General features: G+C 40.2%; 2 protein-coding genes across 2 annotated transcripts; one reads left to right on the forward strand and one right to left on the reverse strand.

Annotated features, from left to right (window-relative positions):
* Positions 1-4,396: 4,396 nt before the first annotated feature.
* DNAI3 (dynein axonemal intermediate chain 3) lies at positions 4,397-27,161 on the forward strand (the record flags this gene model as incomplete). The annotated part of the gene is made up of 22 exons (XM_080348683.1): positions 4,397-4,481; positions 5,794-5,832; positions 9,967-10,148; positions 10,694-10,798; positions 11,647-11,814; positions 13,313-13,512; positions 13,787-13,903; positions 14,535-14,725; positions 15,589-15,713; positions 15,817-15,906; positions 16,326-16,415; positions 17,122-17,250; positions 19,165-19,238; positions 20,573-20,708; positions 21,691-21,778; positions 22,528-22,559; positions 23,071-23,134; positions 23,527-23,657; positions 24,360-24,564; positions 24,971-25,062; positions 26,311-26,448; positions 27,033-27,161. 22 exons carry the CDS (start codon positions 4,397-4,399, stop codon positions 27,159-27,161), a joined length of 2,610 nt encoding a protein of 869 aa, XP_080204809.1.
* A 6,181-nt stretch (positions 27,162-33,342) lies between these two features.
* Positions 33,343-60,650, reverse strand: SYDE2 (synapse defective Rho GTPase homolog 2; the record flags this gene model as incomplete). The annotated part of the gene is made up of 7 exons (XM_080348706.1): positions 33,343-33,845; positions 36,931-37,162; positions 38,046-38,227; positions 43,339-43,465; positions 45,832-46,931; positions 55,400-56,131; positions 60,542-60,650. 7 exons carry the CDS (start codon positions 60,648-60,650, stop codon positions 33,343-33,345), a joined length of 2,985 nt encoding a protein of 994 aa, XP_080204832.1.
* Positions 60,651-72,089: the final 11,439 nt, after the last annotated feature.

A 72,089-nucleotide genomic window follows, 5' to 3' on the forward strand; every position in this document is an offset into this window, starting at 1 on the left:
AAAACGCAGTATTATCTAATGTTTTAATGAAGTTTTCCATTTTGTTCCCTATGCCTTTCTTATTAATTCTTAACCTAAATTTACACATATTGTACTTATAATCCCAGAGCATGTAATTATCTCTACTGATTTCTATCAAATAACAAATCTACACCTGTTTCAAGTTGTTGAGAAGTTTTATGTGTGGAATCAGGTACATTCAAACAAAGGGAACATTGTAGGTGAATTTCTGGAGAGGTAGTATTTTTAAAGAGTTCCTAAATGTTTACTGACAGAAATGTGATTTTCAGCTTGATAGTTACATAAAAACAAAAAAGCAAGCAGCACGTTTTGGTAAACTCCTTGTAGTGCTTTTGTTAAATGGCAATGTGCTCAATTCTTCTGTCGTTCCAAACTATAGTTAATTACAGTGCTAAATTAGTAATGCACCCAGGCTTGACCTCAAATCATTCAATTAGGCAACTAATGAATCATTCTCTGTCCTCAATTCAGACAGCATCTTTCGCAGTACCAACAGCTAATTAACTTTCCCCTTTTGCAGTACCTAGCAACTTTGTGGATTTGTTTTATAAATGTAAATATTTCACTACATTAAATGATTAGGAGAACACTCTGATCCTATTTTTTCTCTTGAGCCTAACATTCAAAATATTACAGCTATCTATAAATAAAACAGGCTACAAAACGTCAAACAACGTTGTCAAATATTTACTTAGGTTTTATCAATTAAATAATGCAACATAGTGTTCCATGGAAAAATTGCTGAAAAAATAGACTGAATGTATGTAATCACATTTTAATATAATACATTACCTGCTTTTAAAAAATAAACTATGTGCCAGTGCTTAAGACAACCAATTTTCAAGAGCTATTGTTTTTTGTAGGTTTTGCACTGTTACATTTTTAAAGTCATGCTAATTTAAATGTTGTTTCCAACCTCTGTTCTCAATTATAGAATCATGAAGGTATATAATACATTTATACATATAATACATTTCCATGTTTCTGGACAAATATGCATATTAGAGTCCTTTCTAAATAAGCAATATAGAAGGGGATAGGAAATAACTACAGATTAAAGAAATTAACTTTTTTGTCATGTTTTCAGATAGTCCTCTAATACAAACACTTTTTGTTTGTTTTCAGTAAGTTCTGGATAGGATTCGGTACTTTGTGTAAAAACTTATGGAATGAAAAAAAAAACAAACCCCTGAAGTAAGAGGTAACTTCTGAAAAGACTATATTTTCTCTTACACATTAAGAACCATCAGGATTTTCATTCCCTTCCTTATTTTTTTGGCAGAGGAGGGGTGCAAAAGATTGCTCTTCAGTACCTATTTTAAAGTTCCCAGTGTGTATTGCCTTCCTACAGGGAGCACCTGGGGGTTAGTAACGTAATCCTGTATAAAACCAAACCAAAACAAAAACCAAAACCAACTTTGCCTACATACTTTGTAAATGGCTGTGGGCTTGATTATGCTTCCAGAGAAGATTTTTGGGTTCTGCCTTTGTTCTCTTTGGAGGCCTTACATGTCTCTGAACCAGTGACAATCACATGCCCACAGGATGACAAATGGGCAGAGGCAATACAGTGTTAGGGATATTGTAAAAGGTGATAGATAATTCCTTTCTGCTTTTCTGTCTGTTTTCCAGTTGGTGAGGTTCTGTGCATCACAGATGGAACCATGAGCAGTCCTATTGATTGCTTATTTATTTGCAACCCTTAAAGAGGGATGCTTCTTGTATTAATGTGTGTATGTACATACACTCACTGACACTGCCTTCCCCAGCACTGCCCTTACCTGTATAGTGCTGTGTGCACGTCTGCTCCTGTTTCTTTCAGTGAAGGGGGAGGAACTGCATTATTGGGAGACAATTTTCAAAAGTTTTAAGTGTTTTTATAAGAAAAATATACTTGAATTCTGATGAGGCAAAAGGCATGTTTTTACTTGCAAGTTGGTGCACTAAACATAGGCATGTGACTTATCTCAGGCTGCTCACTGCTTCCTCTATTCATGTGACTTAGGGTTTAGGTTACTCAGAAGAACTCAGCATTTCCAAATTGGCTTTGTTTCAATGTATAATTAGGAAACGGTGAAGTAAGACAATGTGACTGTAATATATATATGATACGGTTTATGTTGTCCTTCAACCAATTTCTAAAATAGCTGGCCTCTCCTATGCTGCAGGGCTGTCGATTTTATCAAAGAGTGTCAAGGTTGGTTTCAAATTAGAGTAGTTATAGAAGGCATTTATAACATGGGTCACAATTATTTTTTTTAAGTGTAAAATATACAAGGAAACAGATAAGAAATAGCTTTGCACTTTTTTGTTTGTTTGTTTGTTTTAGATAAGGGAAAATTAGCCTCTTTTGATCATCTGAAATGACATACACCCAAGTTAGGTAGCCTTAAGTGTCTCAGAAATATAAACTAAGCATATTGTACAATGTTGAGGCTCTTTTGAAAGATTATAACTGGAAAAATATATTGAATGTTACCCATAAATATATTGTCAATGTTTGTAGTCCTGTATTTGATGAAAGGACAGTGAGAAACATTGAAAAACTCCTTTCTCCTTACATTCATCACACATTACTTATGTGGTTTTTTAATCTTCCAAAAACATCATCCTTTGCAAGGCAAAAGTTTCAGAATCCTGAAACATTAATCTGTTTTGCTTTGGTATTATCCTCACTTTTTGGAAAAAAAACCCAGAAGATTAAATTGTTACAGTTCTTCAGATGGATTAATGAAGGGGGCTGTCTTTGCCATAGTGATCAAACAGCAGAGAAAAGCACTATCATCCCACAGATGCATCTTGTCACCTGTGATCTGCAAGATCCAGTATGACGGAGAAAAGAGCCTGAGGATTTCTAGAGTATATTTATAGAGTATATTTTTCTGGTTTGATTGGAGAGAAAAAGAAAAATGCACAACTGTAAGGAGCCTGTCACACTCTGATCCTTTTAAAGTCAACACCACAATTGACCTCAAATGCATGGGAAGTTAACATAGAACCCAAAGCCAAGCTATACCACCAGGCTATAATCTGTGAACTATGTTTTGCCATCAGTGGTCATCTCAAAACTAAAATTCTGATTGGAAGCTAAAATTCTGTTCCTTGCTTTGGAGTATTTGAGAGCTGTGTTACAAAACAGAAAACCACTGTTTCTCAGTCTGGGGATGAAAGACCATACCAAAGGCAGGACAACCACTGAACTGCAAATGCACAGGCCACAGCATGTTTATTTTAATACTCTCGCTATTTTAGGCCTCTCATTGGGAAAGTCTCAAGATAGAACATGTATTTTATAAACCCACCTTTTCACCTTAAGCATCTTGACAGTGAATGGGCTGTTCACATGTGCAGGCAGAGAGGCTGTAGCTCCTGTAAGAGTTCATCAGAGATAGTTATGTCCTGACACAGTTCTTGAAGGTGTCATCTCTCTGTCTTATAAGTGCATCTGCTTTCCTCTTTTATGTTAAAATTATAATAGCATCCAAACACCGCAGGTGCTTTGTAGACGTTTACAAAATGGTTCCTCTCCCAGTCAGTTTACAGTCTTGATAAAAGGTGGGAACATGGAAGAGGGAGGACACAAGCAAACTGAGGGTCCCATTGTTTTTATCCCAGCTGAATGCCTCCAGCTGTTCAATAATAACATTAACACTTCCAACAGAATTTGGGCCATCCCGACTTAGTTGTTTCGTCGCCTGCTGTGTGTGCACATTCCACATGATGGTGCTGGCAGTGCCTTTGGTGGCAGTGTGCTGCCTGCTCTGTCCAGCTCTGCAATGGAGCTTGGCCTTTCCCAGCTGTTCATTTTATCCTAGATATTGGGAAGAAGGAAAGTAAATGAAACAAGAGCAGCCTCCTGTACAGCATCATCTCCAGCTTTGTGGCTGCTACATGTAATTACACATACAGCTTCTTTCCAAGTTTGCCCTCCACAGAGCTACACTGAAAAATGAACTGGAAACAGAAAAGCACAGAAATGCTTTGTACAGCTGAGTAATAATTTACACCTAAGGATATTGGGACAAATATTTACAATTGGAGAACTTTCACCTGCACTCTTCCCACTGTAGCTCAGTTCCTTAGCTTTCTGTTCTAATTCAACCTTTGGGGTAATCAGTTTCCATACTTAATCACCCAGGACAGAAAAAGTACGTATTATATATGTACATATTACATATATACAGAAAAAGTACTCTTACATATAATACAAAATTTATGATTTAAAATTATGGAACATACCTTTTGTCTGCGTATGAAAATATTACTATAAAGATAAACTACATAAAGTCATGGACCAAATTTTCACTTATGCATGGTACATTCGGTTGCCTGTTTTATTGATGGTATGTATCTTTCTCTAGAGAAATCTAAAAAGATGTCCTCGAAAAAAACCTCAGCAAAGAAACAAAAAGGTGGGAAAAAAGCTAAGGAATCCTCAAAAGGAAAACAAACAGAGCTCGGTAGGTAAGGTACAACAGCAATGAAACAAACAGTAATCTGGTCTCATGTGACAGCTACCTTAACTGTTTTGGGCCCATACATTTAAGTAAGCATGAGATAAATTAGAATATGCTATTTCATATAAATAACTGAGACACCTACAGTTACTGATTATGGTTTTGTAACCAATATGTGGAACATAACAAAGCTATATTGCAATATTTACACTTTGTCTGGATACTTTAGATGTAATAGTTTATGGTGTTGTAGTAACAGTATTGAATGGGAAATTGCAAAGCTTATATGTATTAAGTGGTGAGATTCACAAAAGCTAACAGTCCAGGGAGAGAGCATCAGGCAGAGAGAGGTGCCCCCAGAAACAGGAGTTCAAGTGCTCAGGACCGCATTGTAAATAAATGTACAATGATAGAGCTTGAGTATTTACTAGACTCTCACAGTTTGATTTTGCAGTGCATTTTATTGCATTTTTTTCTGAGGTATGCTGAGATACTGTCTCACATCATTTATAAAGTGTAAAGTTAATGGAGTGTAAGGCTAATGAGCCTTTGCTATATATAAATATTTTTTCCAGTGATTAATGCACGTTCTCAGAAAAGGTGGGAATGCACTCTCGCTTGGGTTTTCTTTGTTTTGTTTCATGGATTACTTTTTCTGCCTTGACAGCTGCCTTTCTGAAGTTGCTTTCGCCCCTTAACCACCTTTCCCCCCGCAGCTGATTAATAGCTGTTGTGCCGCAGAGAACACTGCACATCAGCGCTGGTCTCTCCTGCCCTGCGTCGCTGCCGGGTTTGCAGACCCTCTCTCAGCACCCTGGCACCCAGAGCGAGCCTGCACCCCCTGCCCCTGCCGGCACACCAGCCTGTGGTGCCAGCAAACCTGTCCCGTCTGTCCCCTCCTCGCACACCTGTCCCGTCTGTCCCCTCCTTGCAGGGCATGGTTTGCACAGAAACTGCCCCAGCAGGTGCTGGCAAGTGGCAGCCAGTGCCCTTTTCAACCATGGAAACTGCAGCGTGCAGCACAAGATGACCAATTTCTTACAGCTTCTCTCTTGTGCAGACCACCTGCTCAGAATAAAATGAGCTTCCAAATAGGCTAACGCATCCTGAAGATACAGACCTATTCTAAAAGGCTTCACTCATTTCTTGCGTTAAATTTGAACAGAATAGAAATTAGTTTTGTTTTTTCATCAGAGCTTAGTTTTAAATCTATTGAGATATTATAAATATTACCTGAACAAGGAAAGAACTGTATATTTATGGTTACTTTGTTAGGAAGAAAAATTACTGATAACATCATGTTGTTACATTTCAGATAAAAATGATGAAGTTGATCTTTCTATGGCTAGTATAGGTGAGTGCTACGATGACTGGGCTTTAAGGTAAAAGCTTTGGAATACTTTAACCATTTTGAAGCTTCAATGTTACTAGTGCCAGGGAAATAAAAGATTTTTTAATGAATGAGAAAAACTAGGAAGTATGAAGAAATGTAGCTATTACAGTAGTGCTTACAGTACCACTCTGAGTAGCAGGCAGCACAGCAAGGAATGCTGAAACAGGTATGCGTTTGGAGAAGATGTTTCTATCTTGTGTTGAGAGTAGCTGGGATGAGGGGAAATAAAAAGCATCACAACATAATTACAGGGTGCAAAATGTTGGCATTTAGTAACAGTTAAGCAATTTTAATCTTTGATCTTTGTCAAATCATCATGAAATCTGAAGAGAAGATGATTTTAGCATATCACTTGCAGTTTTTAATCATAGCTATCAATAGATGTTGATTAACATCTTTTGCTTTGTAGGGGAAAAGTCTGCCATTTAAAAGTCACAAGATATCAAGCATTTCTTTTGCCTTATATACAAGAAAAGTGCAGTTTTAAGTGTGGCCGCAGTTCAGACCTTAAGTATGGAATTATTTGAATTTAAATACTTTCTTTTTTCTTACACACCAAACATTTATATATATTTTTTCCACATTTCTGGTTGGATTTTCTTCTGACCTGATCTGTGCTTTATCGGAACAACCCAAAGGGTTATCTCATTAATTGGCTTTTAGCACTATGGCTTTTGTTGCTGAAAGCTAAAACAATGTGGAAAACTAGGAATACACAAACTAGGTAATTTTTTAAGATATCATAAATCACTTGTCTTCCTCCATAACCCTTTGAGCACACATGTGGAAGTGAAAATTGCACTCTGATTAGCATCAACAAAATGCCTAAGCTGCAGTTAATGAAAGTGGACAGTAAGTGATCCCTCAGATTATGAAAGTGTTACTTAAAAGGAAATACAGGGGGGTTTTTTTGGTGTTTCTGGACATACTTCGTTTCGTCAGTAAAAGAGAATTTTACCTCCACCTAGTGGCAAGTAAGGTTAGAGCTGTAGTATCTAATCTTGCTAGAAACCTGTGTTTAAAAGCAGGAAAATAAAGTTGCTGTGTACAGCCCACTGTCTGTGCAGGACTTAAGGTGTCTGCATGGTGTCTCCTCAGCGTAAGACCTGCAAGTGTTCTCTGCCTCTCTTAGAGCTTCTTGGTCCTTTGTGAAGGGCTTATAACATTAAGACCTGTTGAGTGTTACAAATCAGTACAATTTACTATTAGAAAAAACAACGCTGCTCATGTTATAGTATAGAATCTATTATTTATAGTCAATATTTACTATATAGATAGATCTCTATTATGTACATTCTATAGTAGTGAATCTTTTTTACTATTCTATAATATAGAATTTCAGTCCTTTAGACTAAAACAACGTGCATATTTTAATTCTGATCATTACTTTGTTTCTACACATGGACTTACAGCAATAAAGCATTGAAAAAAATACACTTAGAGTATCCGTCCTATTCTGCTCCTCTCATAACAATGCCTATTGTATTTTTGCTTAACTTTAATGCATGCATGTATTGTTTCATTTGATATTGAAGCCTACATATCTTTGAAAGGTGGATTTTTTTTTTTTAGCATTAGCATTTGTGATTCAGCATTTTAAAAATAACATCCTACAAGCTTCTTGAATAAACACCAGTCACTCCTGGTTAGGACTTCTGGTATATCTAAAAATAAAAATAAAATTAATTGTTTGAGCTTACTTAAAAAGTTATTTGAGCCACAGGAATAATATTATGAACATAAACAAACATAAGAGTCAGCAAATTATGTTTATAAATTTTCTGTAGGTTTTATCCCCCCCCTATTGCATGAGCCACATAACCTACTCTGAAGACTGGGATATGTACACATTTCTTGTTCCTTTACTCTCCTGTCTGTTCTGTCCTGTGAGCCAGCTGTGCACAGCAGAGGAGGGAAGTTGCATTCTGCTTTGGTGTGCAGCTCTGGGTTTCTATCCTCTTTCTATCTTATGGAATTTCATTTGCAAAAGGAGGTCTAGTTTTTTTTTTTCTCCAATATATCAAAAAGTAAAGTGTATCTGCAGTGTTGCAGTTTGTACTAGGGTTTGAGTCTGCATCCCCATGACATCCCAATGAGGCATCACACCCTTGGCTAGGGTGACCTGGGAGCACTGCAGATCAACTTTTGCAGTTACTTAAAAGAACTAAATGTTTCAAATTATCCTGGAATAAACACTTTTTTCTGCACCTGGTCTCATAGCCAAATTGATAAGCAAAAGAAGAATCTAGGTCTTGGCCTTATTATGTACAGAGAATAGATGTCAGAAAGGCAAGCACAGGGACTCCAGAAGATAAACAAGACCTGAGTTGGTTTGGTGTTACCAACCGTGAGTTTGGACCAGATGACTTTCAGAGGTATTTCCCAATCAACATCCCTACAATTATGTATTTTTGGAAGCATCCACAGAGAAATCCTGGAAATCTCTGAGATATCAAAAAGGAAAGTGGTGCGATATTGACCGCAATTTGTGAAGAAAATGAACTAATGGGCTGCATGCTACCAATGGATGGTGTACACTACAAAATAACTACTGAATACTAAGTAAATCATACCTGGTATAGTGAAGGGTGTACCAGAAACATCATGCATATTGTCAGTGTTACTGGATGACTATAGCAGAGTAGATGCATTGGATGAGCAGCACTGAAAGATTTTAAAGGATAAATGTCAGATTCGTCAAACATTATGTGTTATGTGGTAGGCTTATGCAGAGATTTAGCTTCCCGAATGATAGAGATTAAGGAGGATTTATCACTTTGTCAGTCCTTGTTGGCTTAGGTTAGAGATGGCTTCTTAAAACATGCTGAACCAGCTGGTCAACAGAATCATTTTAGATATACCAACTTTAATTTAAGGCATACATAGAGAGAAAAATACCACAGGTGCTGGGAAACCATAAAATGTTAAATAATTCAAACTAAGAAAACATAATGAAACAAAGATGATAGAAAGTATTAGCTATTATCACAAAAGCTATCTCATGTCAGTACATAAAAATCCCATGTATACGTGTCCCTGAATCTCTTACACTTTCCAGTTTATTGAAAAGATGAACATTCAAAGTGAACATTTGCAAGCCTTCTCAGACAAAAGTACTGGCCTTCAAGAAGAATGTCCTTACCCAGAAGCTGAGACACAGAGCACAAGCCTGCTCGTCATGGCAGCATTGCAAAGGAAGAAAAGAGTCTCTCGGATGGCAGGATTCAGCTAGCTTGGCCTATAGTGATCTCAGTCACGTATAGCTGTTGCATAAGCTGGAAGGTAGAACGTGTACTATGGGAAGGACCAGTGTCACGTACAGACAGCTGACACACACTTTACAAGAAGTATAGTGTATTATCTTCAGATTGAGTGTTTGCAAAGTGCAGTTGGTGGGTCACTAACTGCACCCAGCCTCACTGAAACCAGTGAGGGTAACAGTACTGGAGTTAGGATAAGAAATAGCTTCATCCATGTTAATTCAGAACAAGCTAAGAGGTCATGTGTGTAGAAAACAACAGCCACATATTCTCCAGCAAAGCTGAAAACAAACATCTGGCTTGAATCTTAGCGGCCTTGCTTTAGTCTCACTTGCTTAGAGAGAAATAGATGCAACTGGACTCTGAACTCGATGAGAGAAAGATGAAAGTCCAAAATCAGAAAAGCATCCTTATTTGGGAGGGTATTGAAGCCTCATCTAGATTAAACATTGGCTTAATATGACAACACTCTACAAGAAAGGACTACAGTATATTTATTCAAGTACTCTCTTAAATCAGAGCCATGCAGTTGTGTTCTTAATGTCCATTCATGACTCTTCACTAAAGCTCTTAATCACCTGTTGATCAAGAGGAAAAACCCCTCATACTAGGAATAATGTATTCATTAAACAGAAAATGTTAGGTAGAGTCTTTTCCGAGATTAACAAAATGTAATATCATTTGTATTCCATGCCTTCCAAACCAGCAAAAACTAAGCTGAGAGATTCAAAGGCATTCTGCTAGGCAGCAGTAAAGACCCAGAATCTAAGTGTATGGTTATGTTCACACAATACTCTGATATTTGTTTATCAAACAGTTTTGCTTTCTTTCACAGGTCACCCAGAAATCTTTCCTTTAGTTTTCACTACAAAGACCCAAGAAATTTTTAATTGCCGAGCTGATGAAGATGTCACAGAAGAAAATTGTTTCAAACTTATTAAAAAAGAGGACATCATTCAGGACCTGAAAACAAGAGCTACAGTTTCTGACTTCCACCCTGTCAAAAAAGTTATCCTAGTATGCAGCTTATTTCATTCTCACTTTAAGGCTTTGTGCTCTCAGAGTACATATTCTTTCAATGATAAAGCCTGTCCTTGTTTGACTCTGTAAATACACTAATGCTGTAATATCTGAAGGCTATATAGGTCACAGACCACTGTCAACTCAAAGTTTCTCATGGATCACCATGCGCTATTTTTTTAACTAACTTCAGATTGAAAATATGCTAAAAGTATATAAATATTATCCGTTTTGATTCTATACACTGGCAGAGCTTCATGTATTTTGGCTTCCTCTAATTCACAGCCTTTTTATTGAGAATCATTAAACCAGTTAATTTTCTGTTCTCTGTAGGAAAAATTAGTTTTGTCCCAGGCATATTTTTATTACAAAATCAAATCAATCTGTTATTTTCAATTAGCACATGGAATTCTCTGTTAGGACCACAAGATTAACCAAAGATACTGAATTTACACTAGTGGTAGCTTTGCCAGTCACAGGTTTATGTCTGTTTTGTATGTTATTTGCTTTCAGTTTTCCACTAATTGCTTTACTTATAATAGGAATATCCAGGGGAAGAACTTTTGGTAGTTTTTGATGCAAAGTTCCAGTATGGACAGAATTTTTACCTGGTTGCTTCTGAGGAAGCCAAGGAAAACCTTCTGAAGGTAAGAAAATCCAAGTACACCACAGCATTGTTCTCCCTATGAAGATACTTCAGAGTCTTGTCTCATACATGTACTTCAGGAATGGTACTGTATTCATAAGCATCTGATGGGCTTATCATGCCAGAAGGTTTCTCTAAAGGTTAGTCTGATACTGGAAAAATACATTTATCACTGTAAAAATATCTTTTATACTGAGAAAAACTGAATAAAATTTTTGTAGTTTGCTTCAGAGGGCCAGTATAACCCCTATTGCTGCAAAAGCATTCATTTCCTCTGCCAACACCCAGGTTTCTAAGGCAGACATAAAACCAGAAGATTACAATATATTGGGCATCTTCAAATACATATTATTTTTCACAATATGTATGTATATGTTATTCAAATAATACTTTAAAATGTTATTGAGTTCTGAATAACTCTAGATGCACAGAAAATTTCCCCTTGTGCTTTGCATCATAGGAAAAGGTTTATGGGTAGATTATACAAATTTTCAAGGTGGATTTGTTGTCACCCAACATCAGGAGAAGTAACAAGTAATAGAAAAGCAAATTGTAATTCCAGGCAGGAGTTTCTACATTATATAATGTAGAAAATCACCATAAATTCTTGTTTTATAATGGTGATTTACTTTAAAGACAGTCTCTCTTTAGTAGTTAAATGTGTAACATTTATTGGAGAATTCTAATGCATAAATGAATGGGACCTAACCCAATTGTACCCAGCAACACTGCATAGAGAGGCAGAAGAATGTGTGAATAAGGGCTGAAAAAAATGGGTTTCTAGTCAATGCTTACATTTCACTAACATATTTTTTTTAAATTACCATTTCTCACTGTTTGATGTCACAGCCTCCAGAAACTGTAGAAGAAAAAAAAGATGACGATGAAAAAGAAGAAGAAAGTGAAGAGGAAACCCTGGAAGTCCAGCCTTATAAGCCTCCTGTCCACAAACCTTGGGTTTCTCTTGGCAGTGAAAAGGAAGTGGAAGAGGAGTCTGTTAAAGAGGCTGTTACAAAGGTCAGAATCAACAGATGTTAACCATACGAACAAATATTATTTAAAAATTATTTTAAGTTCCTTAACAAAAACAGTCAAAACTGCAAGTTGAAATCCTAGTTTTCCTGGGGGTCTTCTAAGAAAACAAAAAAAAGAGAGAAATAGAGAAAAATAAAGTAGAGAAATAGCTCAACTTTTAACAAAAACTGAAACTGCTGAAGAAACTTTTTTTTAAACAACTCTGTTCTCTTTAATCCTGCAAATAAGGCACATGAGACTACATTGGACATATCTGCTTTTTAAGCTGTAAATTCAAAACTCCTGATCATCTTTGGTCATCTCTGCCACTTTTTGCTCAATTTACTATCTGGCCAGATTAGAAGTTGAATCATTGTAATTATATTCTAAGGACCTAGTTCTATCTCCATGGAGCCCAGTGAACTCTGCCTCATTATATGAATGGCATTTAAGTCACACACAGCACCTTTAAGGCCTCTCTACTTCAGAATCAATGTTTTCAACTATAGGTACTACAAGCTGACTTTACTGAGGGACATACTTGATTAACTACACCTACAGATTATACTGAGAAATTATACGTGCAAAAAGTAGACCCACTCACAGCTGTCACCTAACTTGTAATGTGTGGTGCACCTCCAAGCATTTAACTACCAATCAGTGATTTTTACTCGATACCTAAATCCCTGTTCAAGGAAGACTGGCTACATTTTGATAGTTCTCAGCAACTGGACATCCTGCTTATACTTAGGAGGGTGTCTGATTGCTCTAAAGCTAATTTACAGTCATTAAATTTAATGAGTATTCTGTACTCTACCTTGCTGGCAAGGTCCACTCAGAACTATTCTCAGCTGCCTTCCCTTCTGCTTCTGTGGGAGGTGCTGGAAAAAGTACTTGATTGTGAATCCAGGACAAAGAAATACCTCTGTACTGCCTGAAATCAAATATCTGCCTCTCTTTGAGGGCAGAAGACAAGTCACATCCCTTCTTCTTTCTGAGTTCTCCATATAAGGAAACTCCTCATTCAAATTTTTGTGGGTTCTCTTGGGGGTACTTTTCTCTCCCCAGGCACTTCAAGGGAAATGGAAATACCTCACCCAGAGTGGCAAATTGCACTAAGAGGGAAGGGCTGAAAAGTCCTAGGTCTTGGAAATCCAGTGTCCAGTATCACACAAGACCTCCTGCAAATCAATCATTTAATCACAGGTGCGGTTTTGATACTGCATGAATTAGAAAATGTAATTCACTTATTCTACTAGCAGTAATCCAAAACATTACCTAAAGGCAACTTCTTGTTTCATAAATACAAACCTGTCTTCTGTTACATATGTAGGTTATTTGTATGAGCACTTCAGATTTTCAAAATGCAGAAATATAGGTAAACTCAGCACAGAAATCGTGATTAGAACAAAATCCACAATTACATAAATGCTGCCATTTTACAGAATGAACCTTCAAAAAACTTTCTCCTCTGCTAACTACAGAAATATCTCTTTTCCAGATTAAGTATAGGATTTCTCGAGTACGCAGAAAGTTTGGTGCACCAATTACATTTACTGATAAGAACGCTTCACATGTAAAAGACAGTTACCTTGAATGTACGTCCTATCAAGACAAATCTTTCAGTATTAAAATGCTCGAAAAAGATGTGGGCATACAAATGGTTCCAAAACTTAGAGAAGCTATTACTCAGACAACATGGTAAGTGTGAGAAAATTTCTATCAGCTTATTTATCAACCTATGCACTGTTTCTGATCTCAACTAAGGTTATGTAAATTAACTCAACTCTTCTGGAGTGACTGAGTTACAAACTGATGAAGAGAACAGGTCGCATCTTTCTTCTTTCGCTCTTTTCCAAAGAGTTTCTAGAAAAAACGGAATATACTTAGCTTTTAATTTTACACATTACATGGGTTTCTGTCTTTGAAATTGTTTCTATACGTACTCACATTCTAATTTACTCCAATTGGTTAGGACCTATCCAAAAAATGCAGCCACACAGTATTTTCCTATAGAATTGTCAAATGAAGAAAAAGAAGAGAGTCTGTCATCTGGGAAGCTGAAGGAATTTCTTACATCAGTACATTTAAGGTAAAATTACTGCAGCAATACACATTTAAGGCTACCTGAAATTATACAGAATACATGCAAGAACTCTTGTCTGAGTGGACCGGTTGTCTGGTCAAATACTGATTTTGTTTGTTTGCTTGTATCTGTAAACTTTTTTTTCCTTATTATTTTAATATTAACAAATATCAAGTTGTTTCTATGAAAATTTCTATAAATTCTATGCCATACAAATATGAATGTTGGTTTAAATAGATATTTGAACTGCTGAAGTTGATAGCGATACATCTTTCCGAGCAAGCAAACACTGCTCACTCAAGCAGAGGCTTATGCAGAAGAGCAGAGATGGTGTCCTACAGCCCTTAGTCGTGGGACAAGTCCCACTTACTAATGCTTTGTGCACAAGAATTGGACAACTGCACTGTACTTGATCCATACAGAACTTAAATTATTGGTTAGATTAATTATATTTAAATAGAAGAGGGTTTACTTACAGTGATGCATCACTGAGGAATTAATACTTTTTTTTTTCACTATTGTGGTCATAATTTTGTGTAAAATAAAAGCTGCCTCTTTACAGACATATTTGTAATCCTATTGCTCAGTAGTCACATCTGGATTATTGAAAGTGTTAACTGTTCTTTTCACAAAACAGAATGGAAATTGCATTGCAGCAAAATGAAATTATGAATGCTTTTTTTGATGACTGGAAGGCCCTAACAGAAGAGGAAAGCAGTTCTGGCGGCAAGCCAGATGTTTATCTTAAAGCATACCAATCATTTACAGATCTACACTACTTCAAGGACAGGACTATTAGCTGCGTTTGCTGGCATCCAACCATTTCTGATAATGTGGTTAAAATACTGATTTGAGACTTGAATGACATGTATTATATAAAACATGCATCTTTCATAAAATTATGAGCTTTTAAATTTAAAAACAAATCAAAACTCATTTAGTATGTCTGTCTGAACTGATGATTTGAGACAAAGTAAAAAATGAGCCAGTTAAATTCTTTGTAGAGTTCAGATAGGACATGTAAAGTCCCTCACGCCAACGTAGAGTTGAAGATGACAGTAAAGGGCAATTTCTCCTTTCTGAGGCTCATCTCAGCAGAGCTGACATGCCACCAGGTCCTGCTGGTGGCCCTGCACACCCCTGCTCTTCTCCCCACAGCTGGTCTTGTAGCGTGCACAATACTTGTGAGGAATGTCACAGCCACAACGGGACATGGATGTCACCAGGCACACTGAATGTCTCCTCCTGCTCCCTGCCATAGAGTGTTGCTCTACACAGTCAGGCTTACAGGCACAATTAAGTTCTATATAAATGTCCTAACTGCACAGCATACCAATAGCCACCGCTGCAGCCTGTGTATGAAGTTAACTCGGCTACAAAAGATTTGATTTCATGATGGATGACCAGAACTATATGCCTGTCACATCATCTCAGGTGTAGTATTACACCATTAAAGAGCAGTGGCAGAACTTAGGTTTTATGGCTCATTGTTAAATAACTTGATTTTAAGTAATAAAAATAATATCCTCTAATTTGATCTACAAAAAGAAAAATATATTTATATGTTGGGATTTTTTTCTTTTTTTGTTTTCCCTACTGTATTCAGAAAGTACAAATGTAAAGTCACAATAATTAACAGCACGTTGAAACTTGAATTGTCTCTTCTGAGAAAATTAATCTCTCTCAATCAGGGATTATAGCCGTGTCAGCAAGAGGGCGGCTGTCTTATGAAGAGCAAGTTAACCTTTCTGATAAATCATTGCTGCAGCAGCCAGTAATACTTTTTTGGTGTTCTTTTGACCCTATCCACCCTCAGGTATTTAATCAGGACTTTTAAATATGCCAAGTGTTTAAATAACAAGAGAACAGACAGTTAATGTGACTCCATTTCTCAACTACTTTGTTTTTCTTCTTTCTAGTTAGTGTTGGAGTGTCCTGAAGACATTTGCTGCTTTCAGTTCAGTCCAAGTGATCCCAGTATCATTGCTGGTGGCTGCATCAATGGACAAGTATCAATTCTCTGTTTAAGAATAAAATAGGATATTTATGTATTTTCTTACAGTGTAAAAATAAGGGTGGAGGGATGTACTCAGCATCTGTAATAACACATAGTGTCACAATACAGATGTCAGGGAGTCCCAGAGATTCCCTGATTCTGTACTGAAGTTATGCCTGGTTATTCCGTAGTTGAGCCATTACTGTACGATGCTTCTTTGTAGTACTGATAAATAGTTCAAGCTATAAAGACAAGTGTAGCCTTTCAGCTGATTGCATCAGACTGAAGTGGTAATACTTTAAACACTTCATAAATTCTAGAGCAGAGAGTGAATTCCTTATTTTTCCCCAAACCTTCAAGAATTGTATTTGAAGAAATGTGTATTAATATAAAGGATGAAATAATTTGTGATATACTAATTTCTCATTGTAGATTGTACTGTGGGATGTTTCTCAACATGAAGAAAAGCTGCAAAATGTAAAGCCTGTTGCTGATGAAACTGAGATAACAGCTGTTAGCACGGTAAATGCTTCCATTTGAAATAAATTGCAGTGTATCTATATGTCTATGGGGAAAAATGGGTGAAGGTGTCCTAACTCAAAACAGAGGAGTAGATCATCTTTGCAATGAGAGACTAGAAAGGATAAGAAACCTGATGAGTTCATGAAATAAACCCATTATCACAATATAATTTCTACCTAATTGGTCCAGCTTAAATAATTTTACTGTATTTTCTGCAGACTTTGGCTTCAATAAGACTGTTCTTTAATGGGCACCAGCATATACTCAACTCTTGGTTTATGAAGCTTATCAAATACATAGAGCATTTGTTGCTGGATAAAATATTGACAATTATTCTGGAAGTTTATGGACAGAAAAAAGTTAGCTTGGAAGATGAGAAGCAGGTTTCAGTGGAAGGTGACTATCAAGGGGATAAGCAGAACAGAGACCTAAGAGCAGAGGAGAACTAATAATTTAATAACTAATAACTTAAGTGAATATGTGTGTGCCTGTGGAGGCACGTTGGAATCCTTTTTAGAGCTTCATATCCAAAGACCTGTTTTGATGCTTTCCATTTTTTTTACCAAAGGGAAGGTATTAGTTCTATAAACTGATCTGAAATATGTGAATAAGCATTCACAGTATGTAAAATAACCCTTTTTCTTTGACAGATCTACTCTTGCATTTTGGAAATTCACTAAGATATCTCTTTTTAAAATATTTCTAGCCATCACGTATGCAAGTCCAGCAGAATAGCACAGAGCCACCCCTAGTGAGATGTTGTGTAGTCTCTTCCATAACGGATAGTCATGAAAAACCAGTAACAGATATACATTGGCTACCAGATTATTCCGAGGTGAGTTTAAAGATTCACTTTTTTTTTTTCTTTTTATTGTTTTCCTAATCTACTTCAGAAATAATAGTGTAAACTAAAATATTAAAGATTCAATTATTTATAATAGCCTTCATTATTTCTCACTGCATTTTCTAAATATTAAATAGTCCAGTGCCACTTGTCCTGTTCATTGTGCTTTACAACTGTGCTGTGTTCTCAATGTGATATGAATCTGCTTATACTGGGGAAAAAAAAATCTGTACCTTTACTGAACACTGTAATTCAAAATTACAATAAGCCTTCCATATCTAAAATATGTTGAATTTCTACTACGAGCAATCTAGCCTGCCAAGAAGAATTCAGAGAAATAATTTCAATTACCTAAATATCTAGGCACCCAAGAATTGTGTTATTGTAGTTATGTTAATTCTTCTAGGTACTGCCTGTGTACTCAAAATTTACATTTTCTCTGATGGTGTTAAAGCTCCATAGTACTTAGAGTCGACGTAATTAAAGGGTCTAACACTATTACATGAGTATTGGATGCTCATTTACTATCAAAATAGTACACATGATCTTTAAAAGATTTATGTTTTATTTGAAAACAATTTTTTAAGACTTCATAAATAGTGCAGTCCTTAGCAGCATTACCAGAAAAGTGGGGAAAAGGGTGCACATGTATCATAACAAGAAAGCTGATGCAGCTGTTCATTATTACATTATGCTACAGCGGTACCCATGGATACGAATTGGTACCAGATGTAAACATGAAGAAAGGGATTGGACAGCAGAATGTTGTTGTGGGTTTGGTTGTTTGGGTGGAGTTTTTTTTGGCCAAGGTTTAGGCTCAGAAAGCTGTTTTTATGTTCATCTGGGATAAGAGATACAGGAAACCCACGCTTGATAAATAACACTGACAAAGAAATCACTTTCTCAATATTCAGCAACAAGTACTAGCACATACTTTTTGTTATATAAACACGGAATGTGGCAATGTGTGTCAGCATTTGCACAGCATTGTGGGTTTTATGGCACTGTTCCTAAAATCAGCACTTTATTATTACATATAAATGAAAAAATGTTCGAAGTTATATCCAGAATCTAATTCAGCTTTGCACAGTTGTGAGACTATAATTTGGACTCCAGGTAGGCAACTCATGAATCAAAATAAGAGCAGGATTTGTGCTAAAAAAAAAAAAACAAAACCAAAAAAATGTAGCTGAAACTTTGCCACATGGTTGATAAGTATAGTTTCAGCCAAAATATATATGTTTTGCATATACTGGAAATTGTATTGGGTATGGGCATAGCCTATAATCACTTGTTCCCCTCCCTCTGACATATTTTCTTTATTTTTCTGAATAAATTAAAATAAATTTGGTATAAGACAATAACTCTTGGTAAATGATAAGTACTATAAAACCTGCAGAACCCCACATACACAAGTTAAACTGTTACTAATAAACATTTGAAGGCACCACTATCATCCTGCAGTGTGGTCTAATTGAGTAATAATTTAAGAGAGATGACCCATGGTGTAAACGTGGCAAAGAGACATTCCCCCACTACACTTAACTGTTTGAGATAAATCTATCAATGATTTGCTCTTTGGTTAAGCTGGATGAAAAAGCTACAAATCTTAAAGAGAGCCTGACTTTCAGTGGTTCCAGCAACTGTTTATCCTGCTTACTTAATTTAGAATTTTAGGTATTTAGGAGGCAAAGCCAGTATCAGTTCACTTGAAGTGCATTTGTAAAATAGCTTGACTTTATATCTACAAGTTAGTAAGTCCTAATTTTCAAACTTTAACCAAGCAGAAACAGTTACTTAGTTTTGAGAAGCCCACTTTATATGTTGAAGTACTTACTTCGCAGAGTATAGTTTTTGTCTCTCATCATCTTCTCCCTCTGTAATTATTTTTACTGTTATTTTTAGGAAAATCAAATGGATGCAACTTCTGAAAACAGAGCTGAAACTTTTGTGCAGCTTGTAACCTGCTCTCCTGATTGGTATATACAATACCTACCCTATGAGGCACCTTCCAGTTCCCTTTGGAAAGCTTTATGGAGCATGTTCAGTGATTTAACTAGCGCACTTCTGGATTCCTATCAGCCTGTCCTGAATAGCTGAAATTCTGTATGCAGAAGACATGTATATCAAGTTCTTGGCCACTTAAGCCCTTTACCAAAACAGCACTAAGGGTTCCCTAACTGAAAAACCTGATGTGTATAGCTTTATATTCTACTTATACTTTAAGACTGTTGATCACACATACGTTGGTCTGCAGAGCCATACCCCAACACTTAACATTGATTTTGTAACTTCCACAAAAAGCTGTTAAAGATTTTGAGGTCACAGAAATACCGTAAACAATATTTAAATTTGGAGACCTAGCTGGAAAAATTATTCTGTATGAAAATCCTCTTTTGTGGACTGGATAGTTGGTCATGATAGTTATGACCAAATATTATCCTGTGTGAAAGACTGACAGGAGAACAGAATGCAAAAAGTGAAAATAATTGTTTAGCTTTCACGACGGCAAAAGGCTTGAGGCTTCAAGGCTGGGATCAACCATGTATTTGCAAGTTACATCAAAGGGAGGGTCAGAGAGACAAGAATGTGGTAATGATATGAAGTTATTTTCCCTAATCAAATACAGAGAAGATTTCCAAGAATTAAGTTAGAAGAATGATTGCAAATGCAGTTGATAATAGGTTTACAGTGTAATGCAACTAATGCACATGGAAGAAATAATTTAAAATACTCACACACTAGGCCTCCAGATTAAAAGTATTCATCCAAAGTAAGAGCAGGGAAGTCAATGTAATGTCATCCTTGAATAGCACGGGTCCCTGAGCAACTCCTGATAGAAAAGGGAGACATGTCAGTAATGAGAAAAATTATAATTGTCTATATTGAATCTGAATGAACGACCAGAGTAGAGCAACAGGAACAATCAGAGGGCTGAAAACTCCGATGAGATGACAGATTCAAGTGAGTGGAACTGTTTGCCTTGAATTGTTACGCACGAGAACTGGGAATCAGGTTCCATTTGAATTACTAGATTACCTGCTACAGAGTTCTTCTGTCCAGTTCTCGTAGCCTTCGGGAATTTCACCCAGGTAGTGCCAGGAACCTCATCCAGTAGCTTTCCATAAGCAAACTGTATGGATGCTCTCTTGCTGCTTTGGTATAGGTAAGAATTGATGAAATGCTGAAAAAAGGAATATATGCCATAATTTACAAAGGAAGAAAAAAAAAAAAAGAGCAACTTTAAAATGTATGGAAACCTGCATCTGACTGACACAGAAACAGGGAATAACATCATATAATCGTTTTGCAGCTCAATATTATTTTGGAGTAATCCAGCCATGAAACCTTCATCTGAGAAATTAAAAGAGGAGGACATTTTTGGTATGCCCTTTGATGTTCCAGATACTTCTAAGCATCTAGATCTCTGCTGGAAACCTCTCGTAAAGGTACTGTAGACAATTATAGCACAGAAGGATCAAGCCAAACTGTAGATATGATCAAAATTCCATAGGAATGTTTTCTTTTGCTTCACAACTCTCTTTATTTTTTTTCTCCAGTAAATTGTGAGTTCCTTGTGAATTTATTTATGATTATGAAATGAAAATCTTCAATGTTACTCCAAAAGTTCAATAAAACACATTTTGAAAAGCTAACTCACAAGAAACAGCGTAACTGTTTCTTAAAATCTGCAGTAAGTGCAAAAGTAGTTGTATTAAGAGTGTAAGTTCCTGTCAGCCTTTTTAACTGCTGTGCCATCTCAGGGGCTCCCAAACTGGGAAACATGGCCATGGTCAACAGAACCATAATTACTGGCAACCCAACAGTGAGTCTGATGAAAACGGTCGTAGCAATTTGTGAAAAAAGTAACGTTAGGTAAAAAAATCTGTTCAGTAATCTGTTAGGTAAATATATATATTTGGTTTTATATTTATTTATTTATTTATTATTTATATATATATATATATATATATATATACACACACACACACACACACATATTATATATTCTATTATATATAATTATATTATAATTATATTATATACTATATATGTATATTATATATATAATGTGTCATTTATATATACATTATATATATGCATATATATATACACACATATAGATATCATTTTGGACCTGCTGATCTGTGCTGCTCAGAATAGCTGCAGCTGGTACAGTTGTTGAATCAGCATGACCACTGGAATGGTTATTTTGCTAGAAACATGGCAAAATCCTTAAATGGAAAGCTTAACACAAGAGGAACCACAGCTTTACATTTTCTCTGTGTTTGCCCATGAGGCAGCAAATACTGTTAATGGAGTATTACAAAGAAACTACAAAGACCTGCTTCACTACAGCAGAAAGTCATTTAGTCTTGTACCTCAAAGATCTGACAAAATGAGTTAGCAAATGCTTTCTTTTCTGAACAGATAAACCTGTGTGAAAATGATACCAGTGCAGAATACAGTCCCATTAGAATTAATTTCAGGGAACTGCATTGTCGGTACAAAACCTCAGGTAATATTTTTATTACACCATATTGGGGAAAATGTTTTTAATAAGCTTATATTTCAGTATATATAATACATAATGAAAGCTGAGCAACAGTGTATATTTCAGTATATATAATACACAATGAAAGCTGAGCAACAATATATATTTCAGTATATATAATACACAATGAAAGCTGAGCAACAGTATATATTTCAGTATATATAATACATAATGAAAGCTGAGCAACAAAATGTTGTGTAGCTGAATTCATCTGGGGAAAAAGATTTCTCAAAGATACTGGTATTCAAAGTGCGACACGTGTTGACTACAAGGATGTGTACATGTATTGAATACAAAAAGAGCAGTTCTGTACCTTACACACTAGATGTACCTGCCAAACAGAGCCTGTATAGAGAGAGGAGTACTTCAAGCAAAAATGTGAAAGTGCTAGAGAGTATCTCCACCAGCCTTCTTGTTGGAACTGAAGTAAGTGAAAATAATAGATTACCAGTGAAAATATTAATCCAAGATATCTGAAAGACTGGAAAATAAAACAGTATTTTCACAAATGTATTTTCACACTTGTTTTCTTCAGGAGTTAACTGAAAAGATCTATCTGGACATGCCACATTTTACTCCCATTTTAATGCATTTAGCTACATGCTTAAAATAATTTTAAACCCTCTAGTATTTGGTAGAATATGAACCCTTACTTCAAGGGCAGAATTAGAAGACATTTCCATAATACGTTGAATTTAACTTTCTGCTATCAGGAACTAAACAGTATTTCCTTATTCCTGAACCCGTAAGATTAGTAATATTTTTTATTGTTTCCCCAAATGCCAGGTGAAAACACTTATAACACAGACTCCTCCACAACTTATTTGTACTTCAGGAAGCCCCAGCTATTCATAGCTCTTTACCTATCCCAAGTATCTAAAATTCAAAAAATGTTCCCACTTTTGGGTTCATATGGAAATGAAAGTTTAGCTTCTAGCTACCTTTTTGCTTCTAGTCCCTTTTTCCCCAAAGACTGGAGCAAAGCATGAACTGTGAATATGTAGCAGCTAATTCTGCAGGAAGGCCTGCTGAAATACATCAAGGACATTAAAAGTTGTTTTGGCAATACATAACTGAAAAACAACGATCAAAATTTTTTGTGGTTTTTTCAGTCATTGGCTGCAAATTTAGGTTTTAATTCACTCAGAAATTATTTAATGATGGTTATAATTAAGTCTCGGCTTAAAAATAAGTCACTTTGTTATAAGCCACCAAGCTCTAACATCAGCATTTACTTGATTTTTCTGGCATCACAGGATGGAGATATTGTTTATTCTGACTGGAAAGTGGAAATTGATAGCGACTCAGAAAAGCAAATTAGTAAGTTCAAGTTTCTCAATACCCATTTAAACCTTAATGTACCACTAACTTTAAAATATTTGTACCTATACTCTGTCCTTTTAAAGTTCTTGCTCATCTGCTATAGTCTATCCCGCTGATGATACCAGGATTTAGCAGTACCCCCAAAGCTTAAGCAGTTCAGCTCTCATGACAGAACAGCAAAAACCCTCTGCAGAGTCACAGCTGCATCACTATGTCCATATTGGCACAAATCATGGAAGTAACTAGAACTGTGGCAATTGCAGTTTCTATACCTTGTGAGCCAAATAATGAGGCTGATGTCTTTGGAGCCTGTGCTCGTTTTGTCCTGTGTAACTCCCATCGTGAAGATGACCACGAGTTACGAGCAACTGCCTTTTTCATTTCATTAGGTCAGAAGCACATGCAGAAATACACCATCCACACTGAAACTATTGACAGTCTCCAGAGATCTCCATTTTTTAAAGACATAATTCTAAGTGTTGGAGGACAAACTTTTGCCATTTGGAAAGAAGGGGTTACAGTAAGTTACTTTAACACAACTGCAAGATAATTTATATATTTACAAAACAGAACTATAGTAGCTTCAGAGACTGTATTTTCAGAAATGTTTGTAAGTCACGAAGCTTCATAGTGTAGAAATAAATCAGATACATGAAAATATTTTCCTTTTTCTTGACATCAGAAAACTATTTTAGAAATAGCTTTGTAAACTTGCCTTTTACAGAACAAATGAAGTGACCTTATTTAATTCCAACCTTGCAAACTAGCTTCTCAATAAATTATTTCTGTTGCTACGGAAACCAAGAATAAAGGCAATGTGTGATAAACAGGTCTGAAGAACTCATACTGAGGACACAGTCTCTTAATCCTGTGAAGATAAAGAAATGCTGGGTTTTTTACAGTTCCTCTCATGTAGGAATCCAGGCTAGCTGCACTTGGCAAAATCTGTAGACCACAGATTTTGACAGCAGATAGACAGATTATCTTAATAGACTTCAGGTGAGATATCAGGGTTTTTTACTTCCCTACAATTCTCTTTATCTGCAGAAGGTGATACCAATTTTGCCATTGATACAATTTTTGTAATAGGATCATTGAAATTGCAAATATTCCTACATGACAGGAGATTTCAAGTAGTGAATGGATAGTACTGTTTGATTGTTGGGTCTATCTTTTATTGTTTTGGTTTTTTGTGTTTTGTTTTGTTTTCTAAATAATCAAGAATGGACCAATCCTTCACTCAAGCTGCTCTGCAGGAAGATACACTGCAGGAAAATGGTCCTTAACAAGACCAGGAGTTTTCTTCATTGGCAGAGATGATGGAAATATAGATATTTGGGACTTACTAAAGAAAACGTATGAGCCATCTCAGTTCCAGAACATCTCTGAATCAATGATCACTTTCATCAGCCCCTGGATTGCCTCACGTATGTAGATGGTGATTGCATTTTACTGCATCACCCTGTTTGCAAAATGGCCTGACTCCAGGGCACACTCATCTTATAACAGAGCCTCTTATAGAATAAATACCTACCTCCACTAATTTAACACTGCACTGTATATCCAAAACCACAGACATCAGTTCTAAGTGTAGTACCATGGCATTAAGCAACTGAAAATATTTAATTTAAAAAAAGTTTGAAAAGACAAACATTAAGGGGAATGTCATTTGCCAAGAAAACAAGAGAGCAATGCCACTGCCTTTTGCTGCAGTTAACAACAAACCAAAAAGACCACAACAAAAGTGAACTCTCTGTAGCTCATGTTTGGGTGGAGGTATGTGTTACTGAGGAATTTAGATTGTTTGTATGTTTCTTGTCAAATGTCTTTCAGCAAACCAGCATTTTTTAGCTGTTTCTGATGATCTTGGCGTACTGCATGTTTTGGAAATCTGTCAGACACTAAGTCAGCCTTCAGAGAATGAGGTTGGTAAGAATATTTATCCATCTCTGTGACACTATATCCTGAAATACCAACACAGAAACAGGCCTGCCTGGAAAAACCTGCCTTATAATGCTGGCAATTAATTTCTGATCAGTATGGCTATATTCTACAAAAGTCACCTGTAGCAAAGCTGACTTTGTGTGGAGCTCAGATTGGAGACACCTAAAGGAAATCTGGGTGACAGCTGGCAGAATTCTACTGCTCACACCCAGCTACATGAGAACAGTAAAGAATTCAGCATTTTTTGCCACATGCATAAAACGACACCTGGTTTCATGCACTGAAACAATACTGTAAATATACTGAGTTTCTCTTTCTTTACACCTTTTTGTCTGCATCTGCATCAGTTTTCCTCCTGTAAATTTGTTACTTTGATTTACATGTCTTAGTATTTGGCTCTAGCTTAGTTAAAGCACATTTTGCAGACTATTACTAACATTACCCCTTATTCATTCTCTTCTGCAATAAGGACTACCTGTACCTAAGGGCCATGGGAGCAATGGAAACAGTTTTAATTTTTCTTTATTTCCACATTTTCAGTTGTTCTTTCCCCTCATCTCCCAGTCAAAGATCAAGCTAGTGTTTTCATCTCATCCAGCCCAGCAGTCTTACCTGCTACCTAGTCTGTTATTTTCACATTGTCTTCCTGTCAACCTGTCCTGTTCAACATTGTCTTCCTGTCCAACCCCAATTTTAAGTTATGTATGCACTTAAATAGTTTATAAATATCCCATAAAGGTTTGCTGTGTGCATGGAGCAATGTAGCACCAGGTCAGCAGCCTCATTTTAGTAAAAGTAACCTCACCAAAGCAAGGCAGGAGCTAAGTGCTATAACATGAGGAAACACATTGCTTCTGCTCAGATTATGTGTGTTTTGGAACTACACTAAAGCACAGGATTTTTAACCCAGGAGAGGTCACTAATATTTAGATTATGTTCATTCTAACTGAAGTATTCACTGAAAAATGTTTTTGTAGAGACTAATGGAAGTCCTGAAGGATGATCTACTCAGAGTCAGTGTCATAAAAAATATTTAACCCCATGTATATCTGTATCCAGAATCAATTGGTTTCAATCCCCATCTTATATTGTTTTGCTGCAAATTATTCAGATAACTAGAGATATCTATATTCCCAATACAGGTAAACTAATAATACTGTTTAGGATCATAAAAAATAATTCTTTGTCTTCGGGTGTGTAATGACCCTTGTTTGTCATTGTGTTAACAGCATGACACCATACTTGATTATTTTGAAAGAGAAGTCAAATACCTGAACTACTGTGAACAAGAGTTTCGAGAATATCAAGAGCTTCAAGCCAAAACAGAATTGAAATCAAGCTGGAGGCACAGAGGGAGAAAACAGTATGTTATAATTCGAATGAAGAAAACTTTTTGTTTCTTTGGATCTTAAAAATGCACCTGTTTTGCTAGGCAGGATTTCCCATATTATTTTAAAAAATCAGAGTGATCATAATCAGAATAGCTTAGCAGCTCCTTATTTCATATTTACAATTCTCTGGAGTAGAATTGATGGTCCTAGTTTACCTGAGTTCAGCTCTTGGTTAAGTGCAACTCCTGCAAGAGCATTGTGGTCATTTAACAACTGTGAATTTGCTTTTCTTTTTGTGTCAATTGCTCTTTCAAAAACGTAGACTTTAGCAACTTCTCTATGAGCATTGCTCCTTCAAGCAAGGAGAGACTCCAGCCTTCCATTCTTTATTCACATAAGGATTTTGCCTATCCATTCTTTTGTAAATGGTTTAATAAGAGCAACTAATCAACCAAGGAAATAACAATTCAGTTTATGTAGCCCTAGTTGTTGCCTATTTTCATTAATTTGTAATAGCACGGATACTATCCACTAGAAAGCAATGGGAATGCTTTCAGGTTTCAAAGCTTAACAGCACGTTATTGTCTGTGTTTTTTCTTCAGAGTATGACTGCTCTATAGAAAACAAAAGAAGAGATGGAGGAGCAAGAAAATGCAGACTACGCCATGTTTCTGGCCCTGGAGAAACAGATATTAGCAGATTTAGTACTAGTAAACAGACAAGAAATACTTTCCTCATTAGATACCTAGAGCCCATTACCAGCTTTAGAACCAGTGAGCTTTTTGTTTCAGGACCTCTTTATTTCAGCAGAACATCTGTAGCCTCAGAAATAAAGTTCCTGCAGTTAGAGATTGTTTCTTTAACTTTATCCATTTGTTTACTCACAATGTGGTTAGAGAACAACAGCTTTGGGCACACTTCCACCTCTGTCTTTCATTAATACAGATATAATGAACATGCTACCTGTTGAAATAGTAGTTTTTGAGGTTCTGTGTCTCTCAGAGCTCTATACCCTTTAGTCACTAAAACTTGCACAAGCTATTGTTTCCCCAAATAGCATGTGCAGTCACCTGGATTACAGCAGGGAAGAGAGGTGGCCATCACTGCTGCAGGAGGGTCCATCTCAAGAAGATGGCTACAATGCTCAAAAGGCATCATATAGTGCTCTTGCAAGGAACAGTCAACATCAGCGGTCCCTCAACAACAGCAACCTGGTTTATTCCCTTAAATGCAGCCACAACAAATATTCTGCATGCTATTAAGTCTTCTATTTATTACTTACTACATGTAAATGATAGGGCAACCCCTTGCATTTCTGTCAAATCCATATGTTGATGTACTAAGGGGGGGACCATATAAATTACTAAACAAATTTCAGGGACTGCTGTACCAAAAGCCTAGATCTGACCACACTATTCATAAACCCCTCAAATTTTGCAGGCTGAACCACTTCCATTTATCATCAGATTAGAAAACAATTGCTACTTAAGCCTGACAAATGCTTACAAACAGAAAACCAAAGCCATTAAAATACATTGTTCCCTTGAAGAAATCAGTATTATTTAGAACAAAAAGCTTTTGCCAAGCACACCGTGGCTGTTGCATGTATGCATTTCTGTAAAAAGACAATTATTCTTGAGAGGGATCTAATGGTGTTATACATAAGTTTTAATATTTACCAGTGTAAATGAGTAACAGCTCATTAATATTAACGTTCGTCCTCCATCCACAGAGATGACTCTTTCATAAGCAGTGCTCTGCTGGTTGCTCAGTTTCAATAGCCAGGTCAAACACCACGTAACTGAGCAGAGCCTGTCACGCGGAAATTAAATCTATCAGAGGAGGACAGATTAAACTCTATACGGTTGAGTTCACTCTTTCCATGACTCACCAAACTGTTTGAGGGTCAGAGACTCCTGTCAAACAAATGTCCATATGGTCACAGTAGACACCAAAGCACAAAAAACAACTGACACACAGGGGATTTGCAGAGAGGATCTTCAGCTGACAAGCGATAGCCAACTCCAGTGCTCTGCTTCATCAGAGTAAAACGTAGCCAAATACAAAACAGGAGCACTGTGAGCCTCCTGTGTTCCAAAATAAACATGGCAAATTGATTTTGGGCAATGTTAAAAACATGACCCTTCAATTTTCTACAGTCATGATCTCCCCATCATATACTCTTACCACTTTGATTGAACTTTGGTCAGATTTAAGAGAGGTCTGGTGTCACTGGATAGGACTTAGTTTGAACAAGTCTCTTATCTATTAGTTTGAAGCTTAAATGTTATAGTAATATTCCTTGCCTCACATATTAAACTACCTCTAAATTAAAACCAAAGAAAACTCAACAAGCACCTGCTCCCTACCACCTGCAGCAGTGTTTGCAGTCAGAGCTCCAACAGGAAGAGAACACAGCTCCTCTGCTAAATCAATATTGAACTAGCAGCCTGCTCTTTACAGGTCATGTAAATATCCCACAACTGACTAATTAAAGAGCACGGCTCTCTGTTATCAGGCCTAGACTTTGTTAGAACACTACCTCAGATCACCTTCCACAGGTTTTTGATTAACAGGGCAGCAAACTATGTATACATTGAAGACAACCATATGGCCACAGTTTACCTGGAAAGTCCAACCCTCTCCCCTCCACTGCAGCTCTGTCACTACAACCCAGAAGAGACAGCATCCTCAATGTGAGCCTCATTCACCACCACAGAGGCACTCTGGAGAGTTTTGATTAAGAAAGTATTCCAGACGACAGCTGGATTTCAGCGGGGTTTTCCTAACAGTGAGGACAAGGAGGCAGCGGATCAGATCTCTGCTCATCAGCCCCCTTCCTCCCTAGGGCAAAGTTCTCTGGAATCCCCAATGGACAGGGAGCAGCTTTCCTGAGAGCCATTTTCCTTCTCACCTCTGTTTCCAAATAACACCAGAGACACGAGATCACACATCCCACCATGATCTTTTATCCTCTCCAGTGCAATCCTAGACATCTAAATACCTGTAGGGTTGATTTTGCATTATCTCATGGCAGACTGTTTCACAGGTTAATTTTGCCTAGCAAATTTTGCTGTTAAGACAAATTATATGTTCCCTGCATGGCTCTAAAAAGTCAAACAGAATGAAAACAGTTAATACGTTGTGCAGGATGACATTTTAACAAATGCATTGTAGTTACACTAAAGTGTAACACCAGTCCTCCCCTCACCTCAAATAATCACCTTTCAACTGTTGCTACCTCCAGCATTTGAGATAAAGGCTTCTTATATCAAAATACATTTTTACTGGTAAGAAAGCCCCATACCTTGGCATGGGGAGGAAGGTGAAGGGATTAAGATCTGGCAGCAGAAATACCAGATGTATCTCTGGCTTATCAGATTTATAGATTTATTCTGTAAAACCCCTGAATATCTACTTCTGTTGCGGATGTTTCCCTCTATTTTTAGAACATGTCTGAGTAGCTGTAGCTACATTTCTTGTCTGGTGCGTTTATAAACACATGTTACACATTTGGGAAAGACGGATCTGAAGTTTCTGAGGATGTAGGTCCCCAGTGGTTTAAGCCAACCCGAGGTCATGCTGCCACCCCTTCTGCTCCACACCATCCCTACCCAGCTTTTGCACGCTCCAATAAGCCACTTTGGGAAGCTGAAAAAGAGAGAGAAAGCGATTCAGTGTCAGCTGGATCAGTCACAAACCCGAGCAGCATTTGGACAAAACCAAACAGCAATGGATTGAAACTCCACTAATGGGCCTGGTCCATTCCTGAACGCATTTGAGTGCATCATATCCTTAACGCTGGGCAGCAGAGTTCCACAGACCTACTGATGCATTTCTGCTTTTCCCTGCAGGCTACAAACTCTTGGTCGCTACGTAACCCAGCACGTGGCCACGACTGGCCCATACTTGGGTATAACCATTTGTATGCGATTTTGTTGCAAGTCTTGGAACTGCTTCTGTGAGAGCATCCACAGCCACTTTCTTTATCTGGGCAGCAGAGGTCACACCTGAAGGAAGCCCATAGGCTCTGAGGACACCTGCGCTCTGCACTCACCTGCAGGCTCTGTCCTCTGCTCTTCACCTCTTCTGGCAGTGGAAAGAGCCCCTGCAGAGGTGAAGCTGCTCCTGTGGTCAGAACTCCTTAAGAATCTGTAACAATTGTAAGAAGGATGCAGCTTGACCAGATTATATAATTAATTAGACAAAATACATATATTCTTATAGATATTATTATGTAAGGAACAATATGTAACAAAAACACCACTTGGGAAATACAAGAGGACTTCTAAGGTACAGAACATTGTTGTTATATATATACAAGTCATTATATAAGTTGTATATAAGTTGTTATAACTAGATTAACAGTAAATGTTTCATTTAAATAATACCAGTACTTTACTGTATTTTAATTAACTAACTAGATTAACATTAATACAGTTTATCAAGCCATTAATTTCCCCTGTTATAAGGTTGAAATATTAAAGATGACAGAGCAGCACACTGCTGCACTGAGTTGCAGAGTAAAAGCCTACACTTGTTCAAAAGGTGCTCACTTACATCATCTAGATTATTACCAACAATGAAAACCTAATACGTCATTTACCAAATAACTTTACATGGAAATATCTTTCCACCAGCGCTAATACATCTGCACACCCAGTGCAGAAGCCAGGCTATGTTCAAAAGCATCAGCATCCTGCAATAGAAGAAGAAATGCTGCCACAACACTGGTTTGACAACTTCCTTAGAATATTATTAACTTTTGGATTTAAATTGAGTAGTGGTTTGGTTTTCTTTTTAATTATGTAACTGAAATGTTGGCTTAATCTAGAAATGACAATAGAACAAAAACATTTTCTGGAAAGCTGAATGTCTTTAGGGAATTAATTCACACATGCAGCCAGTGCAAATAAAGGTTTAAATAATCACTAACTAGGCTTAGTCAAATTTTGTTCTTAATTCAAATTTTATTTAGAATTAAAATTTATAGTTTAAAAAGTATGCACATTCTGTAGGTACAAAAGTTTAAAAAAATACATTGATTTATTGATAAATGCTTCAGGTTAAATTTACATTTTCATACATTATCATCATATTGCAATAATTGTTTTGCATCTTTTAACACTTATAAAAAATAAATTAATGAGATCGAATAAACCATTTGAAACCACGCTAAAATAATTCCTTGAAAAGAAGGGTGAAGTTTGCCATAGCAATTCTTAATTCCTTTCTCCTGTAAATAAATAACTCTTCAATTAAGCAATATAAGGAAGTACGGGTTAGCAGAAAAGCACTTACCCACAGGGTGAATAGAAATCCATGGCAGGATGCCAACATTGTACCAAAAAGACGAAGAGAATTAAGTTCTACCCTGCCAGTGACTGGGTGTTTGTCCTCTCACAAGAAGTAACCCTCTTGCCCCCGCAACCTCCCATTCCTCCTCCTGGGGTGACCCATAACCAACAGGGAATGACACTGTATCTCCTTTTGGTTAGAGGGACTACATTCTGTGTTTCTGTGAAACATCTGTATGTATTTTGGTAACTATTTCTAATTAAACCAAGAATGTGTTTCCTTAACATGAAGTGGTGAGTTGCTCACCATAAATGACTAAAGATGATCTGAGAAGATGGTGATAGCTGAATCTAATAAGGTCACAGTGGACTGCAATCCCACCCAAACTCCCCAGGAGTAACATCATTCAACCTCATGTAACAGCTCAGGTTTCCATTTTAAGGAGATTATTTAAAAAAAAACAAAAAACAAAAAACAAAAACCCCCCAAAACTTGGAGAAAATATAACTGCCTTTGTGCAGAATTTGAGCCTTGCACCTCCAGAGCCACTGCCCTTCAGGGAGGGCTCAAACACATCTAACTACCAGCAGCCAGACAAATGTACCTCAACAAAAGCACGTAAAACCCTGGAGAAAAAAAAAGTATTGAAATGTCAAGAATAAAGTAACAGGTTACAAGAACAAACCAGAAGTATTTTTTGAAAAATAAATACCTTCCAGGCTTTCTTTATAGATGAAAAAAACATAATGGGTGGAGGAAGGAAAAAAAAAAGGGACAGGGTGGTGCATGTGTGAGAGAGTTAATAGTCAACACCTGCAAACGGATGCCCCTACAACACATAAGGTCATTTACATTAATCATTCACCTGCCTTCTCTCTGGCCATGTTTCTGTGCATAAATCAAATGCTGTGTTACCAAGGGGTAACTTCATCCTGGCATCACTGAACACATCTTCCTAGAAACAGGGACATTTCATAATTCTGAAAAACCTCTCCTTTCCAAAGGTGGCTACAGACACTTACACATTTATACATGGATATATACAAACAAGGTTAGAAAAATATTTAATTTTTGCTTGTTTAAATAATTACTGAAAAGTGTTAATACATGAATACATTAATATTTATACAATTAAAACTTTATATATAAATATTATATATATATAAAGCATTTTTCATAGCAGCCATTGCATATATAGTAAAACAAGTCTATCTGAAGTCCATGCTGCAGAACTCAGGCCAAGCAGCATTCATCCGCTTCCGAGAGGAACATCTGTACCGGAGCAAGGGTTTCAGGAATGAGGAGTTCTGCTGCTGATGACAGCAGAGATGTTGCTTTATCTTCTGCCAGGTATTGCCCAGACTGCCTAAGTACACAGTATTTTTAGGGAGAAATGCCACTATGTGGAATCACCTCATGGTCTCTAGGCTCGTCTCCAACACCAGAATCAGGACAACACCTTTTTGTTAGAAGGAGGCAGAAATGTAACGGAATGGCTTAAAATTTGTTAACGCAAGGTGGCCCGTGGCCTCACCACGAGGCGTTCAAGGGCACCATCGCTCCTCACATGGCTGCGGGACACCCAGTGAGGGGCACGAAGGCACTGGGAGGAGGTGTCATGCAGGGCAGGATTTAGTAACTCATATTTAGCTTGTTCTTGTTGAGTTCCCTTTCCAGGTTTCCTATTAGAGTATCAATACTTTCCTGCAGGTCTTTGAGGTTTGCTTGGTGATCCACCGCGGAGTCTATCGCTTGCATTGTCAAGTAGCTCTGAAACGTCTGCTCTCCGGGGATGGGCTGTGGGCGCCTCACCGGGGCATCCGGCTCCTCAGCTTTGCTGCTGTCATCCCCGCTCTCTGAGTCTTCCGAAGGGACATCATCGTAGTCCGCTTCACCCAGGCAGTCTTTTGGGTTTAAGAAATAGTTCTCCCCACAACTGCTCCAGTCTCCAGCGTAGCGGTTGCTCGAGGGGCTGTCCAGACCTGCAGGCCTTGGTCTGAGCACCCCGGACATCTCAGTACCGCTCAGGTTCAGCATCTGAGGTCTCTGCCTCTTGGGTCTCAGGTAATTCAGGGAGGATGGATGCTCGGGAAACGCATTCAGATGTGCCGGTTCTTTGGCAGGTGAGGGACATACTAGAAGAGAGAAGATAAACCAGAGTCAAGGCTGAATCTGTACTGCAACAAGAAAAGTCCATGACAGATGCCCGCTCTCCTCCCTCAACGTCACACGTTACCGGCATGCATGGATACATGCAAGCTTACAGCCAATACATTCCACTACTACATTTTTTGCCACTGTTGAATATAAAATAATTTTTAAAACTACTGTAAAAGCTCAGTTTTGAAGATTCATGCCAGATTCAAATTGCAACTGAGAAGCCTATCTGAAAGTAGAAACTCCCAGAGCACTGATTAAATTAACTGCATGAGTTAATCACCATCCGGCTGTGGGCCAAAGAAAAGCAAACAGCTCAGCTCACACACTTTGTCCAGGCTAAAACAGTAACAGAAAGCAGGCACAGCAAAATAGGTTAAAACACAACAAAAATACCACTGCGGAGAAACACCTAGAGAAGCTGAAGATGCACCAAATGCTGAACTCTTGTGCTTCTCTTTTGCCCTAATGTTCTGCACTATTAAAAGAAGCTCAGTTGCACTGATTTTTCTAAGCAGCCACAACGCCGTGTCAGATGTACACTCAAACAGGTTTGATGGCAATGTTACCTGAGCTCACGATTATACAGTGTAAGTTACTAACAGTCTCCTCCACTGTTACTGGCTTCCTACGGTAAACAGCAAAAATATTTTTACTGACCTGTGCCTATTAAGCGTCTGAGCTGCAAAGCTTCTTTTGGTTTTAAACAGACCATTACCTCTCATAATCAGAAGCAGAGACCTTCTGTTCCCATTCACTGCTGAGAACGCGGCACACACAACCAGCACGGTTCACCATCTCACCCACTCCTCCTGTTACACCCCACATACAAGTACAAAGGCTCGGTCCCAACATGGTCCCAATGCTTCTCTGTCCGGGTGCACATTGCAGGCCTCTCCAGGGTATTTTAGCTTTACTTTACGTCTTGCACAGTAACATGCAATAACTATCTCTGCTTCCCCCTTGCCCCTTACTGTAATAAAAGCCCTTCTGTTTAGACTATGCTCCATTAAGATGAAGGGCCACGGGTTAACAATAACTTGCCAGTATTACATGGTCTAACTGAACAAAGACTATTTGTTTTCGGTTGGAAAAATACGGAAATTGAAGTATTGCACAACATGTTGATTATCAAGCTGCCTCAGTCTACAGAAGATTAAACGTAAGGGACCCGACTGTGATCGTTCCTTCGGGTCTAGCTGGTCTGTTTACACTGTGCAGCATCTGCCTGTCCACATCTCTGCATCCGTATTTTACCTCTATTTTAGCATAACATCCTGCACAGTTCGTGCAAGCTGAGGGACAGCTTTCCACTTGCTCTTCCAGGTGAAGGAAAACTCTACCACTTACCTTACTCAACAGCAACGCACACTCCTATGGGCAGAGCTATATCTACCTGCTTTTGTTTTGCACCACAGCTGTGCCATAAAATGTTGGCAATGAGTGGAGATGACAAGAGGGAAAAAGAAAGCCATTCCCAAATACTCTTTATATGAGTTGGGGAATTTTTTGTATCCTGAACACAGAGCAGCAGAGCCCACCTAGCTGGCTCCAATGTAGCCACAGCATCTGTAATTCAGAATGACTAAGTGAAGCCCTTCTCGACCCTTCACGTTTCCCAGGTGACCCGAAGGCTCCCATAAAAAAAACCAGACCTCCTCCTCTTCAAGTAAAAATAAAATACATTTTAAAACAAACCAAATCAGATTTGCTATTCATTTAGTTTAACTGTAATCCAATTTCATGTTACAATTGGTGCAGAAATTCAGCAGTTTCCCAAGACCAAATATTGTGTTCTAAAAGGGAACAATTAAGAAGCTGTTTAGATGAGATGAATCTTCCCTTAGCCTCGAGAATTAAACTATGCAAACTTGATAAGTGGATATCAAATTATTCAGGTTATCAAACAGATCCATTCTCCACACCATTAGCCGGACTACTGTGAAAAAGGAAGGTACCACAGCACAACAGACCCATCACCTGCATGGTTAGGTAGCTTTCAACAGCTGCTTGGCCAGACTACCTGAAAACAAAACTAAACGCACCAGATTCAATGTTCAGTTATGCTCAAACTCTCCCTGTTTAACTGAAAAGCTGCAATACCTTTGTCTGCTGCTGACTTTGGGCAGTGTTTGCACAGGAGAGGGCTGTGGTTCAGCAGCATCAAGGCACAGAATTGCCCACGGGCTGGGGCTTCAGGCATCACCCTGACCATTTCCACTGCCTTATGCCTCTTCTTGATACCAGGGGAAACATGACCACCATGCAATCATTTCCCATTTGAGAGGCAGATCTTAACAGAAACAGTTACTTTCACCTCCTTTTTTATTGAGAATTGACCTCAAATTGTACAAAAGTATATGACCTCGTAAGTTTGGAAGTGAGAGCTAAAAGGTGCCTAGGGTGTTTTGGTGGTGGGGGTTTTTATTGTTTGTTTGTTTTTTGTTTTGTTGTTGTGTTTTGCTTTAAAAGTCTTTCTCTTTATGCAAAGCTCTGCAAAAACAACTAGAAGTGGCACAGTTCATACTGTAAGGATGTTCCAAATTATGCCAGATTACAAGGGCAGTAATAAAGTAACCTTCAAGGGTCTCAGAGACCAAACAACTAATGAATTCCATATGCAGATAATCCTGAATAGTCAAAGCAGGAGAACAGAATAAAAACACACACACACACACACAAAAAAACCCAAAACAAACCCCAAACCCATATACCCCAAACCCACCTAATTCTGATGTGGAAACCTTACTGTCACTGGGTTTGTTTTTTTCTAGTGTCTTTACTTACATAAAGCACTCTTCACCACTTCTTACATTATACTCAAACTTTGCCATCTGGTAAGAAAGCAATTAAAACAACCAACTTCCCATTAAACAAAACTGACCAAATACAAAGAGTAGATTATAAACCTGGCATGATTTCTTTAGATTAGTAGGTTATGCCATAGTACCTTGTGTTGAAAGAACACCAATGCTGCTCAGTCATCCTGTGAATCAATGTACATTGTCACACAGTAAAAACATACACTAACGGTTGACATTGAACACATTCATGAAATAGTACCTGGCCACAGCTGGAGTAAATAGTGAAGAACCTCTATGTGTTTTTTGAAGTCCAGGGCACTAGCAAGCTCTTCCGAGTCTGTGAAGACTCTGTTGTTATGGTTGGTGGTCTCCTGCCTCTGGCTCAGTAACACAGGCCCAAAACATACAGCTAAATTCTGGCACGTCATCTTATTTACTTTATGGTAAGAAGCCACTAGTTTCAGGTGATCCAACAGCATCTTCAGAGTAGCCTAAAAGAACAAGATACTGCTCAGGAAACAAAACACTAGACAAAGGTTGCGTTGACATCCTAACATCGCTGCTCTAGAGGGGTAAGATCAAGGCTGACAGCTACGGTTTTTCTACCAACACCCATCGATGGAACATGTAAGAGCTGAATTAGAAAAGTCTATAAGACCATCACAGAACAGACTAGTTAAGACAGACTTCTTGATAAAATTTAGCTTGTTTCTTACCTGATCTCGGTTTTACATGAATGGTTTTCCCACAATGGAAAGGGGACATCAGGAAGGGGAGAGAAGCTGCAGAAGCAGTACAGATCATCCAGGTACATCAGAAAATAAAGAAACCCTCAGTATGACCTCGGCATCAGAACAAGCTTCCAGATAACTTGCAGGTTCTGTACAGGTCACTCACTATCTCTCCCCCAGAAATGGGCTGTGATTTTCAATAGAGGTGAATTTGGCAGGTGACAGTGCACAGCACCATTACACTGCACAGTATGGGAAGTGAAGGCTTTATTGCACATACTTAGGAAAAAGGAATGCATTTGCCCATGTAATTATGACATACAGATCAGACAGTTCCACAGAAATGGAGCAGGACACCACATGGGAATAGTCTTCAATATAAATGTAAAAGTGGTGATCACAGCTTTTCATTCAGTTTTACAGAGACAATATAAAATGCAAACTAGAATGAATCCACCAATGCAGACCTTCTAATTAATCACAGCATGGAAGTATTTTCAAAAACACAGAGCATCAACAATCCAAGAGGACCATTAAATTAGGAAACAAGTATACACATTTTGACGCATTTTATATCCCATGTGAAAACGTTCCTTTATTTTCTGAAGCACGCAATTTACTTGAACCTGCTGACACTGCTCACCTTCTCAACATCTGGCAGGCAATCCAGAAGGGCTGCTGTGTGCTCAGAGTCACTCGGATCATTCTCACAACCACTTGCTGTCATTTTCAAGGGATTTTTTGCCATGGCATCCAACACGGCTTCATAGAGCTGCTTGGTTATCAGGGGAGAGGGTAGCTCTCGCAGATAGTCCTTCAGGACACCTTCACAAGAGATACGAGAGCAGACACCTTTAACAAGCTGCAGATTCACTTTCCAGTGATTTTGGGGAGCACTAAGGTGCATCAGCTTCACCCATCCCATGAGAAAATCCTCTGTGTCAGTGCCAAACACCGCACTCAGAACCAAGGGGTGGGAGGATGACAGCAAAAGGGCACAGTGATCCCATGGGCTCAGCAAAGAGGCAGGAGGCATCTGTGCAACATCCCTATGAGGCTGGTGGCACCAGCACCCTTGTCCCCATGGCTTCTCCAAGCCCACGTGAGGCAGCTGATCACAAACTCAGGATGAAATGGGGAAGAAGGTGCACTGCACCCAGAGAAGAGGGATGGGTGCCAGGGCTGCTGTGTGCACAGAAGCGGGTACCTCGAGCATGGGGTGAGAATAGCTCCTGGTCCCTCTCCTGACTGAGGTGAGGGAGAGGTGAGGAAAGGAGCCCAAGGAAAGGAGCTCCTACAACACCAAAGTCTTCAGCCTCATGACACCTCCTCCTTTGTATACAACCAGCAATTAATTCTTCTGTTCAGTTTTCAGCTATAAAATTATGAGGGATAACCCCAGTGTCACATCCAGTGAAGCACACAGCATTTTCTCACCTACCAAAAAGATGTCCTCAAGAGGGAAACACCGAGTCCCCTCTGCCCCTGGGCACTCTCTATCCCCAAGCACACAGCTCGCTTCTGCTGTGACGGGTATAATTCACAGCCACGGGAGACAGCAGCTAAAACAGCCATGCACTGAGCCCCCTCAGTTACGGAGACACATCACACCTTTTCAGAAGCTGGGGACATGCTGGAGGATAGACTGTTTCTGGGGGATGCAACGGGCAGGCAAGAGCACCATTAATCATCTAGTCCTTACACAGATGCAAAAACACAAGAAAGAATTGAGCGTTTGCGTTCTTGCAAGCTAGCTTTAATGGCTGGCCGATACTTCAGCTTGAATGGGTTTCAGTGAATGTAAGAATAATTATTAAAAAAACCCAAAACATTTAGACTTCTAACAGCAGGCCCATGGGAAGGACACAAGCAGGATGCTATCCAGGAGAAACGTGTCCAAGTACCACTGACACAAAAATCTGAACAAGACAACCCTGCCTCCCAGCAGCTTTTACTTTCCTTAAAAAAAACCACATTCTGTGCCACAAATATCTACCCATTTTAGCTGGATCACAACTGAATTTAAATACCTTGTTAAGAAGAAACAGTGGATTAAAAGAACTTTTTGAAAGCAGGCACTGTAATTAACAAAGCAGCCTGTGCTCCAGAAAGGCAGAGTTGGAAAGGTAGAAGATTTTTTTTTTAGTATGCACTCCTCATAGCCTTGTAAAATCCCAAATCACAGCAAATACCATCACACTGTGCTATTCAACAAGCAACAGTTTTTATAAACTCAGTCTTTATAACCTAACTGTAAACTGAACTATATAGCAGTGGGCTTTGCTATGAGGTCATTTCTAAAAAAATACAAGGAATGAAAGCTAACATTTTCCCCATCACAGCCATGTTCATGTGCAGAAGGCAAGTAAAAGTTGTATAAATATTTTTAAAAAAAGAAAAAAAAACAAAAGCCAAAAAGCACTGCATCTAGCAGTAGCGCAGCTATTCAAACTGCCCTCTGCTTCAAATGGGAACCTCCCACCGGCAATAAAAAAAGTACAAAAAACATCCATGTATTTTCCTGAAAAACATATTCCCTCTGGTGCTTTAGTTTTTGTTGTTGTTGCTGTTTTAAAAAGAATATGCCACTTCTGTTACTGCTCCACCTCAGTCGCCAGCTATTGTTTAATAACTTAATCATATTCCCCTCTCCTCACCAAATATTATTTCTTCCCCTCATTTTATAGGGCCATATTCCATGCGTGGATTAGCAGGTTAAAATATTAATGAGACAAATGCGGCAGAGGCTGGTGCTGTACAACATGGTTTGGGATATTTTCCTTTTTCCATAAGCAAAGCACTAGCAAGAGATGCTGACTTTTTACCAGGATTTTCTTTTTTGGAAGGGAAGGTTGAAATGAGAATGAATTTACATTAGGAAATGCTAGGTCTTAATCAAGTCAGCTTAGACTATTGAAACACTCACAACTGTCTAGTTATAATCGCTAACTGGGAATTCCTGTAATAGCACCCATAGCTGTAGGACAACCACTTGCCAAAGGACTTTCTCCCATTTAGCCCCGAATAACGGGATAGTTTGAGAGCCATGAATGCCCCTTGACCTTTCTAAATCCTTTTGCTATTCACTCAGCTAAATTAGCCCTGTAAGAGGCTGCTGTTATTTTTTTCCACGAATCTACGCTTCCCGCTGCTGCCAACCCACTAGCATATTCCCCTTGACACAACCACACACAACAAATTTAGACAGCAAGCAGAAATTTCAATCCACTTCATTAATTCCTCATTTTTCTGACCCACTGAACTGTTAACAGTATTGCATGCTTTATGCAGAGATATGAATTCACGTGGATGTGAACAGGCGTGAGGCAACACGACTACTGGTCAGTTCCAAAAAGTGGCTGCACGCTTCTGTTTGAGCCATGAGCACACTTAGCTGTGTGTGAGGCTGTGCCAACCCCAAGAGCATTTCTCAGTCAAGATTTAATCATTAAATGTTCAATCTTTAGTCTTTGGAGACGTGTCAAAAAGAGAATATCTTTTTCATCTTTTGGAAAAGCAGCACTACTCAAATTTCAAAAAGAACGCAAGGCGGCGCTTCTCGTCAAATCAGCCAAGATTTACGCTGAGGATTCATATTTTATGGAACACATGTTTTGGCTTAGAGAAGTATGAATCATGTGCATCAGCCTCAGCATTGCAAACACAACAGGGGAACCATTCCCTTGAAAACCAACTCCCCACGCACATGCGAGAAAGGTTTTGTGGGTTCTTTTATTCCTAGCACCAAGCATGGTGGGTAGGTTCCCCTTCTAGCCGAGATCACACTATTTACAATTAATAAGAGAGGGGGCTGCATTTTGGTCAGCAGAAGTTATGGGTGCAAACCCCCCCGGCTCATGCAGGACCCCTGCACTTGCTCCTTTCAACACACAACTAACACAGGCACTAATTGCAATCACACAGCACAGCTGTAGCATGGGAAAGCGGCTTTTTTTTTTTTAAGTAATATCTTCAAACTATTTTTTCCTTGTAAGGAAAACAGCATATAAGTAAACTCTCACAATATAACTCATACAAAAGCATGCTCAGTAGTCTTTCTGTAAGACAGACACCAAGTCCTTTCATGCTTACAAACAAATTCTGGATGTAAAAACTTATCCTTCAGTAGTACAAGCAAAGAAAGGACCAAGAGTCCAGCAGGACCTGCATGGTCACCAAAAGTTCACCATCACCAATGAGGCAGCAATGTACATTGAAAAAGTGAACTACACTTCTCTATGTAATCACCGCATCACAACTTGTGATGGAAAGATCAGTCAGACTGTGCCGTCGCCCTTCCAGGGCTTTGCATCAGTACCGAGCTCTCCTGCAGTTCAGACTTAGGTTTCAGACAGTTCTGGTTGTTTCTAAGTGTACAATATATTCAGGAAAATCAAAATCCTTACAAAATGTTACAGGCTCTTTTACATATGGATGAGAATTAAGTTCCTATAGCCTTTCCCATGATACTCCTGAACCATTCCTGCAAATGCTGTTTTATTGTAATGATTACTTGTAGCATGGGAGTGCAATGCCATTTTTATTATTCCAAAATTAGAAAAAAAAAGAAAAAAGTTTTCCATTAGCTAAAAGTTTTCATTAACCAAATGGCAGTTTGCCATTTGTCTGCTTGTAAGTCGATATCAGACAGTTTCTGCTGTTTGGCAAAAAACAATAATTTCATGGAACAATCTGTTCTTAGAAATTATCACTTTTTCTTATTAATTTATTTGTAAAGAGAAGAATAGTATAAAAGATCTTTTAAACTGGATAATATTTGCTTTTTAAAGGGTGAACACCATCAGAATGGAACACAAACACAAGTTTTGGCTGCTGTGAACGCTGGTACTTGTGAACCAGCTATCTGGACATTCAGAACCAAAAGGCTTATTTAACCCAATGAATGTTACCAAGTAACATCTTCTGATACCACTTTGTATAGTTATAAAGTGTACTGAACAAAATTAATTCCCAATATACTGAAATGAAGTAAATCAAACAGGGTAGAGCTGTCCTGTACATTGGATGTTACCAAAAGGAGTGTACAACCACTGGACTAGTTATTGAATCATTAGTTCATATTTATTCAATGTACAATTTATACCCTGACTACTACTGCTGTTACATTTTCTATCCCTGGATATATAAGAAATTAATACTTCTGCCTCATTTCACAGAGCAATTGGTCTACTTGGTGAGGCCTGAAATTAGATTAGCTTTGGTTTACATAACAAGTATCAATAGTTATAAGACTGTTCCACTTTTAAGCAAACAAAAAAAAAGGTAAACAACTTGCACAATGCAACTCCCATATAAAGAGTTGATACCGATGCAGAGGCTTCTTGAGACCTTCTCGTCCTACACTCCCAGCCCTTCTCACCCATGCCAGGAGCTCACTGTGTGACAGCAAGTAAAGGGCCAGTCTCGTAAGGAGGAGAAATGATGATCCTGCAGCCCAAACTAGCCTGCACAAGATCATAAGAAATCTGTTTCCAAAAATCCTGCTATCCCCAACATAAAGGGAAGACAATGGGTTGATCTGAGATGGTCCTTCAATCTCATGCTGTAGAGCAACCAGCACAACGCATGTCTCAAATCACAACCACGTTTTTCAAGATCTGCTGGAATACAAACCAACAGCAGAGATTTAACCTGCTCCAGGGACCTCGGCTCCTTTCACATTGCACTCCGCTCTGTAACCGTTGCCGAAAGCGGCTCCTTCCATACCCTCTTCTCTACAAATCACTGCTGCTTCCTATTTACATCTCCCCAAGGTCACTGCACCCATTCTCACCTTCAGCAATACAAAGCAGCAGTTAACAACTCGTTAAAAGACAACTGAAAAGTAGTTCAGAGCACAATTTCACCTTTTTTAAAAAGTACCTTACAAACGGGGCACAATGCTATATTAAAAGAAAAGCAAGGAGCTGGATTACCTGTTATGACATTAATATCTGGGTACTGGCTTTCACAGAGAGTCACAGCCTTGCTGTCCCTCTCAAACGCTTCCCGAAGCTCTTTCTTAACCGCTGCTGAGCCACACAAGCGATACAGGCCGACCACCTAGAAATGAAAATAATGGCCACGCATCAGTCATTTTCCTGTACAGGAGACTAATAATTGACATCACGTGTTGTCTCATCCCGAGTGCAACAAAAAGAACTGCTTGGAAAGTTATGTCAAGGAAACTCAAACAGTGCAAACCATTAACATCAGACGATAATATATATTATCAGACACTACACAAGAGACACAGCTGGGACTGTTAAGTGCTAAGTGAATAACGCTAATGTTTTCCATAACAGTGAATGTGCTGAGCAGTATTTTATTGACAGAACGTGACTTCTAAGTCAGAATCATTTAGTGCTTCATTTTTATGCAAACTTAGGAAACAAGAAAGAATAAACTAGAAAGTAACCAAAATTTAAATTATACATGATACCAGTAACCAGAGTTTCAAGAGAATTACGAATACTCTCTTATTACATCTGAAAGATGCTGTTTTAAAGATGATGAGATGTTGACTTGCAGGTGTTTCAAATTGTATGAAAAGTTTTATGCAAAGCAGAGGTTGTTTATCATGCTCAAGATAATAGGAATGGAACACACAACACTCAGACAGAATTATTAATTCAATCCACTGCTTTCATGCACTCAGATGTTGCATTTTATCATTATTTACTTTTCATTTTCATCAACACCATTTATATAAAGCACTCCTATGATATTAAGGAACTAAATCTTAAATATATCAATTGTACTTCATTTTTATGAACTTCATAGGTAGCTGTAGTGAGCTAGTCCAAAACTACCATGGACTCAAAAGACAAGAAAAAAACCCCAAATAACTGCTGATTTAGACTGTACTGACTTAGACCATACGAATCTAGGTTTGCAAACAAGACTGTTTGTCTGGCCGTATATTAATTCCTCTTTAAATAAGTGGAAAGTTACCCAGTGGAATTTATACTCCCTGTTTCCCAAGACCAAATATGATCCAGTATTTGCCTAAGGCAATTTATTTTCACTCTAAAGTTGTCTAATGCCACATCTGAAATTCAGGTGGAGATGCCAGAAGTCTGCAGTCTATAGGAAAGTCAAAAATGTCAGACAAGCACGTGGTTAAAACAAGAAGTTAACAGTATATTTTACATTTCTGGTCCTCCATGTTCAAATACACAAATTAGATTTCATGCTCAAAAGCACCAGGTACATTCAGACAATTCAGATCCCAGTTGCTTCATTACCAGTGTTGCCTTGATTACACAATATCATTTGCATGACTAGGCGCTAATAAGCCCAAAATAAAATGCTGAAACCATGGGACATATATTGGAAAGAATAAAACTTCTCTTTTCCACTGATTCGCATTCACAATAAGAATCATACAGTTGCTATTAGCAGTGACTTCCAAAGTAATTACACAGAAATACCATTTCTGTCTATATTTTATGACCTAGGTTATAAGTAGCAGAGTTAATCTCATAACACCTGGAACTACATCCAACCTGCCACCAATTTAAAATAGTAACTGTGGTAGTTGTGATTACTACTTAATTTCACCCGAGCAAGAACAGGTGTAAAAGAAACTGAGGGCTCACCCAAACTGTGGAACAGTGTACAAGAGTCCTCCCACCAATTCCAAATTAACGGCTAAGGGGAACATCCAGCCTCAGGACCTTGCATATTTCTTCCTAACAGACTTCTTGTACAGCGTCTGTAACTGGGGATTTGTTTCCATACCTCATTTCTCACCCATATTTCTGTCCATTAGGTTACACCGACCAATAACCTGCATTAGGCTGAAGAGCAGACACTGGACATTGCTGCCTTACAGCATCCACCTCCTGTCCTAATTTTGTAAACAACCTGAAGAAAGGTAAGGAGCAGTGGTATGAGGAAACAATTCAGCACCTCAGCATCTCCTCCTCATCTTAGTGCTGTACACAAACTGATGGCAGATGAGTCTTTGGCATGTTGGCTTGGGACTGCACACACGTGAGCAAGGTTTTGTCAAAAGACCTGTCACTGTATGTGATGCCTCAATATTGGGTAGGAGGGAACATTATACTCTTTATTTTTGCAGATAGATTCGATATGTCCTTACAGAGTGATCTGTGTCCCAGGAATTGGGCATTTTCAAGTTCTCAGCTCTGCTTTTTGAGAGTGACTACATGCTGGGGGCTGCAAGTTCATTTCACTATCCCTGGTCCTAATGCAAAACTGTAAGTCAACATGCATCTCCTCCACAAAGACCAAGTTGGAACCATTGATTTCACACAGTTATGGTGTTCACCAAATCAATGAAAAAAAAGTGACATGTAAAGGGGTTTATAATTTCCCCTTTTCTTCCTCACTGCTCATGCTCTGCAACAACAGCTGCCCCAACACAGAAATATTAACAAAACAGATTAAAATAAGCACAGTACCTGACAGCCTCTCTTCTCAATCTCCAGAATGCATTTCTGCATCAAAAGTGGCACCATCAAGCCTGCATTTTCCTTTTCTACAACTTTTCGAGCATCTACCCCAAACATCACAGGCTCCCGATCTGCGTCAAGGCCGTCAAGAGAGTTTTCCCACTGCTCCATGAGCGACAGCTTGACGTAAATAAGCCCCCTCGGTTCCAGTTTGACAGCCAGCTGATGCGTCTTTGTCACTCGGAAGAGAGTGGGAAGAGCCACAGTTCCATGACAACACACCCGATTTTTCCGTGGGGTGGGTTCCCAGCTGAACACCACCAGCTTTAAGTGCTGAGCGTTTTCGATCTCTATGTTGAATGTGTGGTCCATATCTAGAAATGTTGTCCTACATGTCAGCAGGGCTGTTCTTGCTTTGTTTACTGAGTCAACCTGTATTGCACAAAAGACATCTTTTGAGTCTATTCTTGGTGGTTTTAAGTCTTCAGCACCATAAAAGTGGATGCTCATGAGTCCAGAGATGTACTGAGAGCACTTGGGTTGATCAGAGAAGTTGTAGTGTCTGAAAGCATCAATGTCTATTTCAGTTTTACCACTGTTACTTGGAAGACCCTCCTTTCCTTTCCCACACTTGGTTTCATGCCCATGTTTCCCTGATTTTGTTATAAGTTCAGGAGAGTCGCCATCACTGAGGTAACCACCTTTGTTGAAGGATTTGGAGCTCCTTGAGCTTTTCTTTTTGTAGGTGTGTTGCGATGACACGCTACTGTCGAGATGGTAACGACTTATCACGTTCCTGCTGGCAGCTGCGGTAGAGTTTCCAGAAGATGGCAGAGACACTGTATGGCTTGTATCCCGCTTCCAGCTTCCCTTTGGCAGGGAAGGATTATCTGAACTAGTATGGCTTGACATTCCCTTGACACTCAGCTTCCTGCTCAGCTCTGGTAGCTTTTTCATTTTCATAGAAAGCTTCCTCACAGTCCTGGGAGATTTAATTCTATCAGGGAAAGGCCAGTTGATTGAGCCGCCTTTTTTCAGAGGACTGGGACTTGGAGGAGAAACTTCTGTTGAGGGTACATCAGCCTTGTGTGCAAGTACAACTCCAGACCCTTTAGAAAAAAAAAAGAGAACAAATAATCATTTTCAAACCCCTCAGTAACAAAAAAAATAAATCTTGAACTAGGGGAAAACATGCTGATTTGCTGTAACTTGATAAACGCAATTCATTTAGACAACCATCATTCATTCATCAGTCAGGTGTTCATGAGCATTCAGAAAGCTGTGCTCTGCTGACTTGTTCAGCCAAATTTGGCAGCTCATAGTCAGAAGACAGATTTGTTCTGCTTTTTGGAGATGAAAGAGCCAGAAACTACATATAAACGAACGAGCTACCTCACCCGCTGCATCCAGCTCAATCCATTTGTGCTGTATTCCACACAGAAGCAGAAAGGGCTGCATTCCCAGGGCATAGGTGCAGCAAAACCGGTCTTAAATGGGAAAACACTGGAAGGTGACAAATACACCCTTGTCTATGAAGCAGTTAGCTACATAGCCAACAGATCAGCATTGCCTACTCCCCTCTTAAGTCCAGAAGATAGACACTTGTCTCCAGTGAAGAATATGGCTATACTCTTGTGCATGTCCTTGTTACTCAGAAGAGGCCTAAATCCCTCCCATGTAGACCCAGGCAGTACTTCCCACCTTTTCTTCCATTTCTATCAGTTCCTCCTTTCCACCATAGGATGGAGGAGGAACACAACAAGGATTTATTCCTTCCAAAAGCTGCATCCTGCCCTGCCTCATTCCTGTCTTCAAGTTCCCATCTTTTCTGGCACAAACATCCCATGAGAGGGCTGGAAGTGTCCCAAGTGACATCTTTGTGGGAAATCACCCACTTTTCAAGGTACCAAAAAAAATTAAAGAAAAAATCATAACAGTCAGCGCTGATGTTGAAGAGGGAAAAAGAAAGAGAGACCTCCTCAATTCAGTAATAAGGGACAACTAATTAAGGAACATGATCAGACAGACAGCACCGCACACAGTCAGGAACCTGCGGTTCACCTCATGCTCCAACACTTGAGGAAATCCAAACACCAAGTTATAGCTCAAGCTGTTCTCACTTTCACCAGCATGAGGCAGTAATGACTGTAGGAAAGGCAACAAACGGATTTACACGAGTTAATGAAGCATCCCAAGAGGGGAGCTGAGGCCAGAATCACAGATATTAATAAAATTATATGAGTACTCTCACAGTCATTTTTCTATCCTTTCAGAAACAAACAGTGGTTCTTGCTATTAATAGCAATAACCACCCCGTTCACCCATCACTTTGCGAATTTTAGCAGCTCCCCGCAGGGCTCGTGTAACCTTGCTGGTGCAGGGTATCCCGCAGCCCCCGAGCACACTAAACCCGAGTGGTGCAATTAGCCCAAGCAACTCGCAGAGACTGAGACACCTATATCCATCCATCATCCCCCCTTGCTAGCCAGGGAAGGGGGGAGTCTATTTACAGCATATATATATATATTAAAGCAAAAAAAAGCATTGTTTTCACAAGCTACTTGGTAAATCATACTTTACAGACATTTCTACTACAAATTTCTCAAAGTCTTTAATTCTAAACTAATCACTTTGAGTCCAAACCACCACACAGCTAGTGATTTTTACAAGTCCCCTGTTCATTCAAATTCATTTTCACCATTTAACTATAACTTACTTTTATACTTAGCTTAAATAGTTAATCAGATGATCTGGTCTTTGACCAAAATGATTTGTTGTTGTTTTGTTTTTTCTCCCCCCAAAAAACCTTACAAAGACTAGTTCTAGTCCCAACAGAAGTTTGGCTTTAATAACTTTTGCAGATAGTTGCTTAAAGGAGTATCTTTATAAAGGAAAGTTCCAGTTATGAAGGATATCACAGAGAATCTGTTTTCCAGAGCAACAGAGGAAAATTCATTTAGCCCTCCATCTCATAGAAGTAGTTCCTTTGCAGGGGAAGGGCTATTTCTAGCACGCCTGCTGTGCTTTTCTGGCAGGCAGCTAGTTAGAAATGTGGTGTTTGATAAAAGCGGACAAAGCCTCCCCTTGTACTGCAAATCACAGCCCGGTCCCACTGGTGGGCTGGCCTGGGGCGCTGGGCAGCGATCAGTGCCACACTTCAGCCTGTACCATTAATCTTCCCTTTCTGTCAAAAGCCTCTGGCACAGGCCTGGAAAACCAAGCCAGCAAATTAAACTTCCCCCCAGCTCATTAAAACCAAAGAGCCAATCTAACACTCTGACTGTTATGTGTCCAACTTCTGCTGTATTTAGCACCAAATAGTTAAAATGAAATATGCGGCTGGAAGAAACTGAACAGTGGAGCATTATGCAGGACGGTATTCCCATCAGCACTGAGCCACATCTTGTTCCGCTAAAGCCAGCAATGTGCTGAGGTATGCACGCAATTTTAAAGAGTGTCCATGACACAGCTCTGAACAAGCTGCAAGGGGAGCAGTAGCACAGCCTGGTCACACCACATGTCCCCAGCCAGCCCTCTCGACACAGGCTGCCAGAGGAGCTGAGCTGGGTCTCACTCCTTTCACCACAGTACAGGGCTGTGCTGCAAACAGGCTCCTCACTGTGCCTGTCCCCTCTCGCTCCACCACTGCACATCCCATCTGAGCAGTTAAACTTTAAAAATACCCTTATGGAAGGATGGTAGGAGGAGATGAAACTTAGGAAGCACCTGTCACACAGATGACCACCAGGGCAACAGCATGGTCAGTTTCTTGTGATGCAACTGACTATATATATAAATATATATGTGTGTGTGTATATACAATTCATTTATTTTTTACAGTGAGAGCAATCAATCACTGGAACAACGTCCCCATTGCTGAAGATTTTCAAGACGTGACTGGACAGGATGCTATGGACAGGATGCTATGTAATATTATCTAGGTTCCCTTTCCCACCAAAAGGACCAGATGATCTTCTGAAGTCTTTTGTAATCTAGGCTGTTCTATGATATACTGTCTTTACTGCATTTACCTTATGCTTTCCAGAAGCTTTAGCAGTATAAGGCAAAAAAAAAAGCTTTTGAAGGCCAACACAATTCAAATTGAAGCGACTTGACATGGTAAGTGCCTGCTTCCATCAGCTATTTGTTCTGCTTGACCAGCAAAGCCACCTTTCACTTTGCTCAGCAATACGCCCACGTGAAAGGATAAAGCTTTTTCATGACCAGATAAACACCTGGAGGGACACGAACAGCCCAGGGGGACACAGTGCTCCACAAACACAGACCCCCAGTCCCTCCCCACCCAGCTAGGCGTCCACCTGGGCAATCGCCACCATCCCCAGGGTGGAACAGGGCAGTCCCGACAGACCGTTCCCTGCACAACCCTGTCCCACGGCAACTGGGGACTCAAACCGCCCGAAGCACTGACAACACAGCCCCTGCCAGACACATGCAGTGATTTAGCACAGTAAAAATGCCTGTCTGACCGTGTCGAACATTGTTTACCTCTGCATGGGCACATATATCACTGTCACATCGACTGCCAGCAACATGCTATTTTACAAGCACATTTGATTCCCCTATTATACACGTAACATTCCTCCTTGCTTAAGGTAGGGTTTCTGAGTTATTTCGAAGTTCCTCAGAAAACCTGTAATTTATTCATATTTATGGGACAACAAGTTGAGGTAAGTCAGAGAACTGTCACTTCCTTATGAGAGCAAACTATTGAAGTATCAAACAGCCACACTCATAGCTCATGGAAATGCTGAGTTCCCACCAAACTAAACCTGATAGGTACTGATCCGGATCCTCAACTGACACAAATGGCACAGCTCTACTGATGTCAAAGGCTGTTAACTTAGGTGCAGGCAAGTTATGTTTTTTCATCCTCAGACAGTTCCAGACCTACACAACTTCAGTAGAATGATAAATGGCATTAAGAGAATTCATGCTGCCTCAAATTCAAGCAACTGCTATTAAGATACAAGGAAAGCATCACCTCTATTCACATGTGCAACTGTGGATTAAAAAACAAAAATACACACAAAAAACCCCTTAAAAACACAAAAAAGAACTTTCTAAAAATTTGAATTATTTCTATGCAACATGTTAATTGTCTAAATAAACTGAAGAAACCCTTTTAAGGGTTTTTTACCTTTATAAATATTACTACTTTTACCAATGCAGTCTCTGAGTTCTATGCCACATAATGCTTCAAAGAATGGAGACATTATTAAACAGGTAAAAAAAATTAAAAAAAAAAAAAAATCTTTAAGAACCCTTTAAAGGTAGTTTGTTTTCATCAAATACTATGCACACTGACATTAGTTAAGCTGTGACAAACCCATAAACCCAGGGATCACTTTTACAGGAGAAGAAGATACAAAATAAATTGCTTTAAATAGCCCAATAATTAAAAAGAGAAGTGATTACAGAATAACCTCCTGAGGCTCATGGAGAGGTGAAGGGGCTGACCACTGCTTGCCTTGCATCAGGGCGGGATCCTCAGAGCATCACTGACAGGGGTACCCCAGAGAGAGGAACATGTACACATAACAGCACTTCAGATCTCTGACCAGACTTCAGAGTTCAGTATCCACAAACAAGCATGAGTTTGTTGCAGATATTTTAAACACCAATGGTTCTGCAATACACATAAACCGCGGTCGGCTCTGTTCTGGCGCTGGAGCCGTGCCAGGATGCAGCACTGCGGCTGATGCCACGCACGGTCCCACTGGGCTGGTCAAACGACAATTTCCTCCCCTCACTGTGCCTTTCATGGCATGAAAAGCAGCTTTTCCCCATTTCCCCAGTCAGAAGATACAGTTATTCAGTACAAATCAGAAACTGAAAAAGGCAATAGCTATTTTAAATTAACTACTTCCACTCCGCCCACTGCCAAACTGGCTTCAGCTCTGCAGGAGGACAAGGGAGCAGAGGGACCTTGCTGCCCCATGCCAAACCATTTTGGTATCTCAAACATTACGCATGAATGCTTTTCCACCTCATGAAACCAAAGCTCCTTGCACTTGGAAAACAAACAAACACACAAAAAAATAAGCAAATAGTATTTGCAACGTGTTGAAAGAAACTGGTAGATAGGATTTGCCATCCAGTATACCCTACATACATTGCTGGAAGCTTATTTGCAACATCTAGGCATGCAAAGTATTTGCCTGCATTGGCACCAAAAGATGTATTTGGAAACCAGGACAGTGGGCACAGTCTAAGTGGTGAAAGAGCTCTGTAGTTTAAAAGTGATTTAAGCCAAGCTCCAGTTGGCATGTATTGGGGTTAAGTAGGAATATAGTACCAACCTTCACTTTCTACAACATTGAAAAGAAATCTGTTCATAGCAATTCCTCTCAGGATTTCCCATCCAGACAACTAACACACACACATTTTCAGTAGCAAAAGCACAGTCCAGGTCCTGGCAACCTGCATTGCTCAAGTCCTACCAGGATGCCTCTGAGATACAGACACATGTGAGATGATCCCGCTGATTAGGTGGACACTAATCCCAACAATAATCCTCCCCAAAAGCAAAAAATATTACAAATTCTTCAGAAGGTACTATTCAGAGCTCCACAACATAAATCTATCGCAGGAGCTGACATTATGAAGGGGTGTTTTTCTTCAATATTTTGCATCTATAAAAACATACCATTCTAAATATTTGTAAAGAAAATTCACTTCAACATTTTATATATGCAAAAGCTATATATATTTTTTTTCGTATTGCATATAACAAAAAATATTCCAATTTTCCAATCATAAACATTCCACCTGTGCAAGGACAGAGACCTCAAATTAAAAACCGCCTCCAGGGTCCTTTCCACTTAAACTCTTCTCCCACAGAACGAAGAGTATGAGCTGGCACTATGTTTCTACATTAATAACTTGGAAACAAGTTATCTTCTTATTCTTACCTTTTGTATACTTCTTATAAACAAAAGACATAGAAATGCTTTATTTTTAATCAGTTTCCTTTTAAAAGCCAGCACAGCTACAATAATTCACTAAGGAATTACCTGACAAATCCTATTAGCATAAGTGGCATTTGCTGTAGGAAGGAACCAGATTAACACCAGGTACTAATGGTGTAAATTAAGACTGTGGGGTAAGTTAGCACCTCTAAAACTATGATCCATTTTACTGATAACATTTACAAGAAATATCTATTTGCTGCTGTGTTTGGAAAGATTCCCAATAACTGAATCCTATCTTTTTTTTTTTCTTTCTTAATATTCTGCCTAATAAAGAATCTCAGAAAAAAAGAAAAAGACACAAAGGAAAAAATCCATGACCATTTTCTCTCTACAAAATTGAAAATCCAAATAAGGCAGGAATGTCTAAAGTTACAGAGGTAAAATTGATTCCATTCTCCAAAGAAGAAAACAGAAGATGACAAAATGAACAACTATATATTTTGTTTTTATGGTGCCCTACTTTTTTCTGTCTGTGCTTCTCAAAATCTAATACTTCAGACTCTAATGCTAACCAATATTGACAGATATCAAAATCATATCAATCAGAAAGGTAAGCAGACTTTTCCCCAAAGAAGTAATTGCTTATTTGTTAGGAGTTACTGCTTAATGTACCCAGCTCTCCAAGAACATAGACACCTATTCCATAGCCATTGTATAATTCAAACAAGGTCCTAACAAAAATAAAGTTAAATTTGCCATGTTGTCCTTCATGCAGTAATTTTGTATGGATGAGCTGTCGTTTTAAATTTCACTGAAAATAACTGTAAACACCTTAACTGGATTAAAAAGAAGAACTAAGCCACTTCTCCATAAGAAAGGCAATTACTGAGCAGCAGGGATCCACTTCATCAATTAATCTATTCAATGTGATCACTATTCAATAAATGCAAAAGAAGAGCTGCATTTAAAGTACCTTAATTAAACCAATGCATAAAAAAAAACAATCAGGAGAAATTCCTAACACTTTTCTCCTGGTTTCATAAGACACTTTAAATGGACAATTTTGCTTTCAGAAATCAATGTTTCTCCAGTATGAAAACAATTTTGATTTTTATCTTCTTATATAAAGGGATTTATTTTTTAAAGAAATAGTCACCTATATACTGAGAGATTAGCCACCTAAATGAGGGTCAAACAGTCTGCAGGAAACACACGTGGCTTTCCTAAATAACTATGCTTACTGACCTCTCCAAAGCACCTAGAGCTCCAATGACAGCAAAAATGTACCCAAGAACATGATATTCCATCTATCTTGCAAGCAAACACAACTAGTCTAAGTATTTAATGCAGCTGTAAAGTGAGCTATTTCTAAATAAATGCCCAATAACTTTAACACAGTTTGCTACTAAAATTACACTTGTATCTGCAGCATTTCCACAGAAAGAACAAAATGTGAGGTCCCAGAAGAGACGACGGAGTGTTTGTTCTTCCGCTGTTTACAGCAGTTGCTTTGGTGCCTTTGAACACAAGCCCCGTTCCCAGAAGGAATCTCTGCACTGGGAATTGGGCTCAGCAGCTCCCAGCACACAGGGACATGGGGCCAAAGCCCAAGGGGACGGCCAGGCTAGATGAGGTCACCAGGATGGGGGCTCCTGCAAGGCCAGTGCACATCCGAGCTCCAACACCAGCATTTCAGGTCCTCTCTGCCGAGCTGGGCAGAAATACGGGCTCGTAAATGTCAGCACAAAGAAAGTATGAACTTTCTCCGAATTGGGAAAGCTGGAATTCCCTGTCTCCTGAACTTCACACTAAGTTTCTAACATCAACAGGTTACTGGAGTTAAAGTCAAGATAATATAAGGCACATCAGTAATTTAAAATAATTCCTTTTTGGAAAGGGTTGGGGTTTTTCTCTGCTTACTTTTGTTTGGTGTGGTGCTGTTTCTGTTAGGGGTTTGTTTGCGTTTTTTTTTTAATAGGCTGCAAAAAAACTTTAATAAGATGCTGAATTCACACACTAATGGAATTATGGAAATGAGAGTGTCAAACACTCAGCCAAAGATAACAAGGAATAAAGAGGCTGGCTTCTGAAAGTGAAAACCACTCCTCTCCAGTCTATTAGATTAGAGATCAGCCTGAGACAGCCAACAAGACGGCAATTACAGAAAGCAACATGATGAATAGCGTTTATATGATCTTCCAAAACGCCTTTATTAAAAAGTCCCAGACAGCAAGTTAAAGAAACTTCTACAGACATTAAGTAGCTCCTCGGCTGGAATCCAAAGCCAGGGTTAGACACTAGTTAGCAGAAAGGAAACCCAGTGTGTCCTCACATTACCAGATTTTAGCGAATTTGCTTTGTAAAACCTTTGCCTTAAGCAAGTTGAGGGACAAAGAGTACAGAGGACAACAACACCTGGACATGTCATGAACAAGCTGACTGAGAAACCACTGTGCAGCTCTACATTTAGTAGCCATCAGTCGCACAAAATGAGTCATTTTTTGTGAACACAACATGCATTTCCACCAGAAATTTGCTTGATAAAGATAGAAGGAGAAGAAAAGGAAAGGGAGACAAAAGAAGGGTTTATTATTCCTCTAAAAGAAAACAGGACATCATACTTTTAGTTTGCTGAACCCTCTTACCTGTTGAAGGGCACTTAAAAGCAGGATTGTCCTCTGCTGCCGGCAGGCTGGGAGTCTTGCAGGCAAACCTCTGCCGGTGCTGCTGCACGTGCTGCCCAGTGTGCATGGCATCGGCCTGACTCGCTTCACTGGGCTGAGCTGTCCGGCTGGTCCCCGTGCTCCCCACGGAGCATGGGGGACCCTCGTGGGGACCTGTGGCTGTCCCCGAGTCACCCCCAGAGAGGGGGTTGTACCGAATCACTGGGGAGCCCGCAGCAATAGGGCTTTTCACAGCATGAGAGGGGACCCTCAGCAAGTTGGGCTCATCATCTTCAGGGATGGGGTTGTACCATATTTCTCCTTCATCATCTGCGTCGTTATCCTCACCAAAGTCCGAAGCGGCGCTCCTCGGCACGGCAGGACCCGCAGCGCTTGGCAGGGCACTGACGGGGGCGCAGCTTCGCACCGGGCGCTCCCGCCACACGGGTGACGTGGAAGAAGCCCGCGGCACTGGGGGTTCAGACAGCAGGATGGGAGATTTGGGTACCGGGATAACAGCCTCCTGCGTTTCTTTGGAGGTATTGTCTTCTGCTGGTGGAGGAGGAGGTCGGTGCGTGCTCTGCTGCAGCCAGCTGCGTTTCTTAGAAACAGTGATGCTGTTCACCCGTGGTCTGTGCACGGGGACCTCGCTGGCCTGCGGGGACTTGGGCTCCTTCCTGCTTCTCGAAGCTATGTAAACATTTTCTATTAGATCTGTTCCCACAAAGACAAAAAGAGAAGAAAAGCAAATGTTTAGAATATAATTTTTACTTTTGACAGATGAACACATATGCCGTCATATGACATTCGCGTTAGATCTCATCCAAAAGGACAAAAGTTGATGTGATCATAAAATTATATTTCAGCCTGTCAAATCAGAATGTACACATAATTAATAAAGAGCCAGACTTGTTTGGCTGTATTTTTAACACCATGTAATTTAGATAAATGTCAGTGAGATAGCCCTGCTGAAAGGTCACGCATACTTAGATACAGCTGCTTCTTGTTCAGCTAAGTTCAGGTATCATCACTTTGAAAAGTTCCTGTGTAGTGTTTCCACAGTTTGTTTATGCCAATGAAGAAATAGCCCCTGGTTTTCCTATAATGTATACCTTAGATGGCTACAAAAAAACCTCACATAGATTCACTTCTAGATTTAGGTACAAAATGAAGGTGAGGAACAGGCTGCCCAGGGAAATGGTTGAGTTGTCATCCCTGGAGGGGTTTAAAAGACAGGTAGATGAGATTCTTAGGCACATGGTCTAGGGGTGGACTTGGCAGTTCTAGGTAATGGTAACTGATGATCTTAAAGGTCTTTTCCGATCAAAATGATTCTACAAATCTTTATGTCTTGCACAAAAAAACTCCAGAAAGAACTATCCTTACCAGCTTCATCCTGTAATTAAGACAGAAGCATCCCTGATTTGCAGGGAATAAAATGAAACACACCATCATGAAAGGAAAGAATGAGAAGGAGAAAATGTAGAAAAGTTTTTAAGTACCTTACTACACACTGAAAATTTCATGAAACACTTAATCAGATTTCACTGACTGCCCCCTAAGCTTGACACGATTTCTTTAAAGCAACAGCCAGACATTTAATTATGCATAGAAACAGCCACTTCCACTTGAGTCCCTTGTCAGAGCAGGTCTAAGGTGCTCGCGCAGCTGCGGTGCCAGAGCCCGGCAGGCCGGGGAGGTGGGACCATGCAGGGCAACACCAGCCCCTTCACAGGAAGGAAAGCTGCATGCACACAAATGAAATACTCTGGGGTCAGGTAACCCCGGTGCTCCTCTGTGGAGGACAAGCCAGATGGGGTTGGCCTGGTGACCAAGACTGAATGGGGATAACTGGATTGTCAAAAAGCAGATGACTCAATTTCATGCAAAGCCCCCTGTAACTCAAAGTTCCAGATGAGAGCACTTATTTGATACTGCCTGAACAGTATTCTCATCAAAAAAATTATTTACACACCAATAACGGATGTTAAAATACATACACCTCTCTGGAGGAGAAGCTCTGTAAATTCAGCTGAGTTTACTGTAGACAGGGTAACAGGAAAAAGACAGACAGTTGAACACCTTCTCTTTGACCCTCTTTTTAGGGTTATATATTAATGACAGAAGAGATCCTTCATAAGATCTGAAAGACTATCATTTCTCTTGATCCAAGATACATCATTTGGTGGTTTCTTTTAAAAAGAAGATGTTTGCTTGTTTAGCTAAACTGCAATACAAACACTACCTGTGATTTGAAGAATTAACTTGGTTCAAAGAATTAACAAACCTAAATGTACTCATTTTGAAGCCTGCACACACCTCCATTGAAGTGCTTTGCTACACTGCAGCCTGAATCAGTCAATTAATTAATAGAATCTGAGGAAAATGTGTAAGCAGGGCTGAGGATGCAGAGCTCTGGCAAAGTTTCAGTGAATTGGCAGCAATCATATTCCTTTCCCCATCCATTGCCTGGAAATGTAAACCCGCCATCATAAAGGTTACCCTTTACTATTTCAAGTAAGAACTAACCAAAAGGATGGGGAAATAATCTGCAGTGGGCATGGGGTTATGCCTACATTGCCAAGAAGTCACGGTGGATCTGGGATGTCTTGGGCAGGCACCTTCCTGCTGGTGACAACTACCTCAAAGCCCTCCACTGCGGTCCTTGCTCCAGTGACATGAATAGATGGAGCATCCGAGAGCTGTATTTCCACAAACAAAAATATCTGTTACTTCCTGCCCCACTGCAGAAACACAGACCCTCCCACGCTGGTTAAGACAGCACACAGTTCCCGAAACAGCAGGTTCCAAAGCGGTACAGTGTGCCTAAATATACACCCAGTGCCACATCTGGCCTCAGCGTGCCCTTGTGTCCCAGAGGCAGCAAACGCACAAAGCAAACTCAGCTTTGTTTTCAACATCCGTCTGGGTATCTCAGTAACGAACCACCTGCAAAAGCTTACCACAGAAACATTAATAATCAAGTACCTCCAGTGTACTCCAACAACCCCGCTGCTTGCAGAGACATGCCACATATCACAGGTATTCACAGCTACCCCTTCTCTGTCTCCAAATCAGCCAACATGCTGCCAGAGGTCACTGACTGTAAATGTTCACTGAATCTCATCAAATGATACACTGACATGCAAATCTCCCAGCTGCAGCTCCTGCGATCGATAGCTGGATTTGCAAGCGCTTCTTCCCCTTTATTCGATCTTGGCCCTGGTCCGGAAAACCCTTATGCCTGTGTTTATTTTAGTAACAAACTGTTTCACATGCAAGTATCTGCACAACCAGTGCTTCATTGTAATACAGCAAGTTTTCAACATCATTAGCTGTCATAGTAACAAGCCTAATTTAAGTAAATACAAAGCTTTTGGAGGTGCACAGGTCAGGCACATACTTTTGGCTCTAGAGCAAAGTTTGATTCAGAAGAATGCTGATGACTGTCTACTAGCACTTCACTTTAACGTATTTAATATATTCTCCAAAAGAGACCGGGCCTCCATATAGATACATAACACAACAATAGTTCCTTCTTCAACACAGTGTTTAAGGAAAAACAAACAAACAAACAAGTCAGGTGTTCCCTTCACCTTCCGATCTATCTACAAAACATTAAATAAAGCACTATTTAAAGTTAAAAATATTACGGTAACAACACACCTAACAGCTCAGAAACTAGAGCTTCTATGTTTCAGCACAACTGATATCAAAATTTATATTCTGTCTACTATGAAGGCAACTATATTTCAATGTGGTACTGTGTACTGCTTTTCAAACTGCAATGAAGAGAGGAACAGCTTTTTCCAGCTTCTCCATATATGGATCAAAACCATTCCTAGTTCTTCTGGTTGTAATAGTAACTATTGAAACACATTTTCTTTCACTAAGTTTCCTAGTAAAACTATAAAATATAATAATTATGTATCTAAAAGGAACAACAGCAAGACTAAAAATTGATTTGTAACTATAAACATAATAATTATGTATCTAAAAGGAAAAACAGCAAGACTAAAAATTGATTTGTAAGCTCTCAAGCACACACACACACAAAGGCAGCAAACAAAAGCCAAAGAATGACAAACAGTCATATGATAAGAAAATGATGAGGGACTCACACAGTGATCTAAATTAAAAAACCTCTTATTTTAATGAGGATTTTTTATTGCCAAGAAAAAAAGTGATTACGCATGTGAGGATACTGTTGTTGAGGATTGATTTAAGACCTAAATTTAGATTTGCTGAAGAGCCTGATCTCTGTTCACAACAAATTTGAAGGTTACACAAGACCTGGCGGGGGGGGGAGGAAAAAAAAAGACAACTTTTCCAAATATACATAAATAACTTACTTAATTTCACTGCATACTGGCAGCTGCATTGAAAACCGTTTCAAGGCTCTGTTTTTGTTTGGTTACAGTTTATATAAATTAGCACTGACCAATGAAAATAAAGTTAGCTTTTAAACATGGACGGTTCCATAAGGAATAAACCGGCGGCGAGTCCTTTCCCCTGCAATCGCGGACTTGCTGCAAAGGATGAAGTTAAAGCGAAGCCGCGATGCTGCGGGAGTTACCGGATCAGCTGCCTTTTGCTTTAGCAGCTTACAGCATTCCGATAGATCCCTTCTATTCCGGTATGCTAAAACACAAATGTAAAGTACAGGCTACAATAAACAACCTCATGGATTTGTAGAGAGAAACCAGATCTTCCAAAGGCATGAAAAATTAATTGTTTTTTCCAAAGCGCCGTTCCCCTGCCTCGGGGAGCTTCCTCTGCCCAGTTTGGGAGGAGTAACAAAGTTATCGTCTGCAAGGGACACCGCCGGGTTAGCACGTGAAAGCCGCTTCCACGGAGAGGTGGAAAACGCACAGTACCCGGGCAAAGCCCCACCGGCAGCAGCACCGGGGCCCGGCATCCACCGCCCGCCCCGCCCGGGGCTCTCCGGGGCAGGGGCCACGGCGCATCCCCGGCGCCCACGGGGCTCCTCGACCCCCTCGTCCAGCGGGGAACCGGCCGCCCGCCGCCGTCCCGGCGCTCCCGCCCGGCAGGTGGAAGGGCGGCCGCCGGCGGGCGGGCAGCCGGAGCCGCGCAGCCGGAGCCCCAACCGCCCCGGGCACTTACCCTGCGGGGCGCACACCCCGCCGTGGCGGTGCCCGGCGCCCGCCGCCGCCCCTCGCTGGGACCTCCTGCCCCGCAGCTTGGAGAGCGTCCTGCGCAGCGGGTCCGCCATGCCTGGGAGCCGCCTCCCCGCAGCCTCAGCGGGCGCTGCCCCCCAGCCCGCCGGAGCCGGCCGGCCCCCTGCGCGGCGGCGGCAGCGGCAGCCCCGGGCCGCGCTGCCCCATGGCGGCGTGGCTCCGCGCGCCCGGCCCCGGCTCCGCCGCGCACATACTTGGCATAGCTGAGCGGGGTGAGAGGGCGCCGCTCTGCGCATGCGCGCCGCCCGCCCCCGCCCGCCGCTCCCCGCGGGGCTCCGGGGCCGCTGGCGGGGTGCCCGGGCCGGCCCGTGAGGCGGGGAACGCGAGTCTCCCCCCGCCCGTCGGAGGGACGCCGGTCCCTACGGTGCAGGGCGCGGGGCAGCGCCTGTGCCCGCCAGAGGTGGCCCGGGCTGCTGGGGCTGCCGCAGGTGGGCGGCCAGCCCGCCCCGCCGGTCCCGGGGCTCCGTCCTACTCGGGCACGGACTCCCCGTCACTACCCCGAGCTGTGCTCGGAGCGTTTCTCGCTACAGCTTGGAGTATTATCACCACCGTCAGCCATGTGCATAGCATTTCTTGCCAAAGACCAAAGATTGACGGCATATTTTAGATACTTATTTTCCCTTTACTTTTTTCCACCCCCCCCCCCCCCCAAAGAAACAGACGTGCAGGCTGCAAATTTCTCTTTCACCCCTGGGCTTAGGCCATGCATGTGGCAGTTCTTGCTCCCCGGCAGGTCTTTAGGCTGTTTCCCTGCAGCCTGGTAGCGAAGGAGCAGCGACTCGCTGTCCTGAAAAACCTTTGCACGCTCAGCAGAATAACGCCAGAAGAGCAGAGATGAAGCTGGCCTTGGTGTTAGTAGTTTTTAGTATTCTGCCCAAAATGCCACACAGGTGAAAGACAAATGGCATTAGGGCAGAGCAAATACTCTACTGAGGTTGCTTAAGTGGGTACAAATTTCATTTTGGTGTATGTGTTGCTCAGCTGCATCATACATTAGTTCCATTAGCAAACGCACTGCCCTTCCAAACCCATCTTGGGAAAAGGTACGTCATTGATTTTTGCCCAAGATAAAATACTGAGACAGCTTTTGTTGGTTAACGTCTACCTGAGTCTACATTTCACTATCAACAACTTCAGGAAGATATTTTGCAGTTTTCTATATGACACATCTTACGAGCGATCCACAATACACCTACTTGTGGTGGGCAGCAGCCATGACGTCTGGGGGTGCTGGCGTTCGGGTGGGCTGGGTGTCGCCTCCCCACAGAAGGCAGCCGGGGGCAGGCAGGCATTCCACGCATTCTGCATGCCAAGCACTGCACTGCCTCGGTACATAACAAAACCCCAAACACTGGGCTGAAGGAAGAGCTCCTTTGGTTCTGGAGAAAACAACTGCAGCACGTGAACAGTGCACATATTCACAGATTTCCACAGTACTATCTGTAAATATACAATGTGGGGAGGAAAAAACAATCAAACAACAACAACCAAACAAAAACACCCCAAGTGCATTACAAAGTAGTAATCGTTTCTCTTAGTCTAAAATAAAGCTCATGATGGTTATTATATGTCACGTTGCAACAACTTTCGAAACCATTTTCACCTCCTTTAAATACACATATTGGGAAATCTACGCACGAGTTTCAGAGCAAGATGTAAAACCATTCCAGAAGGCTTTTGGTTGGGAAACATGGCAGAGGGGAGGGCAACAGGTGGGACGGTCCCTGTGCTCACTGCTGTGCAGGTCCCGTGCGCTCTGCCTGGCCCCTGTCCCTGTGGGCTCAGATCCTGCTCCAATGGCAGCCACGTCTCACTGCCTGCAGACTGGGTTAGGAACAGCATCTCAGGCAAAGCAGCGTGCAAGAAATGCATAAAACCAAATCTATCAGTATTTCTCTGACAGTGCATTCACAGCTCACAATTAATACATCTGCCTCCAGCAGATTAATTCACAATTACATTATCTGCACCACCTATGGGCCTGCAAAAAGGAAAATCCCAGTGCCGCCTCCTCTAAACCAATATTGCCTGTTTGAGTGGTTAAGATTTCAACCCCAACAAAAAGTTTGATTTCCAGGCTGGAATTAGTATGTAAAGCTAAGCCTTTTACTACACCTTCCAGAACTGTGATCCTGATCTGTAAAAATACAGTCAAAAAAGAAAGGTATAAACATATTTGATGGCATGTCTTTGTTCATCTCAAAGTCAGATGTTGAAACAAGTTTCCCACAGAACTTGTAGAAAATCCATCCTGGAGACACTGAAAAGTTGGCTGGCCCTGGGCAAGCTCACCTATGTGCTCCTGCTCTGCATCAGAGCTGAGCCAAGGACCTCCAGAGGTCCTATCCTACCTAAATCGTTCTCCTGAGTCTAAACTCATATCAGAGTTGCTGTCCTCCACAGCTGAGACATGGCTTTGATAGAAGGAATGAAGTCTATCCAAGCAGAACACTAGCAATAAAATTTACCAGCGTTTTGTCAGCAGTGAAATTCTGCATGAGCACCACAGTTTGACTGCACTAACTTTACTGATGCTATCACGAGCTCAGCTGCACCACCAGCAAATGTGCGCCTAAAGCAAAGGGCACACATTTGAAATCTGGAAGGAGTGATTTGCCCCATTAAAAAGCACTGGAAAAAATAGCTAGGAGATGGACTCAAGGCTTTTTCTGAAATAAAAGTCGTGGCAGCCATTTCAAACTGACTAAACAAGAGAATTCTACACCTACCTTGACTCTCATCACCTTATCTGCAGATTTCCCACCTATTCTAATGGGAAATCAGATTCCTCCTGCCTACTCGTGCCTTAGATCATCTGCATTAGTTCCTGAATGAATAACAACTTGCTGCACTTAAAGAAACTGTGTGCAATTTTTAGCAAGATCCTCTTATTTAGGTGGCATTTTTGGAAATTTTTGTTACTTGACTATTTCCTTTTAGCAATTACAACAATATTAGCAGAAAGTAGGTACTAGCCAGAGTAAGGATGAAATCCTGTGAGGAACTGGAGCCCTGGCACTCAGCATGCAGTACTGCCTTCTCCCATGAGTATTAGCTATGGAAACAAAAGAAAATTCAACATCATTGTGTTTTCTGTGCGGCTTCACACAGTATTTTCTTCGTGTTCTGTATGGTTTTAAATGTTAGTTTAAGCAATTAGATTATTCCTCTATGCAATAGGCACACAGGAAATAGCTCCATGAAAAGCTGCCAATAGTTGGGTCTATAAACACAATTTGATCTGTATCTTAGAAAATTGTTTCAATTCCAAACTGTGGTTACAAAGCACTTCTTCTTGTTGGCAGCTGGATTTCTTTTTTTTATCCCTATGTATCCTTTATTTGCCCCACAGAGTTGGCATTGGTCACACAAAAATATCCCTGCAGATAAAACAACATTAAGTATCTGGCTGGAACTAGCTTGAGCCAGTGGATTTAAGAGTCAAAGCTGAGCTTTTGTTTTCAGCTGAGCCCATTTTGTTCAGGAGGTGCAAAGTGCGCAGTGCTGAACATGAGACCTTTTACTTGGCCTTGTACAGAAGGTAAAAGCTCCTTCAAGAGGATGGGACTAGAACCTGTGTCAACTTGAAGCGGCTTCCTATTAGGAGACTGGTAAGTATTCATGGCCAGTTAAAACGTGACTGTAAGCAAATAGAAAGCAGTATTTTTCTGAAGGTACGAAGAGAAATGTTTTAATTTTTTTTTCATTAACAGAGTGAGATTTTGGAAACTACTTAATCTTTTCTGAGTTGATGACATGAGAATTGTAAATGACCGCAGAAGCAAGAAATGTCAAATTCAAGTTGGAAAGAAAGACTGGTGAGGAGGATATCCCTGGTGACAAAGCTGATGCACAGGTGGCAATGTTTAGGCACTGATACTGATGAAATTATGCAGGTAAATAGTTCCTAATGAAAGACTGGCAAATAACCTCCACAGCCTTACTGACAGTACAGAGACCAGCTCTGCCCCAGCAGGCTCGCTGAAGAAGTTGTGCTTCTAAGGACACAGGCTTTTGTTTCTGTGCACACCCAGGGACTGGTTTTGAACTGCTCCGGTCTGACTGTGGAAAATTCCATCCCTCGTAGCGTACAGACTCCTCAGATGTACCTGAAATAAAAGTCACTTATTAATTTAGGATGTCACTGTGCAAAGATATACTTTAATTTACATCAGTGGAATTCATTTGTATGAGTAAAACTAAGTGTCTGGAAACATGAGTGAGTCTCCTTTTCATTAAAGCTTGGCAAATCAGTGCCTTTCTTCTCTCAAGACCTGTCACAGACAGGGGGATAAAGTGACAACTATATGATTCAAGCCGAGCTGATGACAGGTGGGAACTGGAAACATTTGAATGCCCCAATAAAATCTATGAGCATTCTTTTTATTGAAAACGTCTGCCTTCCTGACATCAAAATGGACTGAAATAAGAGTCCTGTGAAACTCTATCAGACAGCTAATGACTGCGTGCATTATCTCCAGCCTGCCAAATGTCTGATCTCTCTCAGATGCAGACACCACTTCAGTCATCCACACCTTTGTTACCCCCAGACCCTATTTTGAACTGGACAGCTGAGGAACCCCAGAGGCCCAAAGGGTCCAAAATCAGCTGCTTATCTTCTTCAGGAGACAAACCAGTGGGAGAACAAAACATTTATATTCTAAACCTGAGGATGTTGCTAGACAACAGGCTGGACAAAGCTGAAGGTGTTCATTACCAAAATGGTTCCACCATCTGCTCCCTGGTCTCTGGAACCATTTGCAGTTGGACTTGCACTTTTTAAATGCAAATTTTAAAGCTGCCAAGAGCAGTCAAGTGTTTGGCTCAGACCACTGACTCCCTTCTAGAGTGCATCCTTGCCAGAAATAATCCAAAACTGCTTTAAGGCACATCACTGTTGAGATCTTATACCCAAAGCATCACACCTGCATTGCTGTTCCTTGGCAATGGCCAACCATACTTGGTGTCTTCTCACAAGGAGGTAAGAGGCCTCTGAGGAGCCACTGCCACCATCTGTTCCTCTCTAACTCCTGTGACACGGGCCACCTGGGCTCTGGCAATGTAGCCAGGACTTGTAGCATCAGGATGGTGACTATCTTGCCTCCATGTGAAGTGCTGAGCCCATTGCTCCCAGTGCCATGGTCTGCTTGTTCTGTTAAGCTGTAATTAAAATCAAACAGGAAAGAATTTTAAGAGCCATGTAACGTCACCCTAGATTCAGATGAGCAGTGTGATGGAAATACTTCTCTTCATAGCTATCAGCTAAGTTAGGCAGCAGGAGTGTTCACAGTGTTCACTGCCTTCTGTGCTTTGTTTAAACAGAAATAAAACAGTAATTCATGCTCTTTTTAGTAACTTGCATTTATTCTTTTTAAGTTGGTATTTGTCTTTTTAGAGAATGAAAGCTAGCATCCCTGTGAGTTTTTTGAAATATGTCATTGAACTTCAGGTTTTTCATTACCACCTCTGACTGCAATCTTACAGCATGCCAGTGCTATGGTAGGATGCCAGTCTCACTGAAGATATGCTAAAAATACCAAAGTATTTTGGATACAAATAAGCCAAAGCATTACCCATATGGTAAAAATAGTCAGTATCATGATCATCAACACCATTACCTTCTCCTAACATGGAAACAAAAACAGCAGACTGGTGACACTCAACCTTGGCCGAAGTGCAAATAACCATCAACAAAGAGCACAATATGTTTGGACAAAAGAAAAACATATTTAAATTTATGCTCAAAACATTAGAAGATCCTCTGTCAAGGAACCTAAATCACTAAATAAGCATTTCTCTATCTATTTTGTCCTGTCTATTTAGGCCAGGACCACAAATGTGGTCCGTTCTGCACCAAGGGGCAGGGAAGCAGCAAAGCTCTCCCCCACATACGCCTGTGGTCACTCTTTCTCCTTGGCCTCGTGCCTTCACAAAACCTCTGCCATCATTCAGTGTCCCACAGTATTTGGCTATTCATCCAAATTTAGATTAAATGTGACATTTGAGAATCTCATCCTCTAACTAGCTGGAGCTGTCAGGTTTTAGAGCTGTGTCCTGTAGCAGTTCCTGTTGATGTTGTAGGGGACCACTGTACCAACAACAGACCTCAGCACAGCCCAGGGTCTGCCAGTCCATGCAACAGAGTCCAGGAGATGTTGCAAGGTACATCTACCACAAATCCCATTATGCACAAAGTCCAAAAACCTGCTGAGCTTGCAATTTAAAAAAAAAAAATCCTGCAAAACTTAAACACTTTAAGAAGAACATCTTGAATGGCTTCCAATTATCTACTAACAGCCAACAAAATGCCATAATGGGAGAACACTCTCAATGAACATGTTCTTAGGAAAATCAACTCGCTTAAAGTTCCTTTCTTCTACTTCTACATTAGAAAAAGCAAATTTATTTTAAAAATTATCAGCCTCAAAACTCTGAATTTCAAGCCAGAGCAAAACATAGAAGACTTCTAAATGCTGTAAAAGGAGAGGCAATATTTAAAAAGAGAAGTGGAAATGTCCTTAAATTGGAAGACTGATCCTTTTTAAGAACTGTATATAGTGTGCTGTGCTCAAAATACTTGACAAGATAATCACAAGATGCCTTAAAAATGTATTCTTATAATCTTAAATTTTAAGCAACAGATGTTGTTTCTGTAGGCAAAATCTGCCAATTACTTTCACATGTTGAAAGGATCTATGTAAGCTAAATGGTTTTATTATTCAGACAACCTTATATATGCTCATATATAATCATATTCATGATAGGCATCCTGTATACTACAAAGCAAAAAAAAAAGGGAGGGTGGGGGGAAAGAAATCAAGCATATCACCTCAGGCTATTGAGAGATCTGTGAAATTTCGTATATGAAATATTCTCTTCTTTCTCTCTGTTGCGTGTGTGTCAAGCAGAGCAATCAGAGAACTTAATGGTAAGAAACTATGACAATGAAGACTGTGCACGCATTAGCGTGCTCACACTCAGCTTGTTTGCAGAATGTGAATAACATCAGTAGAGTGGCTGAAAACTAGAAAAGCATTCTTGTACAGCTATGCAGGTGAACCCTGGGTTGTTCTTTGGTTTGGTTTGGTTTGTTTTTTTCGTGTCTTGGGGTGCACCTATCAAGTAGAACAGAGAAAAACTGTGTTTCCCAGGGAAAGTGTTCCTGTTTAGGCCAGGCACTATGGAACACAAGTCGTGACCCAATGGGCTTGCTTAACTTGTAAGGAACAGTGCAGCAAAGAGAAGACTGGTACATGATGCTGCTGGTGCAGGCAGGGAAAGTCCCTCCTTTGCAGACTTGCCAGCGCTGCTGCCCACTGGCTGCTGACAGCTCGCTCCCAGCACTCACTTATTCCTGTGATAACAAGGAATGATAAAGGTACAGCAGCTAATGGGAAAGTAACATGGTCAAGCTTCTTTCAACTATTTATGTCCTTTAGTAGCATTGAATCACCTCTGGAAGACACAACAGAATCTAAGAAAATTGAGGTTAAAAATAGATATTCTCATTTTTGCTTCCTTAATCACACATCTCTTTGTGTGCTCATATTCAGATCAATCTTGTTTTAAATATCACAGAATCACAGGATGTCAGGGATTGGAAGGGACCTGGAAAGCTCATCCAGTGCAATCCCCCCATGGAGCAGGAACACCCAGATGAGGTTACACAGGAAGGTGTCCAGGCAGGTTTGAATGTCTGCAGAGAAGGAAACTCCACAACCTCCCTGGGCAGCCTGGGCCAGTGTCTGTCACCCTCACTGAGAAGTTTCTTCTCAAATTTAAGTGGAACCTTTTGTGTTCCTGTTTGTACCCATTACCCCTTGTCCTATCGTTGGTTGTCACCAAGAAGAGCCTGGCTCCATCCTCATGGCACTCACTCTTTATATATCTGTAAACATTAATGAGGTCACCCCTCAGTCTCCTCCAAGCTAAAGAGACCCAGCTCCCTCAGCCTTTCCTCATAAAGGAGATGCTCCACTCCCTTAATCATCTTTGTTGCCCTCAAGTTATATGGTCCTGCTATTAACCCAACAGTCTAACCAGTCATGCAGTTAAGCATTTCTGAATACTTAACCCAAATGTTAGATAGCTATTCTATCTAGTCATGACTCATATTACGTGTCAGTGTAATGTCCTGCTCATCTTCTGTGCTTGCTCAGGTTATGGCACATGATCCTAGGTGGCATCTCTTCCTACCCAGCCTGGCAGCCCCACAGCTGGTGGCAGCCCAGCAGGGAGAGGTGTCACCAGATGCTGGCACAGGGGCTGTCAGCCAGGCCTGCATGTGTTCCTCTGAGTTTCCAGGATTATTACCTAGAAAACAAGATAGGTATTTAAAAGCAATTTAATTGCTCCCATAGTTTAAAATCAATTTACTTTTTACTCAAAAATATTTTCTGAGTGGGGGTGGAAAATCCACATATCTCAGCTGGGAAAGGCTACAAAGGCTTCCGTGCTTTCTCTAGTGGACCCTCACAGTAAGGGCACTTTTCAGGTGAGATCTGTTATTGAAAAGTGTGAGCTATCAAAAATATTCAAAATATTTACATTCTTTAGTGGACAGAAGCACTACTTCATCCTAATCTCCTCTCTAATTACTTGAGTTGCCAGCCACACCATGGCATAATTTGTGTAATGCTCACAACAAGGACCCACAGCACTTTAATACAACACATTTCAGATAGATATTGCAATGGTGGGGATTCTGAAAGGCTGTGTATATTTAATAGATTACATCCATACTTTGATTTAGATATTTACTTATTTAAAACCTCCATAACCTTCCTTCTCATTGCTAAAATTTGTTTCCTAAACACCATATTCTTCTCCAGAATAAAAGGACTCGACTGTATGTAAAACCCAAGCATTTAAAGTTAAACTTTTGGGTTTTTTACATTGAGCCGTAAGATCTAAAATGACTGATATTTTAAAATCTGGTTTTGGATGGGTTTAACTTCATGTGTTTCCAAGCACTGGTTTCTGCTCTGAAACACCATCTGCAAGGTCATTTTCAGTGTTCTTCCACTTTTGTCTGGTAAATTCCCTTGTTGTTTATATAGGAAAGAAACACAGCTAAACAGGATATTCTGAGTGTAAAAACAGAACTTGCATGGGAAGGGACAAGGACAGAGGAAAGTCTGAAACTAAAATTACTCCAACAGGCTTTTTGAAACTGTGTTTCCAAGGTGACAGAAACCCCTTTATTGCAAGGTTGCTCATTTATCTTGAGCAGTTGCCAGGATTTTGATCTAATTTTTGGTTCTGCAGAACTAAAATTATTCCACTCCCTCTCAAAATAAAAACCAACCAAACACAACATATTTTAACCACGTAGTGGCTTCTATCTTTACGACCAACAACAAAGCAAAATCAGGTCAAATGGTAAAGCTGCCAATTTTAGCATGCCTTTGGAAGATACATCCCCAAATCGCACATTCTAATCACACATACAGTTCATCAGATATCACAGGCTAAATTATGCACTAAGACCCCACTACGAGTTTGCAGCCTGTCTGAGCTGACGTGTTGCTTTCCCCTGTCACAGACAGGACCCTGCCTGGGCAAATACCTGCAGGTCAAAGCCCACAGGTTGTGAATGGAAAACCTCAGGGAGACATACACACACAGAATGTGTTTCTTCAGTTCTTTGTAAGTGTTCACTGCTAAATATTTAGGAGAGAAAAAAACCTAAGAAAACACCAGAGGCTGCCTCTGATATCGCTCTATAATCAACCACAAAACCGACAGCTTGTTTCAGCAATGCTACTGATGCAGCAAAGCTGATGAATTGTTACCTACAGTATCAAGTCTCAGAGCTTTAACACCTAGAATCATTAACACTTTGTCTTAGGATCCAGAACCTTGTTTTGCAAAGCACCTTGTCCTTCCTTAAGGATAAACCATAGTGTTCATTTTCTTCCCCAGTCCTGCTCTCATGGAAAACACTCAAAAAATTTGACTCAGATTCATCTTCCCCCTCTACTTTGCTTCTGAAACAGGATGAATGAATACTCTAAACCAACATGTATTTTCCTTTCTAAACAGCAAATGGACTTAATGAAGAACCTTAGGTATTTACCTGCTTTACCTGAACAACCCCAGAGAATGATGTCCCCCAGTTTCCTCTCCTCTCTTCCCCTCATCATGTCATTACCCTCAATTACTCTGTCACAGATGAGTTTATTGCAGGATTTTGGGACAAGTACCATGACACAGCTCCATAGAAAATTCATTTGCCCAAAGTGGGACTTAACCACCTCTAGACCTCATGTCCACTGCACTCCTCACATCCCTCTTTCCTTGGGCTTTGCCCATAATGTCCCCAGGGCCCTGATCTTTGCCGTAGATGGGAGCAGAGCCCTCCCTAGACGGTTACGTGTGTTTATCAGGCTTTTTCACAGTCAGTTAGTTATTACAGTTTTAACAGTCAGCAGCCTCTGAATGGAGATGGGTTTACTGATCATTTTGATGGAAACTCATGTCTCCAGGATTCCATGTGCACAAGCAGGCAGACGCACTTGGTCCCACTGACGCCCCCCACCTCCTCTGCCCACCCACTGAAAAACCATCCTGTGACTCACAAAAGCATCTTGGTCACCAGTGGTGTTTCTGGTTCCACACATCATTTGAGAAGGACAACAGTAGTTCTGGATGGGCTGTTAGGAAGGAAGGACTGCTTCCCAGTGAGGCATTTCCTTTGCCACTGACAGGCATGAGCCCCGTTACTTCCCAGGCTCAGTGCCGTAGTTGCTGTTGCCTTAGAGATCAGCACCAACTGAAGAAGAATTTATACTTTCCAGGTGTCAGGGTCTCCTACTGAACTGGTTGATGCTTGGCTTCCACCATTCAGAAGTCCTCATGTTGTTGTCATTACAGGTTGCTGCCGGGCAAGAGAGCCAGCATCCAAATGAGCATCGATTCTTGTGCAGCGGCAGGAACAGCAGCTGCGGCTGCCAAGTCCTGCTGGTGCTCTGCGGGGAGGCGAGCGGCGTGCATGACCAGCGGGATGCAAATGCACAATCGCTCTCTCCCACTGGCTCTCTTCTCAGATGACACACAAGACATCAGCTCTCCCTGCTTCTGTAATCCAGGGTACCCCCCCAGAAGCCCAAATCGAACTACTTGTTGTTCCCCGTGCCAAGTCTCGCCAGCACTTAGTGTGGAATGTACCCAAAGCATCAAATAAAGGTGAATAATGTATTGTTAATTTGTCCACTTCAAAGCAAGCACTGCTGAATCATTTGCCTATTGCAAAACATGCTGAAAGTGGAGTCTGTGTTTCTGTCTGAAAAATACATCCATCTCTTCTGTCCATAGGAGGTACAGAGAGGGGCGCTCCAAAGGCTTAAAAGCCCAGTCAGCAGGGGTGAGCCCCATCATATTAATGCAGCTATGACAGTGTGAACCTATGCATCTCAGGCACTGTTAAGATGCCTGTCATAGTAGCTTACATTCTCTCTTTCAGATTTGCATAC

This window comes from Nesoenas mayeri, assembly GCF_963082525.1.
Source record: "Nesoenas mayeri genome assembly, chromosome: 8".
Classification (NCBI taxonomy): Eukaryota; Metazoa; Chordata; class Aves; order Columbiformes; family Columbidae; genus Nesoenas; species Nesoenas mayeri.